General features: G+C 52.0%; 2 protein-coding genes across 4 annotated transcripts in view; one reads left to right on the top strand and one right to left on the bottom strand.

Annotated features, from left to right (window-relative positions):
* Positions 1 to 21971: 21971 nt before the first annotated feature.
* On the top strand, positions 21972 to 47864 carry RCC2 (regulator of chromosome condensation 2). 3 transcript variants are annotated; one of them, XM_060015301.1, is made up of 13 exons: positions 21972 to 22061; positions 23194 to 23479; positions 29046 to 29139; positions 32129 to 32272; positions 34833 to 34964; positions 35333 to 35421; positions 36763 to 36877; positions 38972 to 39138; positions 41018 to 41198; positions 41494 to 41599; positions 42460 to 42532; positions 44587 to 44664; positions 45426 to 47864. In XM_060015301.1, exons 2-13 carry the CDS (start codon positions 23201 to 23203, stop codon positions 45528 to 45530), a joined length of 1563 nt encoding a protein of 520 aa, XP_059871284.1. In that variant the 5' UTR covers positions 21972 to 22061; positions 23194 to 23200; the 3' UTR covers positions 45531 to 47864. The 3 variants fall into 3 exon arrangements, with proteins under 3 accessions (XP_059871284.1, XP_059871277.1, XP_059871293.1); XM_060015294.1 differs by having other exon boundaries at positions 22041 to 22165; XM_060015310.1 differs by lacking the exon at positions 21972 to 22061 and having other exon boundaries at positions 22982 to 23479.
* Positions 47865 to 49392: 1528 nt separating this feature from the next.
* PADI6 (peptidyl arginine deiminase 6) overlaps positions 49393 to 57231 on the bottom strand; it is a 22509-nt gene continuing 14670 nt past the window's right edge. The window contains exons 9-16 of the mRNA XM_060015285.1: positions 56470 to 56581; positions 54680 to 54787; positions 54323 to 54477; positions 53455 to 53611; positions 53237 to 53360; positions 52070 to 52140; positions 50812 to 50973; positions 49393 to 49647 (exon numbers count right to left, since the gene is read on the bottom strand). Of these exons, the coding sequence (XP_059871268.1) occupies positions 49414 to 49647; positions 50812 to 50973; positions 52070 to 52140; positions 53237 to 53360; positions 53455 to 53611; positions 54323 to 54477; positions 54680 to 54787; positions 56470 to 56581 (1123 nt within the window). The 3' untranslated portion in view covers positions 49393 to 49413. The remainder of the gene's footprint in view (positions 49648 to 50811; positions 50974 to 52069; positions 52141 to 53236; positions 53361 to 53454; positions 53612 to 54322; positions 54478 to 54679; positions 54788 to 56469; positions 56582 to 57231) is intronic.

The raw sequence follows: 57231 nt of genomic DNA, 5'->3' as shown, positions 1-57231 counted from the left end.
CCCATGCCCCCTGCAGTGGAAACACAGAGTCTTAACCACTGGACCGTCAGGGAAGTCCCGATATTCACCTTTAACTCTGAACAAGTGCTTACCTTTTCACTTTGTTCTTTCACTTTCCCCTCCCCCTATCTCTGCCTCCCAGCTTCCCCCGCAAAAAAAGAATTTATATGTAGGGCCACCCCCTCCCGCATTTGTGGAAATACTCTAGGTCCATCCCCCTGACATGGGCCAGGGGCAAATAAACGTCCTCAGTAAATCAGGTGAGCTGCCCCCTCCTGACAGGGGTCACTGTTAAAGAAAAATGATTCACCTGCCTCACTCTGCTCCTTGGCTATAAATCCTCCCTCCCCTCCCCACCCCCATCTGTGATGTATTCAGAGTTGAGTTCAGTCTCTCCCCTATTGCAATAGCTTTGAATAACCCTCCTTACGGTTTTTAACTAGTGTCAAGTGCAACCTTTCTTTCCTTTAACAGCACACATTGGCACAGCCGGGTTTCACACACACACTCCTGAATGAGCTAGGCTCTGGCCCTCCTCCAAGCATCTTCCCCATGGCTGGAAAGCCCTCTGCTGGGCTATTTCTGTATCTCACATCAGCCTCTCGTTACCTGGGTCCCCACCCAATGAAACCAGGCAGCTCCATGAAGGCTAAGGCTGGGTGTCCCTCGCCCCAGGACCCTGGAGAACAGGCACCCAGCTCAGGACCAGGCACTGCACCACCCAGGCATTTGGCCAGCCATCCGGTGAGTGCCGTTGTCCAGGGATCATGAGGGAGAGAAGGGACTGAGGGAACTTTCTGGAGTGATTGGCATGTTCAACCTCTTGACAGGGGTGCAACTCACACCGTTGTATACACTTGACAAAACTGATCAGATGGTACCTTCAAATCCATGCGTTTCACTGGATGTAAATTTCACCTTGCTGAAAAGAGTCTTAAGGGAAAAAGCGGGGGAGGGAGAGAAAGATTCCATCTGAGCAAGAGAGGGATCGGACAGCAAAGGGTTAACCTCCCAGCTGGCCTGAAGGAACTGGAAGGTAGAAAAAGCTGTTTCCAAGAAGTGCTAAAACTTCTCTTAAATAGAGAGAGCAGGCATAAAATTCACATATGGAGCCTGTTTTTTCCACAGTCCCAAACAAAAGGAGATCGTGGCCAAACCTACAAATACCTGTGAAGAGCCAGTGCACACAATCTCTCAGACTTTGCCAAGAGATAATCACTCCACCATGGGGAGGTAGAGGGGCCTGTGCCGTTCTCACGAGAGAGACCTGGATGGTCCCCAGGGATAGAAGCCAAACCTCAAAGGTCCCAGCTCCTGCCTGAGATCAGACCACAGTTCTGCCCATAACAAAATGGCTAGTGTTATCCATGTACAAGGTGGTTGGGAAGAGGGAGGGCTTTAGAATCTGCAAGCTGGTCAGAGGTCAGGGGTCAGGGTGAGCCAAAGGTTAACTACAGGTGGTGTGGAGGATCTGGGTTCAAGTCCTAGCTCCCCCCAGGATCAGCTAGGCTGCTTTGAGAGAGGCTCTCCCTGCTTCTCAGTTTCATCCTCTGTAAAATGGGGATGCTGATGAAAACAGCACCTACCTCATAGCGTTGTATAAAATTATACATACGTATAGTACAGAAAACTTTGCCCAGCACCTAGTAACTGCTCAGTACATACTAGCTATCATCATCATCATCATAATCTCTGCTTTACCAAATTCCAACTGTGTGAGCTAAAGCTAATCAATTCATCTCTCTGAGCTTCCCTCTCCTGGAAGGAACAATGCCTTCTTCCAATAAAATAATGTGTGCTAAGTACCCAACGTTTCCTAGAAAAAGCATAAGAAATGGTAGCTCTAATTATGATGATTTCTCAAAACAGCTGGCCTTTGTTTGCCAGCTTTCTTTCCGGGCCCCTGATCGGCCTGTGTTTAGCATTTAGATCCCTCGGGGGCAGGAACTAAATTGTTTTCCAAGGGCCCAGCCCCAGTGCCACGGGAATTGAGGTTTAGCCCCTGCGTGTTGATCTGTTCTTGTAGGTCACCACCACAACAGAATCAGCCAAAATGGTTGTGTTTAGGTTTTTGAAAATAAAGGCCATCAGAGGGAAAACATTACGGTAAGCAGATAAGGTAGGGGAGTCCCCAGAGAAAGAGAAGCAGGAATGGCTTCTGGCCTAAGCCATTTTGTGATCTAAGCCTGGCCACAATCCTTACCCTCAGGTCTCAGTAATTCAAGATCTTAAGGGAGGGGATGCAGAAATAAGGGAGGAACAGTCAAGAAACAACAGTTTCTTGCCCCAGCCTTGGGGCAGGTCCTGGTTCCTCAAGGGATATGCATAATAATATATCTTGGAGTTCTGCAGGAGCTAAGACCCCCAACCAGGTAGAGGGTAGAAGGAGGATGTTGACCCTCCTGACTTCAATCAACTAAGCTTGGACTCTGTTGACCTTTGCCCCTATTCTGTGCTGAATTCTCCTCTGCTCAAGCCCCCTCATGAGTATGCATGTACCCTTAGCTCAAAACTTCCCCAGTTTTACTGTCTGGGGAGACGTTGCTTTGGGAGAGATCACCAGTGTAATAAGTCCTTCCTTCTCCCGATTTTTGTCTTGGTTGTGTCTCCTGGCTCCACACCCACCTAGAGGTGAACGTTTTGGGGTAACATGACCTGGCCGAGTAACTAGCTAGCTGGGCAAAGGAAGGCAGGGCAGCAGAGAAATACGTGGCATGGGTTCCTGAGGGTGAAGCCTGGAAAACCACTGCCCTGGAGAGGCCCACTGATGTAAGTCAAATCATTATGTTGTACACCTTAAAATTCTACCGCGCTGTATGTCAATTACATCTCCATGAAACTAGAAGAAAAAAAGTTTCTCGCCGTTCATGGGTCAGGAAAATGTCTTCAGTTAGGTCCGCTGAGTCTGGTCATCTCCTGCCATGCCAGGTACATGATTTTTCTTTTCTTTTTCGGCTGCACTGCGGCATGCAAGATCTTACTTCCCTGACCAGGGATCAAACACGCGCCCCGTCTTAACCACTGGCCAGCCAGGGAAGTCCTTTTGATCGTTGATCAGTTTCAGCTCACTAGAGCCCCTTGCCATGAATTACAGCCATTTTGTTGTTGTTGTTGTTGTTAATTTAAGTATAGTTGACTTAAATAGCAGTTGGCTTTGATGGTTCCCAGAAAGTGCTGCTGTAAATAGAAAAAATAAAACTTTTACAGAATGATGGGTCATTAGATAACCTTTCTTCTCCCTTCCTTCCCGTACTTTCAACTTTGCTTCAGTGATCTCTGTATTGTTTTCATACTTAAAAATAACTTTCAAGAAACATCACATCCATTTATATGAGAGTTGTAGAGAAGTCTAGGCCACAGACAATGTAGAAGGACGGTGGCCAGGAGCTGGGGGAGAGAGGATGGAGAGGTACTGTTTAATGGGTTTAGAGTTTCGGTTTGGGAAGATGAGAAAGTTTGGGAGATGGATGGTGGTGCTGGTTGCACAACAATATGAATGTACTTAACGCCCCTGCACTGTACACTTTAAAATGGTTAAATGGGGAAGTTCCTGGCGGTCCAGTGGTTAGGACTCCACACTCTCATTGCTGAGGGCCCAGGTTCAGTCTCTGGTCGGGAACTAAGATCCCACAGGCTGCATGGTGCGGCCAAAAATTTTTTTTAAATAAAGCATTTCTGGGCTTCCCTGGTGGCGCAGTGGTTGAGAGTCCGCCTGCAGATGCAGGGGACACGTGTTCGTGCCCCGGTCCGGGAAGATCCCACATGCCGCGGAGTGGCTGGGCCCGTGAGCCATGGCCGCTGAGCCTGTGTGTCCGGAGCCTGTGCTCCGCAACGGGAGAGGCCGCAACAGTGAGAGGCCTGCGTACCACAAAAAAAAAAAAAAAAAAAAAAAAAAAAAATGCATTTCTGGGACTTCCCTGGTGGCGCAGTGGTTAAGAATCCGCCTGCCAATGCAGGGGACATGGGTTCAAGCCCTGGTCCGGGAAGATCCCACATGCCGCGGAGCAACTAAGCCCTTGTGCCACAACTACTGAGCCTGCGCTCTAGAGCCTGCGAGCCACAACTACTGAGCCTGAGAGCCACAACTACTGAAACCCGCGCGCCTAGAGCCCGTGCTCCACAAGAGAAGCCACCGCAGTGAGAAGCACGCGCGCTGCAATGAAGAGTAGCCCCGCTCACCGCAACTAGAGAAAGCCCGCGTGCAGCAACGAAGACCCAACACAGCCATAAATAAATAAATAAGCATTTCTAAAAAATAAATAAAATGGTTACAATCGTCAGTTTTATGTTATATATATGTATTTACCACCATCTGAAATTTTAATTGAAAAAAGGAAACGTCATCCTGGCCACCAAGGTGGACTCCACTGACAGATGTGATGGCCGAACTGGTACCATACAAACCCCCCCATTGTAAACAACCACAGAACTGGACAAAGCAGCTGCAGCAGCAGTTTTCAGGCATCGAACCACAAGCAGCACAAGCCAGAGGAGGGACACTCACAAGATGAGCCCCTGCCCTTGACCACCTCCCTTCTTCCTGGGGACAGTTCCCCAAACACCACACAGCAGCTGGAACCCAGGCGGAGCGTGGAGGTCCTGCCTTTGGGGCAGCAGAAATGCCTGCAGGTGGTGGGGCAGGGTGCCAAAGGGGCACTCCTCCTGGCCAAGCCTCTCACCTCTGTGTCTCAGCTTCCTCATCAGTAAAAGGGGGATACCAAGACCATCTACTTCATAAGAACATTAGGTTTAAATAACTAAGTTAAAATAAGCAAAAACATAAAAACCTTTATATGGCACGTGCTAAGGGCCACATGTCTCCCCTTTACATATTCAATAAAGCTGTGCTGGGTATAGTTATATGCGGGCTACTTGGTGTTAGGAATTTAAAATGCATCCACCAGTGACGATGCCAGAAATCTGCACTGTTTATGGCAGGGTCCACACCATCTCTCTTCTTTTGGTGTGTAGTTTGCATCAAGAGCCTTAACAGTACGCATGCCCTCTGCCCCAATAATTCTACTTCTGGGAATAAGCCTGAAATAACATTCCTAAATACAAACAAGTTCTGTGATTTGTTTAGTCATTGATTCAGAACATGTTTTTAACACATGCATGAAATGGTTTGGAAAGGAGCCGTTCTCTAGTGCAAGGCGTAGTAAGGATTGAAGGAGGTCTGTGTTTACAGTTGAGGTTATTATTTCAACACGAACCCTAGGACAGGGAGATTTACCAGGCTTCTCTGAGCGGAGCTGCTGGCCAGAAGAGCTTCGATGTCCCCACCCCTTGTGCACGTCTTTCACGTGCCACCTGAAGGAGCCTAGGAAGCCGTCTCTTTCATGCAGGGATTTTGCCTGAAGCATCCTTCTTGGTCCCTGGCACAGCCAGGTTGGCAGTTGGAGAGCTGGGACTGCCCCCCGCCCCATGGGACCCTGGGTTGAGGGTCATGACCAGCAAAGCAGGTTTGAACTTGGTGTCTCTCCAAAGGCCTTTCCTCTTCACTTTCACGCCCAAACCCATGCCACTCTGGGGTTCCAGGACACCAAGTGTCCTGGGCTGAGCTGGGTAGGAGGAAGGCAGTGGCTTCAGGGAAGCTGACTGGCTGCAGAGGAGGTGGCAAACCCAGAACCCACCATCTGGTTGGTGGAGGACTCCAGGGAATGCATAACATCTGGAGAACTCTCCCAGTGAGGTTTCACTAGGCCCCTAGGAGAAACGGACATGTCTGCAGAAGGGGCACAGGCTCTGGGATCCAGCAAGCTTAGGTTGAATCTGATTCTGCTGCTTTTTTTTTTTTTTTTTTTTTTTTTTGGCCACGCCATGAAGCATGCAGGATCCCAGTTCACTGACCAGGGATTGAACCTACGCCCCCTGCAGTGGAAGCGCGGAGTGCCAACCACTGGACCACTAGGGAAGTCTCTCTTCTGCATATTGATGTGTGATTTCTGAGAACTTTGCTCAGCTCTCTGAGCACCAAAAGAATAGCAATGGTAACAATAATGATACCTGCTCCTGGGATTGTTCTGAAGATGAGGACATAATTTGTGAAGCACCTGATAGGAATTTGAAACTTTTGAACGCAGACATGAGAAATTATTCATTATTACTCCAGAAGCCGTAGAGTGTGTGGTTGAGATCACTAACTCTGAATCAGTTTGACCTGTGTTCAAATCCTCCATTACTAGCTCTTCAACCTTGGTCTACTTACATGACCTCTCTGGGCTTCAGTTTCCTCATCTGTAAACCAAGGTTGGTAATAATAGTGCCAAGTCACAAGGGCTTGTGAGCAATACATACAAAAATACATTAAAAAAACAAGACCTGTTCTATAATCATCATCATCACCATCATTACTGGTAAATCAGAGAAGGCTTCTGGAAATATGTAATCTTGGAAAGGGTTTTGAAGGATGAATAGGAGTTTGAAGGACTCAGAATGGTGCTGAGCACATGACAAGCACCTAAGAAGTATTTGTGGTTGTAAGATGCAGAAGGGCAGGTTCTGCAGGACTTTGGGTGGCAGGAATGGACAGCCCCACCTTCTAGAGTTAGCCTGGGGTCCAGGAGAGAGCCTGGGTTTGGTCAGCTTTGTGTTTGAATCTGTATTAGTTAGGATTCTCCAGAGAATCAGAACCAATAGGATAGGGAATTCCCTGGCAGTCCAGTGGTTAGGACTCCGTGCTTCCACTGCAGGGGACCTGAATTCGATCTCTGGTCAGGGAACTAAGATCCCACAAGCCCCGAGGCGTGACCAAAAAACCAAAAAACAATAGCACATATAGAGATAAAATATAGAGATTTATTGTAAAGGATTGGCTCACTTGGTTCTAGAGACTGAGAAGTCCCATGACCTGCTGTCTGCAGGCTGGAGGCTCAGGAAAGTGGGTGGCATAGCGCCAGTCCAAACCCAAAGGCCCACACACTGGTGGGTGCAACTGTGTAAGTCTGGGTTCAAGTCTGAAGCAGAAGCACGGATGATCGGGGTTGGGAGAAGTTGAGACGTCCCAGCTCCTGCCGAGAGAGCAATTTGCGCTTTTGTTCTATTCAGCCCTCAAGGGTTTGGATGACAGCCATTCACCTGGGAGAGGGTGCTCAGTCTATCAATTCAAATGCTAATCTTTTCCAGAGGCATGCTCACAGCCACACCCAGAAATAATGTTTTTTCCAGCTATCTGGGCATCCTTGAGCCCAGTAGAGCTGACACATAAAATTAACCATCACAGAATCCTGGCTCTGCCTCTCCCTGGCTGCGAGAATTTTCTCTGACTCTGTTTCCCCACAGGAAGGTAGGACCCTGACAACACTTGGCCTGCAGGTCAGGTGTCTGTGGAAAGTCCCCAGTGCATGGTGGGTACTTTGTAGATGACAGGCACCGTTAGGGGGTTGTTAAAAAAATTCAACCAAGTAAATTTGAAGATCTAATTGGCTTTAGACAAGGATTCCTAAATGGGGCAACTAGAAGGGTGCTCCGGGGGTTGTACAAAATGTTAGGTTTTTATGGGAAGAAGGGTAGGGCAAGGGAACTACTAGCAAAAGGAAAGAAGGGTTTAATTTTAGGCAGGGATGGCTTCTTTGTGGGGCGAAGGGAGTGGCAAGGGTTTTACCATACAGATAGATGGCTTCTCTTCCTCTGGGGTATGGAGGGGTTCCACTGGACAGATGACCTCATCAGTGCTGACCAGAACATTCCAGAGTAGTGGATTAAGGTTACATTTCTGGGAAAGGCTGAAACTGCAGTTAGGTCAGGTATTAAGTCTAGGTTTGGCATCATGGGCTTTAGCACAAGTGATGCCATTTTGGACCTGGATTTCCTCCTTAACAGGGTCTTCGGGGAAACAGCAGCCTTGTCCCCACTCCTTATTAGCTGCTCACCCCCTCCTTCTGCCACACACCATCCTCCACTGCCCAGGGACACACAATCTGTCACCCACTTCCTTATCGTTTTATCTGGATGCCCTCGCATCTCCCCCAGCACTTGCATTAAGCTCAAGTTTTCCCTCTCCGCAGTTGGGGCTGGCAAACTTTTTCCGCAAAAGCCCAGATTGTAGATATCTTAGGCTTTGTGAGCCAAGAGGCACACTTGGGGATATTGTGTGGGTACTTATATAATGAGAGAAAACAAATGTTCATAAATGCTTTATGGCTTGTTTACAAATTCTAAAATAATAATTGAATAGAATTATTTTTTTAATAACACAGATCTACCAATGAGCAGAGTGAAATTCTTTGGAGCGGGGATAACATCTTGCTTACCTGGGGTTCAAATGTAAAAACTGTTCTTAACTCCCAGGTTGAATTTTGTCTCTCCTGGTGCCTTTCCTTTTTCTTGGCTGGATCTTGTTGCAAAAAAAAAGAACTGCCAGGACTGTTCATCCAAGTGCTGCTGCTTTTCCGATTAGCTTTGTCTTCTGGGGCATTACTCTGCTCAACTGCACAGTATCTTCTGAGCGACTACTATGTTCTGGAAGCTGTGCTTAGACCTGGGGAAACAGCAGTGAGCAAGTCAAGCCTGAGCCCTCCCTCTTGAAGCTTCCGGTCTAGTAGACAGAAAAGTTAAAAGGCAAACCACTTGACCTTTCTGAGCCTCAGTTTCCCCTTCTGTAAAATGGGCATAATAATCTATGCCCCATGCCCTCTCCAGATGGCTGTGAGACCCAAGAGAGAAGACCACCGTGCTTTACACGCTTTAAAGCATCCTACTGATGTGAGCAGGGACCTTCTGCGTTTATCATTTTTAGCTGCTTTTTTTTTTTTCTTTTGTCGAAAACAAGAGACTTTGACAAGCAACCTTCAAGGTCTCATTGCAGTTGGTAGGGACGGCAGAGAGTGAGTGGAGAGAGACATCAGTTACCAGGGGAATCTGGGCCATTCCTGATATGAAGTTAATCCCGGAGCATCCACGTGTATTTGGGGAGAGGGGGTGCAGAGGGAAGTGTTCCCATATGCTCCTCAGCCCTCTGCAACTGCTCCAGCTTCAACTGGGGGCCTTGAGTGGCAGGAATTCTCTTCCGGGATCAAAGAGCCAGTGGATGGAGGCAAGTTTTAAATTCTCATTGTGAAACCCCACACCCAAGTCCTCAGGGTTGGGTCTCGCCCTTGATCTCCACCCCCTCATCTAAATTGCCGGCTCTTATTTGCTCCTCACAAGAGGGTTGCCTGCCTCCCTGTGGGCCCAGGCCCCTGGCCAGGGATGTCCTTTGCCCCACTAATGACCCTCCAGCCAGAAAACCTGCTTTTCTGGGGAGAGAGGCCTCAGATGGTGAGAAGAAGGGGTCCTGGAGAGGCTTGGTAGCCAGGAATCCCTTTTCTGGGGGGCTTTCATGCTGAACTTCATGCATCACCCAAGACGCGTTAGCTTAGGACTAACTAATACGGTAATTAGAGCCAGGGGAACATCGGCATCGCCTTGCTCAATCGTTTTCAAACTATTTCAGCACTGCGATTTTTTCTTCAAACACAATCCTGCAGGGGGGCTTCCCTGGTGGCGCAGTGGTTGAGAGTCCGCCTGCCGAGGCAGGGGATACGGGTTCGTGCCCCGGTCCGGGAAGATCCCACATGCCGCGGAGCGGCTGGGCCCGTGAGCCATGGCCGCTGAGCCTGCGCGTCCGGAGCCTGTGCTCCGCAACGGGAGAGGCGGCAACAGTGAGAGGCCCGCGTACCGCAAAAAAAAAAAAAAAAAAAAAAAAAATCCTGCAGGGAACACAAATAGATAAAGACTACAGATGGCAGAGTGTTGTGGTTTTACATCCACTCTCAAAAGAGGAGGGATAAAATCAACTATACTTCAATTGAAAAAAAAAAGATTAAAAAGATAGATTAAAGAAGAGGGAGTTTTTTCAACAAATGACACTGAAGCCATGAAGTTGACCTAAACCACACACCTCATATAAAGACATGCAAAAGTTTTGCTGTACAGAGATTAACACTACATTGTAAATCAACTAGACTTCAATAAAAAATAAAATTAAATTTTTAAAAACATGCAAAAATTAACTCAAAATGGATCACGGACTTAAAAGTAAAACATAAAACTATAAAACTTTTAGAAGAAGCATAGGTGACTGACTGCCTTTGGGATCCAGGACTAGGGTTGTCAGCAAGATCCGTGAAAGAAAAAAAATCGATAAATTGGACTTCATCAAAATAAGAAAATATTTGTAAACCACAGACCAGCAGGGAGTTCCTAAGGGACATTTCTGAAGAGGGTTTACAAACGGCAAATAAGCAAATGAAAAGATGGTCAACATCAATAGCCATTAGGGAAACATAAATCAGGACTCCCATGAGACATCACTACTTTGTACCTACTAGAACAGCTAAAATAAAAAAGATAGTGACGACAAAAAATGCTGGTTAGGGTATGTAGAAACTGGAGCTCTCATACATTGCTGGTGGGACTGTAAAAGGGTACAGCTACTCTGGAAAAGAGTTTGGTAGTTTCTTTTTAAAAAACTAAATATACACGTACCTTATGATCCAGCAATTACACTCCCGGGCATTTATCCCAGAGAAACAAAAAGGGCTACACAAAAACCTGTATACAAATGTTTATAGCACCTTTATTTGTAATAGCCAAAGACTGGCAATAAGCAAAAGGTCCTTTATTTGGCTGACTGGGGCATCTGTAACACAGAACACAATTCGGTAATAAAGAGGAACAAACTACTGATACAGAGAGCAGTTTTGTTTGTTTAATTTATTTATTTTATTTTTGGCGTTGGGTCTTCGTTGCTGCGCGGGCTTTCTCTAGTTGCAGCAAGTGGGGGCTACTCTTCGTGGCGGTGCGCGGGCTTCTCATTGCAATGGTTTCTCTTGTTGTGGAGCACGGGCTCTAGGCGCGCGGGCTTCAGTAGTTGTGGCACGCGGGCTCAGTAGTTGTGGCTCGCAGGCTTTAGAGAGCAGGCTCAGTAGTTGTGGCACACAGGCTTCGTTGTTCCGTGGCATGTGGGATCTTCCCGGAACAGGGATTGAACCCATGTCCCCTGCATTAGCAGGTGGATTCTTAACCACTGCGCCACCAGGGAAGCCCCACAGGGCAGTTTTAATGGAATCTCAAGGGATTATGCTGAGTGAAAAAGTCAGCCTTAAAAGTGTATGATTCTATTTATATAACTTCTTGAAAGGACAAAATTATACAAGTGGAGAACAGATTAGTGGTTGCCAGGGGTCAGAGATGGCAGGTAGGAGGGACGTGGGTATGACTATAAAGGGCGACACAGGGGAGATCTTTCTGATCATGGAACAGTTTCCTATCTTGATTGCTGTGGTGGTTGTACAACTCTACCCATGTGATATAAGCTGGCACAGAACTATACAATACTCGTACATACCAATGTCAATTTCCTGGATTTGATATTGTACCACTGGGGAAAACTGGGTATAAGCTGTAACCATTGGGGAAAACTGGGTGAAGGGTACACAAAACCTCACTGTACTATCTAGGCAACTTCCTCTGAAGCTATAATGATTTCACAATGAAAAGTAAATAAATAAATACCCAGGCTCAGAGGTCACTCAGAATTGAGTTTAAATCCCAGCTCCACTGTTAATTTGCTGTGTGACCTTAGGCAAAATGCATCACCTCTCTGGGCTTCATGTCCCCCTCTGTAATGTGGAACTACCTCAGGAGTTTGTGAGGGTTAACTGCATGCATGTAAAGTACCTGGTGCTTAGTAAGGACCCAACAGAAGTTTGTTGTTATTATAAAAAGGAATATGCTCTGATTGGAGTGGGGCTGGGGGAGCTGGGGCAGGCACCTCCAAGGAAACCTCATTGGAAGACCACTTCTCTTTGTACCTTGGGTGCAGCTGAGGCCCTGGAAGTAGGAGGAACTCTACCCTGGGTCATCCAGAGCCCATGGCGCTGGGAGACTCAGACCCAGTGCTCCTGGCTCCTAACCCCGGACTCTTCTCACTTTACTCCTCTGTCGGCCCCTCCCACCCATGCAGCCAGAGACATTCACTCCTCAGGGTTATCCTGAACACTCCCTGTGTGAGGCCAACAGGATTCCAAGGATGTATGGACTAGAGTCTTAGCTCATGCAGGTTCTTCTTTCTCAAGGGCTCCCTCTGTGCCAGGCTCTGGGTTCGAGTCCTTGACTCCTGAGAACAATCCCAGGAAGTAGGCTCTGTCATTGCCCTGATTTGACACATGAGATAACTGAGGTCCAGAGGAGTGCAGTATGTGGTTCACGGTCATGGTGCAAGTAGGGCTGGAGCTTTGATTCTGGCCAGGCTTTGGATCCAGGGGCTGCCCTCCTAAGGTCTAGGATAATAGCAACCTGATAGCACTTGCTAGCACCATCCTAAGACTAGCTCACTTAGGCTACAGAATGGGGCTCCAAGGTAGCTTCTGTTGTCATCATTCCCACTTACAGAGGAGGGAAGAGAGGCACAGAGAAGTTATTTAACTTGTCCAGGGTCACACAGCAATCGGCAGAGCTGGGATTTGAACACGGACAGGCCAGTTCCAGAGTCTGAGCTCTCCATCTCCCTCCCACACTGTCTCTCACTCCAGTCCACCCTTTTCAGTCTCTTCAGACGGGCCCTGCCTGCATTCTTGGGGTTGTCTGTGCTCACTGCTGCCCTGTGAATCACTGGAAATCCCCTTCCTGCCAGACTGATAGGTCCCCAGCGCCCTGTTCTGGACACAGAGCATTAGGTAATGATGGCATGGGAGGAGGATGCCTCTGTGTCCAGCCAAATTTCTTCCTTCCCTCCAAGGCAGGGAAGGGGAACCAGCCCACAACTCAGGCAATTTGATGAGGTTTGGTAAGAAATGCACTCTTTCGGAAAACGTGCACTTAATGATAGTTATTTAAACTACCCAGAAGATAAAAAGTAATGAGTGGTTTAGGTGTCAGGGTGGATCCTGGCGGGGCAGTGAGGAGTCAATGCAGGGGCCTTCATCCAGCTCAGAGTCCAGACAGCTCCCCTCCCCTGGGTCTTAGTTTTCTCATTCCTCAAAGGAAGGGACTAGATTCCAGCTGGAAAAGGATAACTTTCCAGAGCAGTCTGCTGGACACAGAAATGACGATATTTCCCACATACACACTAGACTCGACAGGCCGAGATCAGGTTCCCGCCTGCAAGGTTCATCCTCCTTCGGTGCCAGCTTTCTGCTTCCTAAGCCCCGCAATCAGGCTGGCGTTTGAAGACGGGTTGCACACCTGGTCACATATTCAAAGCCAAGAAGTTTTCCATGGATCAGGTCCAGACCTGCGTGATCCTGTGTGTTCATTTAAACAGGCCTGGGGCTTCCCTGGCGGCCCAGTGGTTAAGACTCTGTGCTTCTACTGCAGGGGACACGGGTTTGATCTCTGGTCTGGGAACTAAGATCTCGCGCGCTGAGTGCCACATCCAGAAACTTAACAAACAAACAGGCCCACTTTCTTGTCCACTCCCTGAGTGCCCTTCACAGTGGATTGTTCTAGATGGTCAGAATCTGGTCCATCATAGAACTGAGAGCATCAGAGCTGGGAGAGGTGCCAGAGTAGCAAATCCAAGTCTCTCAGGCCAAGGCTGTGTGTGAACCGAATTCCCCATTTTTGCAAGATCTATATAACACCTCATTAAATCTCTTTCTTTAAATAAGCACCTATTTTATTTATTTTTAAATTCTTTTTTGGCTGCATTGCAGCATGTGGGATCTTAGTTCCCTGACCAGGGATCGAACCCATGCCCCCTGCAGTAGAAGCACGGAGTCCTAACCACTGGACCGTCTGGGAATTCCCAATAAGCCCCTATTTTAAACTGAAATGAATCATTTTGAAAAGGAAACTCTATCATTCATGATTGAAAACATGGATTTAATTGCTAGTTAAACAAACATATACATTTCTAAAATGCACAGAAATACACGTGTAGCAATTGGAATTTAAAAAATGTTCATCTGCATCCCAGCTAAAACACCTCCTGGTGCACAGCCGTGGTGCCTGTGTACGCTGTGCATCCACGGACCACGTCCACAGTGTGTGTCCACCGACACGTCCGTCCATGGAGCACAGACCCATCCCTTCCATTTTGCAGTGAGGATGCCTGGGGTCCAGGAGGTTTGCCCACAGCCCAAGCCTAACATCATTGATGCATATTCTGAGAAGAAGCCCAGGTCTCAGGGTTGAGGGGCAGTGAGGTATGGCATAAAGGATGTGGGTTTCAGAATTGCCTCAGACCCCCAGTTTCCCTCATTAACCGCTGCAGCTTCACAGGGCGCATCTCACTGGGCTGACTCCTTAAGAGTACTTGGTCTATAGTCATTCTCTTGCTCCTTCACCACTTTGCCCAGAGGACCAGGATGCATTCCTACCCCGGGGCCTTTGCACGTGCTATTCCTACTGCCTGAATTGCCAAGTGAAGAGAGGATGCTGAGGCTTGTGACCCTCATGCCTCTGTGTTGGTTGTAATCTAGGGACCCCATCTAAGGTCATGATAGAATGGGTGACACACCTGGCCTCGGGCAGGTCCAGCATACAGCGGGCACTCAGCCCACACCACAGACTTGCCAGCCCACGTGGTCCACTCTCCAGGAACAGCACAGCCCTGGGGTAGAAGCAGGGCCCTGGCATCATCCAGTTCCATGCCTGGTGTCACGGTTGCCCATAGTAGAGAGAGTATTTTAAGATGTTGCCTCCGCTTGCGACTTAAACCCACAGAACCACGTGTGCTATTGCTATTCAGGACTGCTCTGTTTGCAGCCCCAGAACCCAAGTGAGGGAATTCCCTGCTGGTCCAGTGGTTAGGACGTGGTGCTTTCACTGTCGCAGCCTGGATCCCATCCCTGGTCAGGAAACTAAGATCCTATAAGCCATGCCACATGGCCCCTCCCCCACCCAAAAAAAAGGAACCCAAGTGAGACCCCAGTAGAGATAGCAAGATAAGGAATTAAATGAAGGGGTCATAGGAAGAGGGGGTATTTAAGAAAATGAAGGAGGGGGACTTCCCTGGTGGCGCAGTGGTTAAGAATCCACCTGCCCATGCAGGGGACACAGGTTTGATCCTGGTCTGGGAAGATCCCACATGCCGCGGAGCAATGAAGCCCGTGTGCCACAACTACTGAGCCCACGTGCCACAAGTAATGAAGCCCGCGTGCCTACAGTCCACGCTCCGCAACAAGAGAAGCCACCACAATGAGAAGCCCGCACACCGCAACGAAGAGTAGCCCCCGCTCGCCACAACTAGAGAAAGCCCGCGCAGCAACGAAGACCCAACGCAGCCAAAAAAATAAAATAAAATAAAAAACAATTTAAAAAAAAAAGAAAATGAAGGAGGGCATGGGGGGAGGACAGCAAGTAGAGAGCTTGTGCGGGACAGTGGAGTAAGTAGAGGAGTGGCTTGGGTAGAGACCTTGAAGTCAGCGGCTTTGAAAATAGATGAAAGTTATGAAAGTATTATATCATTATTCCTTATATTTTATCTTGACATTGTTATATCTCATATTGAATCCTAGTGAACAACAAAGCATTAAGTCACTGCAAAACACACTAGAAAGTACTCAGTTTAAAGAATAAGGTCCTACTGTACAGTACAGGGAACTATATTCAATATCTTGTAATAACCTATAATGAAAAAGAATACATATATATATGTATAACTGAATCACTTTGCTGTACACCAGAAACTAACACAACATTGTAAATCAACTATACTTCAATCAAAAGAGAAAAAGAGAGACGGTACTCAGCTAAGGTGTTCTAGTGATTGCACGACAGGGAAACTAAGACAGAAGGAGGTGGGCTCTGCCTGGCTCAGCGGATGCTTGTGGAGTGGATGGCTTCCTCAGGTGACTTACTGGCTGAGCCTACCAGGAAGGGCTGAAGAGGAGACGCACATGGCTTTAGGTGCTGTGTTGACCTAAAGCCACACTGTCCCCTGTTGCCAAGTTTCCCTTACATGGGAACAGCCCTTTTACAGTTTAGGAAGCCCTTTCATGTGCCACCCCTGGGAGCAGGCAGGGCAGGAATGGTTGGCCCCATTGAGAGTCTAGGAGCCCAGGTCCTGGGGAGGTCAATGGGAGGAGGCCAGAATCAGTTCCATCATGCACTTTCCACGCGCTGGGGAGCGTGTGCCTGCTGGACCTACAGCCTTGAGCGGAATCCTCTCCTCTTTGGTGAGCTGGCTCTGTTTTCCACACTTGGGGCCTGAGGTTCTCAGAGATTGCCCTGTGCCCGGTCCCAGGGCCGGGTCTGTCTGACAAACAAGAAAGAATGGGTTGGGAGTCACTTGCTGAGGTTGAATCTTGGCTTCTCCACTTCCACCTGCTAGACCGTGACTGAGTTACTTAACCTTTTTGTCTCAGTCTCCTTATCTGTAAAATGGGACTGTTATGGGATGAATTGTGTCCCCCCACCACCCCCCTAAAATTCTTATGTTAAAGTCTGAACCCCAAATACCTCAGAATCTGATTGTATTTGGCAGTAGGGGCTTTAAGGAGGTAATGAAGTTAAAATGGGATCACTAGGGTGGGCCCTAATCCAGTATGACTGGTGGCGTTATAAGAAGAGGAGAATAGGACATAGACACACAGAGAGGGAAAACCATGGGAGGACACAGGGAGAAGATGGCTGTCTACAAGCCAAAGAGAGAGGCCTTGGAAGAAACCAACCCTGCCAACACCTTGATATTGGACCTCCAGCCTCCAGAATTGGGAGAAAATAAACTTCTGAGGTTTAAGTCCCCCCAGTCCGTTATGCTTTGTAACAGCAGCCCTAGCAGACTAATACAGGGACCCATAGCAGTAGCCATTGTTGTATGGATGTTATAAAGATTAAACAGGCTTTTCTACGTAGAGCACATGGCCCGATCTCTGGCACATAGTAGGTGCTCAATAAATGTCAGAGCTTGATTCAATTGAAGACCTCTTTTCTCTCACCCGGCTGACTCAGTCCATTCAGTGAAGGTGAAAATCAGACAGTCCGGGTAGTTAGCACAGTGGGGGCCGCCATTGGTTTGGTTTGTTCATTTTCCAAAGGGTTGTTGTAGTTTGGGATGACATGACATGGCCTGAAATGCAGGGGTTCCCAGCCAGCAGGGCCACCTGACATATTCAACAGGCTGAACTCCTTCTAGCTTTATCACTAACATTCCAGGCACATGACCCGATTCTGTAGCTGAGCCCAAAGCCCTGGTTTTTCTTGTCCATTCAAACTCTGTCTCTTGTCCTCACCGGAAAGTTGCCTGGCTTCTCAGCTCCATTACACAATCGATGCTGGGCGAACGTCGGTAAGGCCTGCAAATTGTTTGTCCTTCTCTAGCCTCAAAACCATATATCCATCCTGCCCACGGCCAGGGGAAAATAGAATCTCTGCAGTAGACAGCTTTTATTTGCAAGCTTGGATGAGAGATAGTCTTAAAAAGACCAATTCTGCCAACTGGGCTTTATCACAGGCCAGGAGCACACCACGAATTGCGAACACCAGTGCAGAAGCAGAGAGGGGAGGCACTGGTAGATATAAACAACATACAGACATTGATGCAATTGATTTTGGTCCTGTTTTTCCTGGATCTGAAAAATTAGATTGGACTCCCAAGGTGTGCCTGGTTTCATTTCAAGTTTCTCCTGGACTCCCTTGTATGAAAGCAGGATAGCAGGACCAGCGGGGGGCAAACTTGTGAAAACTGCTTGTTCCTTGAGGTGCAGGTGGCTGGAGCTACAAAAGTGTGAGCCCCTCAAGCCCTCAGGAAGAGAAGCAAGTGCACCGGCTCCTGGTACTGGGCATAGCAGCGGCTCAGCCAATCTTACTGGAATATCTTTAAATCTGAGTTTTCATCAGCCAGCATGTGAGTCTTGGTGACTAGCATCCTATACCTCTTCACCCTGGAAATAGACTTGGAATAGCTTCTGCAGGGCACAGACAGGGAGGCTTTCCTTGAGAGAGGTGACATGACTTCAAGTGGCAGTTTTCATACTTTAACATACATACAAATCACCTGGGGGGAATCTTAATAAAAATTCAGGTTCAGATTCAGTAGGGCTGGGGCCGGGCCTGAGATTCTGTGTTTCTAACAAACGCCCAAGTGTTGCAGCTTCTGCTGGTCCAGGGACCACACCAAGGGTTTCCTGAACTGGTTCAAGAGGACAGTATTCTTCTTGAATCTCCTACCAGCCGGCTCTGTGTGGCCTTAGGTGGTCTCAGTACCTCTCTGGGCTTTGGTTCTTCGTCTGGATATTATATAGGTCAACAAACATTTATGGACAGCTGACTACAAGTCAGACTGCCCTGGGTGGTTGCTGGAAAAACAAAGATGAATGAGTCACAAGCCCAGCCCAGGAGGGGCTTACAGACTAGGGAGCCTAAAGTTCCAAAGATAATATTTAAAGACCACTTGGATTCCAAAATCTCATGGCTCACTCGTAGCAGAGGCTTAAAAGATCTTCCTCTACTAGAAAACATCTTTCCAAACACCATGACAGGAAGCCTCCACCAACTACTGTTCTTAGAATCAGGGGACATTTAATCCAGAAGTAACCCCCCGAAAATTTAGCCCAAACTATATCTTGCCATTTAGCTGATGGGGGAACTAGAGAACAGAGGCAGAAAGTGTTGGGTCCTGAGCGAATTACTGGTTTCCAGCTACGCTTTTTGGAGGTAGTGCTCTCCAATAGAAATGAAATGTGAACCACAACATTTTAAATAGGTAATTTAAAAATTTGTGCTGGCCACATTGAAAAGATTAAAAAGAAACAGGTGATATTCATTTTAATACTACATTTACCTAAAGGTCAAAAATATTATCATTTCAACATGTGATCAATATAATCAAATTATTAATGAGATATTTCATACTCTTTTATGTTGTCCTAAGTCTTAGAAATCCAGTGTAAGTACACTGACAGCACATCTCAATTTGCACTAGCCACATTTCCGGCATGGCTCTCACGTTGGATGGTAAAGATCCAAGTTGTATCGTCCTAGCCTAACCCAACTGTACAAACACAGACCAGTTTTCCAGTGGGCAGTAGCATCACTCCCATGATCAGTGATTATTTTTTATAGACACTGGACCAGAAAGTTAACTGTCCAACAGGAGGTGTACCTTTCTGTGGCCAAGTTGAATAGCATTCCTTTTCTGGGAGGGACCTTAAAAGTAGCCTAATTTAACTTGATGTATGATTTTATGAACACCCGGGGCAGCAAAATAGCCTGCCGTGGGTCCCAGTGATGGCAGACTGGCAGTTGGAACCCACAATTCCGTAGTTCTGTGCGTGAAGTGCTTAGAACACAGTGCCAGACACCAAGTTAAGTGTCCGAGAAACGTCCGCAAACTTCTCTCCTTTCTCCTCTTCCAGTTTTGCACCAAACTGGTCTGTCCCAGAGAAGTTGCTCCATTCAAGTGAGATAGAATTCAGAGCACATCTTGGAGGCAGAAGTGTCGTTTCCAGCCTGCCTTGTAGGTGCATCTCCCTAGGTGACATTCGTTACAAAGCTGCAGCATGACATACCTAACTGATGAATGTCGACCGCACACCCATTTCAGCCAGGAAAGCCACACCGGCTTCCTCCGGGAAAATAGTGGTGTGGCATGTAGTTGCAAAACTTACTTTTGCCATCTGACGAGTAGGGTCAGTTCTTGGATGTTCTACCCAAAGCGCTTTTCTATGGCAGTGTGACCTCAAGAAAAACCAGTTTCGGGGCACCACACCTAGGATCATATGATGCAATCTGATATTAGCGTCTCATTGCATCAGTGTTTTTGACGCATGTGTCTTTTGCGCAGGCAAAAGGCTTTATAATTGGGAAAGAGAAAAAAGAAAAAGACTCGCTGGCTGACATCTAAAGGTACTGTCAGTACCGCTCCTAATTGGCCACACAGGGTGTTTGGAGGATAAACACCCACCTAACCACTGCCGCTTGACAGGCATCGGCATACCATTTCCTGGAGGGGACTTGATGGCATGTTTAGGTGAAATTCTTGTCTGGTTGGCTCCACTTATGTTTTATACCAAAATATCAAGGTTTAATCTCCTAGATCTTTTTAAATACATGACTATTAAGAAGAGGTTTTCAAAGGGTGCTTGGCCTTTCTGAAAAATCTCTGAAATGTACCAGATGATTTCTCATTTCCAAAGTTCTTTTACGTAAGTGCTCTTGGCTCCCTGGACACACATACACTTTTGACTCTGATCAAATACCTTAGATTTAGGCCTCTTGGTTTCTCTGTCTTCCTTTAAACATTTGTTGCCTCCTGAATCCTGCTTTTTTTTTGTGTTTTTTTTTTTGTGGCACCACGTGGCACGTGGGATCTGTGGGATCTTAGATCCCCAACCAGGGATTGAACCGGCACCCCTTGCCATGGAAGCTCGGAGTTTTAACTGCTGGACAGCCAGGGAAGTCCCATGAATCCTGCTTCTTCCTATAGTGGTTAAGGAATTAATTGACTGCAAAAATCCTAGTACTCTAGCCATCTTCAGGAAGTTGCCTAAAGTAGGAACTTCCTTGTGCAGAATGCTTAAGGAAAAAGGAAGCCGGTAAAAATCTTTGGTAGGAGACCAAGTGATATTGAGGTCATAATGTAGAAGGGGAGACCAGGCCTGCGTCTCCAGCTCGAGCCATATTGTTCTCTCTCAACCCCACGGGACACTTCTCCCAGGAGGCATGTCAAGACCCCTGGACTTTTGTGTGTACAGCTCCCTCCACCCGCCCCGGAAGTCTTCTCACCCCTGTTCATCTGTTGAGTCTTACCCACCCTGTCAGTCACTCAGCTCAGATGATTCTTCTACAGGGATGCCTTCCCCGACCCCAGAATAGGATGAATTCCCTTGCCATAATGGCCCTACATAAGCATCACTTTGTAATGCTTATATAGGGGAGAAAAAAAGCTTTCCTTGACCCGGTCCCTGGCTGGGTTTGAAAATTATGCTGACGGAGACAGATTAACAGGAGAAAAGCCTACAAATTTATTTTAACCTAAGTTTTACATGACACAGGAGGCTTCATAAGGAAATGAAGACCCAAAGAAACAGATGTGTGTATCTTTCTGCTAGTTTTGCTGAAGCCTGGACAGTCTGGAGAACTTGGAGAGGTTAAGGAGCTTGAGGCTACATGTAGTAGACTGGGGGCAATTTAACAAGCCTTGTTTATCAGGATTCTTCTTGGTTTCCCTTTGTTTTCAGAGATAAGGTTGTCCCTGTCCTCCTGGAACAGGGAGGGCACCTCTCACCCGAGGGTTTTATGACTGTTTTGGGGGAAGAAGGTCAGAATGACCTTCCTGCTTCTGCTGTTTTCTCAAAACTTCTTCAGTTTATTCAATATGCCAAGGTGGCATAATTTGGGGTAGCATGTCTTGAACCCCATCACTTACACTTGCAATTACTTGTTGAATTATCTGTCTTACCGTTAGACTGTGCATTCCACTAGGGCACAAATCTTGTTCTCTAGCTTTGTTTCCTCAGCGTCTAGCACTGTGTGTCTTGCATGTACTGAGGCCTCAGTAAATATTTGTAAAAAAATGAAAAATTTCCATTAGAACTAGCCTCCAGTGCCTCCTTGGCTTCCAAATTAATTCGCTAATACAGCAAACCTTTATGTATGTAACTCTACCGTGTAACAGCACCTTGCTACATACTGGGGCACATCCATAGGCAAATAAAATAACAGCTTCTCTCTGCACAGGAGAAAATTATTCAAATTGTATTCATCTTTCATTCCACTCAATTAGGACACGTCCCTTGTTGGCGGATTCGTGAGCGAAGTAACTATTTTCCAGCGAGTGTCCTCAGGTGACCTGTCTAGACATGCCCAGGAAAAACAATCTAACACTCTCCTAACCCTCAAAGTAATCTCTGACGCGCTGGACGTGCTGCGCCGCCTGCGAAACGCGCAGGACCGGGGAGTGAAGGCTGGCGGCGTGGCGCCCAGCGCAGGCTTCGGTGGGCCGGGCTGCCCCGCGGGCGAGGGCGGGGGCCGGGCCGCCGCCGGGTCCGCCGGCCGGCAGGGGGCGCGGGCGCCCCGGGACCCGCGCCGCCTGCCCCGCCGCGCGTTCGCTTGCCGCCCGGCAGCACATGTGTTTCTGTTTTGTGTTGTAGCATTTGTTCTGGAAGCTTGTATTTACATTTTAAGTGTATCTGGTGAGTGGGCTGGAGACCTCGTCTGGGCTGGGGGAAAACAAGCCCTTCGGTTCTTTTAGTCTCTCCTCTTCCTTTTTTCTCCGGTTTCTCATCACTCCACGCAGGTAGGGGCTGAAAATGAAATCGACAATGATCAGTTTGCGGGGTCTGGGAAAGTTTTTTTTTAAAGAGGAGAAAAGGTAAAAAAAAAAAGAAAAAAAACCTGGGGGAGGTTGGGGGAATTGAATGAATAAAAAGGGGAAGGAAGGCGGATCCACGTGGTTTAATCGGAGACAGACAGAGATCCCATTGTTCAAAATCAATTTAAAAAAAAAAAAAAAAAGACAGGGCGAAGGGGCAGGGACGCTGGGGGAAAGTAGCGGCGGAGCCGGGCACTTTGCAGCCGGGATCGGAAGGATCGGCTGAGCCGCACGCTCGGGGAGGGGCCGGGAAGAGTGTCGGGCACCATTAAAGTTTTTATTTTTCGTGTCTGTGCTAGCAGGTGTTTGGGGCCGGGGGCCGGCTCTATTTGCGCCACCACCCTCCCACCCTTCTGTGGGGGGCAGCCAACCCTAAGGGATTCGGCTAGACCCCGAGGTCGGAACCCCCAAGCTGGAGCGGAATTGGGGACTCAGGCGGGGGGTGGAGAGAACTGCATTTGAGTGGGCTTGGGGACGGGGGTGCGGAGACAAAAGCAGCAGGTGGGGCCGCCGCGGAGGGGGTAGCTCCTTCACCAAGGTGCCAAAAGGGGGTCTTTGAAGTGTCCCAAAGCCTTCTCTAATTAAAACCTCGGGGATCAGAGACTTCCTTTTTCTTTCCCTTTACTTTTTGGGGACCTGGCTGCAATTATGATGCGATGTAGGCAAACCTAACTTGAGGAAGGGCCCGGGGGGGGGGGGTCTCCATTTTTTTCTTTCCCTGAGAGGATTGCAGTCGGGGACCTGGGCTCCCGTGCGGGATTCCCCGGAGGAGGCGCGCCGGGGCCCAGGAGAGGCGCGATTTCCTCCCGGCTCGCCCCCTCTCCGCCCACCCCGCGGCCGCCACTTTGGGGAGGGCAGGGGAGGAAGTGGAGGCCGGTGGCTCGGCTGGCTCCCCTCCCCCCGCGCAGTTTATAACCCGTCCATTGTGCGCCGCTGCCCCGTGTCTCCTCCAGCGCGACCATGCCCAGGAAGAAGGCGGCGGCGGCCTGGGAGGAGCCGAGCTCGGGCAACGGCACGGCCCGTGCCGGGCCCAGGAAGCGCGGTGGCCCGGCCGGCAGGAAGCGCGAGCGGCCCGAGCGCTGCAGCAGCAGCAGCGGCGGCGGTAGCAGCGGCGACGAGGACGGCCTGGAGCTCGACGGGGCACCCGGCGGGGGCAAGCGCGCGGCGCGGCCGGCGGCAGGCAAGGCGGGCGGCGCGGCCGTGGTCATCACCGAGCCTGAGCACACCAAGGAGCGCGTCGTGAGTGCGGGGCCGGGGCAGGGGGCCGGGGGGCAAGGGCCGCGGCACGTCACCGCGCGCGTCCTGACCGGGGGCGGCGGGGCCGGCGCAGGCCGCGGGCTGAATCATCGCCGCCGCCACCGCATAACAAAAGGGCGCGGGGCGGGCGCGGGCCGGGGCCTACCCGACCCCGCCGCCGCCCACCCGCGCGGCCGTTGGCCGTTGGCCGTTGGGGCGCGCGCCCCGGGCCCCCCGCCGGGGGAGGGGCACCCGGAGCCCGCGCCCGCCCGCGCGAGGGGGTCATGGCCCCGCCCCCGGCGCCGCTCGAGCCGACTCTCTCCGCCTCCCCTCCCCCTCCCGCCCCGGGAAGGGAGACTTTTCCAAGTTGTCTCCGGCCGGAGGAGGGGAGGCGCGCACCGGGCCCGGGGCGCGGCGCAGCGTGTCCTTGGTCGCCCCTGGCCCCCTCTGGCCGCCGGTCGGCCCCGGCACCGCGGGGGAGGGGGCCGCCAGCGCGCTGCGGGAGCGGCGGTTCAAGCCGGGGCTTTGAGGTTCCCGCCGCCTCGGCTCCGGCGCTCCGGGGGGGCGGGGCTTGGCGGCAGCCGCGCATGCCCCGTGCGGTCCTGCGCCGTCTCGCGCCGCCGGGGAGGCGGGGGTGGCGGGCGCCGGGGCAGGGTGCGAGGGCGCATGCTCCGGAGAGCCCTCCCCCTGGAGGTCGGGAAGGGCCCCCACACCCCCAGAGGTGTTTGGGCTTTGTTCGTCACTTGTGGTCTGAGGGAACGAGCGCTTGGTGTGGGCTCGGTGCAGCACCCCCCCCCCCACACCCCCGTGGTCTGAGTGGGCTTCAATTTGTTCATTAGAGTTGGGCCTTCAAATCTTAATTAAGATCGTGACCAATTCATATGCCTGCAAAACCCTGCGGAGCAAGAGATGTTACGTGGGTTCAGTGATGCTCAAACCCCACGGGTTTAGTGTGGGACATGTGTTTAGGGTCAAAGCTTTCACCAGATGCTCAGATGACTCCAAAAGAGTTAAGAACTTGCACTTAGGGTCTAGAGTCTCACGGTCTGGAGGGATCCTTTTCTCAGTCCGTACCAGCGTGATTTCCCCCGGGGGAGTTCAGACAGTATTTAAATGGTTAAAAATAATTGCACTTCTAGGTCCACTTTATAGGTGAGAAAACTGGGGCACAGAGTCTAAGGGACTAGCCCAAGATGACATGGAGCTAGATTTCCATTGGGCTCAGGGTTTTTTTCTGATGTCATCCTTAACGCCTCTGCAAATTGTTCATGTGGAGATGGCTTTGTAACTGCCATCTCAGTGGAAAGGGTCAACGTGTTAGATGGTGGAGGAGGGTGATGTTAAGGAGAGCCTGTATCACTGAAACGTGTCACCTGGGGTTGGGGACCAGGCCAGGACCAGGGTCATGGCCATGACCACAGTATTGAGAAAAGGGAGTGCAGGGACTGTTTTCCTTTAACAAATGTGATCTTCTGTGCGGGACTCCAGACATTTTCCCTCCAATTCTGGTGTTAAGAGGGAACTGAAAAGAAAGGTCAGCTGGGCTCTGCCTCTGCTGCATTGCCTCTCGAGTGTTTCCAGTCAACCTTTTAGAGTAATGAGTTTTGTTATCAGGAAGTAAAAGATTCTTACCGTGATGCTGAGATTCACCCAAGGAGGTAGTCACGGAGAGAGAGCATGTGCAGTGGACTGGCCAGCACACCATCAGGAGACTGAGGGTCCAACGAATGATGCTCTTCTGTGCTTCATGGAAAGTGCACACCTCAAGCTTTAAGTCACTTTCACTTTTAGCATCCGTTGGTCCAGGGTCAAGGCCAGGCCCAGGCTGTCCCATTGCGTTCCCAATGCCTTGCCCTAGGTGGGCATTGCCCCGAGTCCTGGGTGAATCCCTGGTGCCGGGTTCCTAGACTCCAGGGGAAGCGCCTGGGAAGCAGTCCTGAGAATCCTGTCTGCTGCCACAGGCCAGCGGCCGTCCCCAGCTCTTTTCAGAAAGAGACTTTTTACTGAGAGTTTCGCAAGCCTCGCTGCCGTTCAGGGCTGTTGGAAGGAGGTTTGTATGAGAGCAACTGCCAGGAGTTGTCTGAAGCCGTGTTGCCTTCAGTTACCTCAAAGCGGCAGATGTTGGGCTTGTGAAAGATGAACCCCAAGTACTTGTATGGTTGAGGGACAGAGTTGCCTTGAGGAAAAGCTGTGTATTTTTATAAAACATTCTTAGGATTTCAGTCTCGGAAAATGCTCTCTCCAAGGACCTCAGGTTTCCGTGTAGTTGTATCAGATGAGCATTTTACGACCCTCTAGGTTTGATGCAGCCCGAATTCCCTGTGAACTTCGTAACCCTGTCGGTAAAGCGAGCAGCCTTGGCTGACTCCTAGAAGACAGGTGAGTGTCACAAGCTGTCCAGGTCTTTGTAGTTCTTCTAGTTTTGGGTTGCTCAGGTTTTGTGGGCCCTGAGACAACTCTGTTCCGTCTGAAAGGACCAAATAAATACAATTGAAAGCTGAGCTTGAAGCCTGTCTTAGTCGCTATTGATAGCCCACTGGGGAGTAGGCGTTGCGGCCCTCTCTCTGAGTGGTCTTCCCTCCGCCGGGAGCGACAGCCTTCTAAATGGATGCGTGTTAGAGATCGACTCTCAGCCTCGTATATGTGCTCCTGGCGCTTGGGCAGTGATTCAAAAACCGCTTTGGGCCAGAAACCCCATTTTGTTGATTGAAGAAGCTCGGAGCGTGTGTCCCGGCCAGCGAAATTCACCCATCCTGTTGGCCGACTGTTCTCCCAGCTTTTCTGCCACATGATATTTAGACATGGGCAGTATGTCTGCCGATTTCATCCAGAAAACAATCTCTTGACCCATCGGTGAAGCCCAGGGAGGGTCCTGTAACCTCTGGTGCTTGCAGCCCTGGCAGCTGTCCCTGGGGTTCCTCTGGATGGAGCCCCCCGCATCCGGGGTCTTTCCCACCTGTGGGCGGGTTCAGCTCTGTGACAAAGAGGGACATGGGCTGTGATTTTTTTTTTTTTTAATTTTTATTTATTTATTCATTTTTGGCCGCGTTGGGTCTTCGTTGCTGCATGTGGGCTTTCTCTGGTTGTGTCGAGCTGGGGCTACTCTTTGTTGTGGTGCGCGGGCTTCTCATTGCGGCAGCTTCTCTTGTTGCAGAGCACGGGCTCTAGGCGCACGGGCTTCAGTAGTTGTGGCTCGCGGGCTCAGTAGTTGTGGCACGCGGGCTCTAGAACACAGACTCAGTAGTTGTGGTGCACGGGTTTAGTTGCTCCGCGGCACGTGGGATCTTCCCGGACCAGGGCTCGAACCCGTATCCCCTGCACTGGCAGGTGGATTCTTAACCACTGCACCACCAGGGAAGCCCATGGCTGTGATTTTTAAGTGGGTGTTAGGAGTTCTGGTCCTTACTTGAATTTTTTATTTCATATAAGGTGGAGGGAAGAATTGAATTATAAGCAGCCTACAGCAAAGAGTTATATAGATGATAACATCTAACGTGTGAGGAAATGAGGCCCATGACAAAAACACAGTTAAGGTACGGCTTACCACCCTCCTTGGACCACTGTCACTGGAGGAAACAGTTGACCAGTGTTGATCAACGTTTCCCACAAACACCTTGTGTCGGAAGGCTTGGGGTTTTGTATAAATGCTCAGCTGGCTCGATGGGCCAGTACACATAAGCCCTTGTCCCCTTGTGCAGGTGCTGGCATCTCCAGGCCACAGAGGAGACCCTGCTTGTGCCCAGGGTGATGGCAGCTAGTTCTGGCAGAGCTGCAGGTCCCGCGGCAGCCAGCAGCACTGCCGACCTGTTGCAGTGCTGAGCGCTCCTTGGTGTGGAGTGGTTTAGCCGTATCTGCCCACCTAGGGGCCGGTGGGGGCAGCCTGGCCTGAGGTCACGGCTCTTCCGGAATCCTCTCCCCACCATCTGGCCTGGTAGCTCATCCCACGGTGCTTTGGTCCATTCTGAGTCTCTGCTGCCCCTCCACGCAGACCCGAGGAATAGTGGAGAGCAAGTCAGTATTGTGGGCAGAGACCCAGGGCTGCTCCTTCCACTGGGAACTTGACAATCCCCTGATGCTATTTGTCTCCTGCAGTAGACCTGTAGAATGTTCCAGCCAGGCCCGCCAGTTAAACAAAGAAGGGGAGATAACCAGGGGAAACTCGGCTCCCATTCAAGTAATTGGAGTCTGGGTGCTGTGGGGTTGGACTACCCCGATTAAGGTCATTCTCTGAATAATTGAAGTGTGGCGAAGTCATCCTCCAGTCCTGGCTGCTTTGTCGCCCCTTTGCATTGCTGACCGTGGGTGCGCCCTGTAGATGGACCGTCTGCCTCCAGCCCTGTACTCGTGGCTGAGCGGGCGAGCATGACAGGACCGGCGGGTGGTGGGCAGGGTGTGCCCGTGACATCGGGTTTGGGTTGCCCAGAGTTCCCTAAGAAACGGAATGCCCCCCATAAGGATGTGTTCCTCTTACACATGCAGGTACTGGGCTGCCAGCACGTACCGCCCGGGCAGTCACTGTGTAGGGCTTAGAATGACTGGATTTGCAGCTGTGTGGCCTTTTTTTCCTCAAAGCCTTCCAAGAATGCTTCTGTAAACCGAAGGAAAACTCCTCCTTTGCTTTTAACGTCCTGGGATGCTGATGATGTAAAGGATGAAAGCAGAACGGGAAGTTACTGCTTCCCTTGCCTGTGTGGAACTAAGTGGAGCCTTCAGAAGTGGATCTTTGACTAACAGTCGACTTTAAAGAGTGTGCTGGGCATCTCAGAATCGAAGGGAAGGGCCGAGCACAGAACGAGTGCCACCCGGACTCAGACAGTGGCCTTTTTAAGTGGCACATGCTCCCCCTGTGACAGTGAGAGCGTGTGGCCCTAGTGATGGAGGATGGGGACTGAGGTATACTGGCGGGGCCACTGGCCATCGGTCCCCTGGCTCTCGGCCAGCAGTGAGGACGAGCCCATCGGAGGCTGCCCCATCTGATCCGCCAGCCCCACGTGGGTCTTCCTCCCTCCAGTGGAGGAATGAACACGGGGCTCTGCTGTTTTCCCCCTGCGGAAGGCTCCTGGCAGCGAGGGCAGTGCACAGGGAGGATAGGAAAGTCAACCGATGGGATCGCTGTGCAGAGATGCCCCGGGCCCCCAAAGCCTTCAGGTCCATGTGAGGTATGCTGTGCTTGCAGCGGGAAGATGCAGCCTTGGCCCTGAGGACAGCGGTTTTAACGCTCACTCCCTGTGTGACACAGCAGGCCTATTGCAAATACCTGTACAAGGCAGTCTGCAGAGCGGAGGGGAGGAATTGCTTTTGGCTTCTTTTGTAGACTTTTGCCAAAGATGTTTTAAAGAGAAATCAAAGGATAAAAAAGACCCTGGGCTTAACCGATGAGCTGCCGGGGCAGGTTCGGGATTCCACGTATGGAAGGGGCTGGCGAGGTGTCCCTCTGTCCGCTGTGTGAACCGCTGAGGGACAGCGTTAACAATGAATTATTCTGTTTCCTGCTGTCGTTGGACAGATTTGGGAAGCTAGAAGCAGCATTACAAGCTAATTCTTTCTCCCTCTCTCTTTGTCTCTGTAGAAACTTGAAGGGTCTAAGTGCAAAGGGCAGCTTTTGATTTTTGGGGCAACCAACTGGGACTTGATTGGTCGAAAAGAAGTGCCTAAGCAACAAGGTATGAGAAACAATTTCTAAAGAATAGAAGACGCTACTATTGATTGAGTGCTTCCTGTGTGCGAGGTGTCCAGTGTGATTCTGGTGACTGTCTGCAGGTAGGTATTCTCTTTACAGAAGTGCTCAGAGAGGCCAAGCGATTTGCCCAGGGCCACACAGCCACTCTAGTGATGGGGCTGGATTTGAACCCGCGTCTTGGGCAAGTCTCTCACTTGGGTACAACTCTGCTTTTGAAAATTCCATTGAGATTAAACAGAAAAATATAAGTAGTAGCCTCAAATAAACCTCGACACTTTTTTCCCCATCTTCTCATGTCACTTATTTTCATTAAGATGAAGAGGCTGGTGCTGTGGAATGTCAGAATGTCCTCGATATTTGTCACGTGTCAGATGGCGAACTTGTTAGACATTTCAAAAGAGTCCACGTTTCCTTGCAAACTGCCAGGTTGTTGCGGGAACTGGTTTGACAGAGCAAGTAGCAGTCTGGAGTGGAGGAAGCAGGGAAGCCCTAAGAAGTATCTTAGCCCCCAAGTGTTTTTAGAAAATTGGTGTCTTTTCTCAGGAGAATACTGGCCCATCCAAGAGAAGTAAGGCTGGTACTTTGCCATATTTTATGGCTTCTTGATTTCATTTGGAAAGATTCCCAAAGTACTTACCGGCATTGCCCGGTGAACAAATATTTGCACACTGACACTCCCTGGGGCCTCAGGATGGGCAGTGGAGATGACCTTAATCCATGAAAACAGCGGGCGGGGTTTCAGTGGCACTCAGGGTCCAGATGAGTTAGAAATGGGTTTGAGCCATTTTCTTCCTGTTGGGAAAAGTGCCCAGCCTTCAGGACCAAGCTCTCAGCCTGAGCTGCCTGATGGCTGGTGTCACCTGGAACCTCTCCTGGGACGTGATAACATCAGTCTCCCTGCCAGCCCTGGCGCAGGTGTCGCATTGTTTCTCCAAGCTGTTCTTTAAATGAGTGGCCCACTTGCAATTAGAGACACGCAGGCCCCAAGCGGGAAATAGATTCCAGAGGGGAACCCATGGCAGAGCGGGGCCGCCTCTAGTTGCAGGAATTTTGCCCCACTTGGGCTCATTTGAAGAGTGCCTTTTTGTCTTCTCCGAGGCCCACCTTTGCTTCCCAGATGTTTCTCCCTCTGAATGAAGTTTTATGTAATTAAACAAAAATTTTAAAGTCTTGCAGTGTCTTTCGGCTCTCTGTGAACTAGCCAGTAGACGTAACGGGAAGGGAGGGAGAATTTGTTTTCCCACGGGTGCCAAACATGAAGGGAAGAAGGATTTCCCCTCCCGCCCTCGCTTTTCCCAGTCCGTCCCATTCTCGAAGCTGCCTTCCTTCCGAGAGCCCATCGGCTCTTGGGTACGCGTCACTGGATCTCATAAAGTCAGCAGCCCCCTTCGTTTTCAAGATAACACAGTGATTTTGTGCTCCACCTCTGACCAGGACCAGGCCCTGGGCATTAACAACCTCCAGCCAGGCCGAGTGGCCCGGGACTGCTGCTCTGCATTTCGTATGACTAGGATCCCTCTGAAGAAGGTTCCTTGGGAGGCCCCGAGAATCCCTGCCTCTCATGAGCTGATGACATCTTGGGCACTGACATTCGTGGAGCTCATGCAGGGAAGATGCTTTGGCAGATCAGACCATCCACTCAGCTGTGAGGGGTCCGCTTAGCCACTCTGGGTCAGCCTTGGTGTCCCGTGGCGTCTCCTGGCACTGCGTGTTGTCCACAGGCATGGCACACGGCAGTCATGCCACCATGATGAGCAGACGTTAGCATAGGTGTGAAGGCTGTCGTTTCTGGTTTGCTCTTTCCCAGGAAATTGCTGGGTCTTCTTTCACCTTTCAGTGGTAGAGGAGCGTCTTCGGGTGGAGAAGCTCAGGGGTGCCCTGAGTCATGGTAGGGAACTTCCCTCTCTTGCCTGACCCGCCCCAGGTAGTTCAATGAGAGGCCGTACCCGGCACCCTCTGCTGGTGGGGTGCGGGCAGGGTGGGGACGGACGGGAACAGTTCTACAGAGTTTCTCGCGTGGAGCCAGGTACTTGATGGAGAAGTTGACCTCTCAATCCGTTCCAGCATCCAGGTCAGTCTGACACGGTTGATTTCGGCAGCAGCTAGCATTTCATAATAGTCACCACGGACCTAAAAATGGGCTCGTTTTTCTGTCCTTGAGAGCCCCAAGTTGAGGAAATTAAGCCCCAGATCGGCCACGCCCTGTCCACTAACAAGGTGAAGGGGGGGGTGTGATGGAGGCGGCTGTCTCCCCCCGCCCCCCATGCCCGCGAACGCTTCCCAGTGCCCTGCCCCAGGCACGGGGAGGCCCTGGCCCTCGGGGTGGGAGGCACGGGAACTCAGTAGGATAAGTGCTGTGACAGGATTCACAGGGCGCTGGGGTCCAGAAAGCAACGAGTTGAAAGGGGGATGCGGGCAAGGAAGGCTTCCCAGAGCAGGGGGTGTTTGACCTGAGGGGTGAAGAACAGAGGCAGGGGGCAGGAAAGGGCCTTCCGGGGGAGCAGATACGCGGGCGGAGCTAGGGGTCATGACTCGGCCAGCATGGTGGGACTCCTGAGAAAGATGGGGTGCAGGCTCGGGCTTGGCCCCCAAGGGAGCCTCGTGGCTGCAGGCCCCCAGCCCCTCCCCACCCCCAGTAGAGGGCCGGGAGGGTGAGGGAGACTGGGGGTCTTCTCCCTGCTCTTCGGGGTCGGCCCCCAGCCCAGCGGGGCTGCAGGGTGGAGGCGGTGGCACCTGCTTCTCGGCCACTGGCTGTTGGGCAGCTGGGTTCGGGCCAGAGACGGAGGTGGGGCGGTGTCGGTGCAGACGGCCACCGGCGGGTCCACACCGCTGGTGCGCTGCCCCGGGAGCCCCCGAGGGTGGGCTTTACGTGGGGAGTGGGGGGCGGCCCTCTGGCTGGTGACACTGGGGCAGCTCTCGGCACCCACCGGGGCTCTGCGGCCGTTTGACGTGTGTTCCCTTTGCCTTCGCAGCCGCCTACCGCAACCTCGGTCAGAACTTATGGGGGCCCCACAGGTACGGGTGCCTTTCGGGGGTCCGGGTACGGACGGTGGTGTCGGGGTCATGCGCCGCCCACAGCCTCCTCATCACCACGGAAGGGAAGCTGTGGAGCTGGGGTAAGTACCACGGGGACGCGGCGAGACCCGTGGCCCGGCCCGCGGGTGGGCTCCCGTCCCCCATCCCCTGGAGGGGAGACCCTCGTCCGCCCTCCGGGGCTGTGCTGCTTGCTGTGCGTTTCCTCCCTTCCTGATGCCCGGCTAGTCTGTGCCCCGTGAAAACATGGCTTCCTCCCCTCTTCTGCCAGGTTTCGGTCTGTACGTAAGCCCCGATTTCTCTGAATCCTCTTCTTTAGGCAGCCTTTTCCCGAACGTTCTGACTGACTCTGGATCTGATACCGGGGTGTGCCTAGTATCGAATTCCTATTTTAGGTGTGCTGTCCCCCCAGCACACAGCACGGTGTGACGTAGACCTCTGTTCTTGCCACTTTAAATGCCACCAGCTTTGACATCTGCCACGTGGTGACACCAGCCCGAGTCTCTGTTCCTCTGTTTCCTGTTCCATCGCCCCAGAGAGTTGAGTTTGCTCTTTCCAAGGTGATCTGCTTGCCCTGCCGCTGGACTCCCTCGCCTGGGTGCTGGGGGGCGCTGTCCTTGTCTTCTAGCCTCCCTTCCCTTTCAGGGTCCCCTGCAGAGTGCTTCCACGCCGCCTGCCCTGTTTCCTCGTCCAGAGCCTTCACACAGGTCCCGGCTGGGGCTCAGTTTCCCCCACGCCCTCTGCTGCCTCCTGGGCTCTTCTTCCCGCAGGCGGTGTTGGCGTTTGTCCTCACCCTTTGTTTCTGGCCCTTTGGCTAGCTTTGGGTCCATAAGACTGCGTTCTTATTTTGGGATGTTTGAACCTTTTTTTTTTTTTTTTTTTTTTGCAATTTCATGAGTGGCTGTACCAAAGTCCAAATACATTAACATCTGTTGTCTTCCCTGCACTCTGCTAATTTTGTAATTCTGTTGAAAAAAAGCTAACAAGTGTGTCTGGCCCAAATTTAAACTTCATAGTTTCTTGGTGACACGCTGACATTGCCACGATTTTCGTTTGCTGCCAGTTGGGGCAGGGTTGTGTCCCTCCCCCAAAACCCCCTTCTGCCCGTTGTGCCAACCCTGAACGCAGCCTCCTACGTCGGGGTTCCCAACTTCAGGTGTCCTCTTTCTGATCTCTCTACTGAATGTCACTTTCGTGTTGCTTCTAAAAACGTCCCCTCTGCCGACCCCCTGGGCAGGGAATGATTCTAAAAGCTGTGCGTCTGACCTGCCCCAGAACAAAGACGTGTCCCATGAGCAGACTCGCCGCTGTAGGGGGGATGAGCCAGTGGGAGTGTCATGAGTCCACAGTGAGTCCCTGGAAGGCTCAGGGCCCAGTCCAGCGCCCGAGAGCCTCGGTGCTGCGGCCCGGAATTCACGGGGTCTGCACCCGTTGACCACCTGGGCCTCTCGAGCCGAAAAACCGCGTCTGGTCCTCGTTCGTGCCTTTCACAGTGAACTTGGGCACTTTCCACTAGAAGCTGGTGTCCGCCTGTCCTGCTGGAGCGCCATAATCAAAGCCCGAGGACGGTTTTCCTGTAGTAACGGCGGCTGGTCACCCCTTCTCGAGCCCTGTCCAGGACAGTTGAGGCTCATCTTTGTGGCTCTGCTCCCCCTCTTTCATGACTGCAAGGTCAAAGTTCATTGTTGGGGAAGGATGTGGAAACCTCCCCGGCTTTCCGAATTGCCTGGCTTTCTGGCCCCATAAAATCTCCCGAATTGTTCGGTAACAAGTGTGGTTCTTCTCTTAGAGGTACCTGGGAGAGGCCCACCGAGGTGCTGAGTTTGGAACCCTTGTAGCCCGTGTTGAAAACTAAGTACGGTTTAGGGGGGCCAGCCTTCCGGCCCCCCAGCTCTCCACACCTGCTTTGAGCTGCAGGGCTGTGTCGGGGCAGGACTGTGGTGCAGAGGGCCTGGCAGGTCTCGACCTCCGGCACCCCCCGATTCCACGCCAGCACAGCCCCGGAGGTGGAGGTCAGCCCGTGGCCAGGGAGGGCCTGTGTTCAGAGCAGTCTTGGCCTTTGGCCGTCGCTGGGGTTCACGCGGCTAAGCGTCCTGCGAAGGCTGGTCTGTGGGAGGTGGGCTTAGAGAGGAGAGAAATACAGGGTCCATGGTAGACGCCTGGGGCGCTGAGGGAATCAGACTCCTGTGAGGCAGGTGTTACCATCTTAAAATACCTCGGAGTGAAGCGAATGAAGGAATTGGCGTCTGGCAGGTGTGGTGAGAAGTGAGAGCTGTGAGCTTCCCTGAGCGCTCGTCCGCTCGTGTGTACCATCCAGGTTGAACCTGGTTTTCTTCCATTTCCCTCGGGGGCAGAGAGCTGGCGAAAGTGCTCCGATCTGTCCCAGCCACTGGCCCAGAAAAGAGGGTCAGAGCAGGTGAGGTGGTGGCTGGTAGCTGCACGCCGAGGCGACTCTGGGGACAGCCCTGCGTATCTCATCTAGTCACCCGACCCCACCGGCAACCTTGAAAGGCTGGCATTGCCTGCGGAGCCGGGCTTGTGGGTTTGGAGGGCGCCTTCTGGGAGACCCAGCCTCGCCCGGCAGCTGCTCCAGCCGCCCTCTCTCCTCCTCCCCGCTTTATCTATCCTGCTCCTGACCCGCAGGGCGAAATGAGAAGGGCCAGCTGGGCCATGGCGACACCAAGAGAGTTGAAGCCCCCAGACTCATCGAGGGGCTCAGCCACGAGGTGATCGTGTCCGCGGCGTGTGGGCGGAACCACACCTTGGCCTTGACGGGTAAGGAAGGGCCGCTTCCCTCAAAATGGGGTCAGAGGCCAAATGGTCCACCTGGGGCAGGGGGTGGGGCTGCCCCCGTGACCCATGGTCACGATCAGAAAGATGCCCAGGGAGACCGCTGGACAGCTGCTTGAGGCATCGGGAGCCTAGCCCACGGGCACCAGTGGCTGGGGCAGCGGGAGGGTCTCTGCTGGGGAGTGGGTCTGCTCTGAGGTATCTGCCCCACCCCGTTTTGGAGAATTGTCTCTCTTGCATTCTTCCTGGCAAAGGAGCTGTTTTTATTATTTTAGAGCCTTTGATTCCAAGCCTAGTTCTGAATACTCAGCATTATTTTCCCTTTGGTGATGAATGTTGTTCTTTCCTTCCAGAAACGGGCTCCGTGTTTGCATTCGGGGAGAACAAGATGGGGCAGCTGGGCCTCGGCAACCAGACGGACGCCGTGCCCAGCCCCGCACAGGTGCCCGCCCTCCTCCGCCTTCAGGGCCTTTGTTTCTCGTTGCTTTGGGGTTGGCTTTTCTGGGGTGAGATCAGACATTCCTCTCCATTGTTTGAGTTACTGGGTCCCTTGTAAAAGGAGGATCTCGATGCTTTGAGTGGGTCAGGGTTAGTAGATGTTCACCGGTGAAGAACATCTCTAGAAACAGTTTTTCATTCCGACTGAAATAATTTGTTCCAGAGGCCTGTTTGCAGCCTGTTCTATTCCAAAGTGAGAATTGTTACATGGATGTGATCGGTCTTTATCTGAGAATACTCTGAGTTTTGACTTTGTAACAAGTCACCGGCCACGTACTTAGAACACAAATAGGAGGTCGGTCGTCTCTCATTCCTGAGAAACTTTGGGTCATTTGGAGGCGTGGGATTTATACCTAAAAAGTGAACTACTGACATAAGGCAGCAGGATGCTACAGTGAGTGTCTGACGAGGGAAGGGACTTGGGTTTCTTGGTCTTAAAAAGAGACCTTGACCTCGGCCAAACGTACCTATAGTTTGGAGGATTTTCGAGGTGTTGCTGTTTTGTTAGCCATTTGCTCTGCAGTGGAATGTGACGGTTCCCAGAGTGAGCCGGGGCGGGGACAGAGCCCAGGACTCAACATCCCCTCCCCAGTCTCATCGCCTTTCCCCGCGATTTCCCGGGATGTCGGTACTTCACGCCCTCCAGTTCCTCCAGTCTGGCTTTCCCAGACCGATTAGTTTGCAATAGCGAGTCTTCTAAGCACTTTCTCAGATTTGTTTCCAAATCCCAAGCCAAATTACTCAAGGCCTTTGCTGTCTTCCAAGTTCCTAATTTCGAACCATTATATTTCTTCTTCACACCTTCAATTAAGGCTAATTAGCAAGCGGCTCTTAACAGTAGTACAAGAGAGTGTGAAACAGTTCATTTCACTGGTTGGCAATAACGCTTATAAAAGCTTTTCTTTTTAAAGTTGCGTGACATCAAAACTAGTGACTAGAGTGGGATTTGGGAACTACATGTGATTAGTTTTGTTTTCTGACACCTTCGTGCCCACGCCAGTCAGTTGAATTCAGCATTCACTGGGCACCAGGATGTGTGAGGCACAGCGCTGTGCATTTTGAGGGTTACAAAGACCCGGGGACATGATTTGCTTGTCTGAACTGACTCTATACTGGGACGTATTTCTTTACATACATTCTAAGCTTTGTTGCCAGCGTTGTTGGGTCCATTAGAAGTCCTTTGTAGCCTAGTAATTGTTTCACACCAACCTGTGAGGAGGTAGAGACTTTATCAATCGTTAAAAAAAAAAAAAAAGTCTAAAAGTCTGCTGTCTTTTCTTTTCAGATAATGTACAACGGGCAGCCAATTACCAAAATGGCCTGTGGGGCTGAATTCAGTATGATAATGGACTGCAAAGGAAACCTCTATTCCTTTGGGTGCCCTGAATATGGTCAGCTGGGTATGCAAAGTACATTTTTTAAAAGCTCTGTAATCTAACTGTATGTTTAGAACCAGAAGTCAGTGTGGGGCTTGCACACACATGGTAGAAATGTGGGTAATTGATCGCAGATAATAGCCTTGATCCATTAAGTGGATGTCCTGGTTAGTGGACCAGCATGTCGTAATTCATGGGGTTGTGGAGTCTGACAGTGACTTGCCTTAATGAAAGTCAGGGCTTGAGTCTGACAAAGGTTTTTTTTTCTGATTTGGGAATTCATTTTTGTATAAAAGGATATCAGAGCTTTTTTTTTTTAATCAAACCACCTTCATTCATTTTCATATTTAAAGATTTGCCTTCATTGAAAGTGAGGAAATTATACAAGAATAAGGTTGTTTTGAAAACCTCGGCCTGAGCCATTATTTCAGGTATACACACGAAGAGCCCAATATCATGAAAAAGTGGGATTGTCTTCCGGATTTTCATCCCTAAACAGAAGGGATGAAATTTACTTACTATTCATTGAGTAGAAAAGTAAAACTCAGCAGGTAGTTCTCATCAGTTCTCAGCGAGTGGAAAATGACTCTCCATCCTGACTTTACGAGGTCTCCATTTTCTTTTCCCATCTGACACCGAAGTGTTTTTTTTTTTCCCTTTCTGGCGTCTTCCCACCTTCCAGCTCCTTCCAAGTGGGAGGTGAGGAGTGGGCGCCCTCTGCTGGCTCCTGAGTTTCACGCTGCTCCGGATCCTCTGCAGCCCCTGGATCTGGGTTGCCTGGGTCTCCACGTCATTAAAAGCAGGCAGATGGAAGATAGTATAAATAGAACGAGGAGCATCTCGCTGGCCTTTAGACTTTAGGGAACAGTGACTTTGTGAAACTAAATATACCTAAGTCAGAAGTGAATAAGAGAGAACAGCCCCATGCACATTTCAGCTTTGGTTGCCAGGGAGTTGCCAGAGACTGTTGGAGAGACCGTCTCCGTGCAAGTTTCTGGTCTGCTTCCGGAAACGTGCGCAGCCCCCCTGCTGTCTGTGGCTGCCCCAGATCTGCAGACAGGCAGCTGGTCGCAGCAGGTAGGTTTTCCTTCAGGGAAATGAAATGCCCCTGGCAATGAGGATGACAGCTAACATTTAGTGAGCAGTTGCCATGAACCAGTCCCCATCGCAGCACTTTATACCGAATCTCATTTGCTTGGTTTACACTTGTTTAAAGGTATTTTGAGAAGTTGGCTTGATTTATATCTACAGAGTCAGTTAATCTTCCCAGTTTATTTTAAAACCGGTTTTCAGTGTGATTGTCCAAACCCAGAGAGATCCCTTTTCAGAACTAGAACTTGACCTCGGAAGGTGCATCCCCAGCGTGCACTCACCCCCGTGCTCGCTCCCACGACGTGTCAGGCAAGGCAGAGGCGAGAAACGTACGTTTAACTCTGCTTTAACGACCATGATGATGTATTAGGTTACTGGTAATTCATAAAAAAGCAAGCCTGGGGGGCTTCCCTGGTGGCGCAATGGTTGAGAGTCCGCCTGCCGATGCAGGGGACACGGGTTCGTGCCCCGGTCCGGGAAGATCCCACATGCCGCGGAGCGGCTGGGCCCGTGAGCCATGGCCGCTGCGCCTGCGCGTCCGGAGCCTCTGCTCCGCAACGGGAGAGGCCACAGCAGTGAGAGGCCCGCGTACCGCAAAAAATAAAATAAAATAAAAAGCAAGCCTGGGAAAGTGGCTTGAACTTTTTTGTCCGTTCTCGGCCCGTGCAGGGCTCCTTGAGGCCCCCAAGTGGGGCACAGAGAAGACCCTTCCTTTGGATCTGGAGCTTCCCACTTTTTTGTCCACAGCCCAGCCCAAACGTACACTCGCAAAGAATTTTCACAGAAGTCCTCGTTACAGATGGTGTCCTCGGGTGTTTCTTACTCTGTTCTATTCATTTTTCAAAAAAAGGAAAAAACTGGTTTCAACCCACAGCACCGATTCTATGCCCCACAAGTTGGGTCGCGCCTCAGGTTGGAGGACGCTACCTTGGTTGACAGGAGTCCCCACGAGGACCTGCCCAGCCTGGCTGGGCAGGTGCTCTGTGCTATGGCCGCTGCTGACGGCCGGCCCTGTGGTCGCTGCAGGACACAACTCGGATGGCAAGTTCATTGCCCGGGCGCAGCGGATAGAGTACGACTGCGAGCTGGTGCCCCGGCGAGTGGCGATCTTCATCGAGAAGACGAAAGACGGCCAGATCCTGCCGGTCCCGAACGTGGTGGTACGGGATGTGGCCTGCGGCGCTAACCACACGGTAAGGCTTGAGCGTTTCTGGCCTTTCTTCTGGCTTCCAGGGTGTCACGTCAGTGGAGACCCTTGGCTTTGCAAAGCCAGGAACTGACCCTGGCCCCCTCGACATCCCGCCCTCCTCAAGGGCTTCCCACCCTCAGTTGTCCCGGGGCGTCATTCTCCCCTGACAGCTTCTCCGTGGCGTCCACAGATGTAGCTGAACGTGCAGACGCTTTGGGTTGGGATCATGCAGTAAGAGTGTTTCTGCTTTTGTCTTTTGTCTAATAGAACATCATGGATGTTCTTCCAGGTCGATAGACAGTATCTCAGACGGGGTGTTGAACAGACTCAGTCATTAAGGGTGTTTCCTTTCCTTAAAGGTCAATCTAGATAAACGGCAATAAAATTTTGTATGTGCATCTTTTTTTTTTTTCTTGGCCGCTCGGCATGTGGGATCTTAGTTCCCCGACCAGGGATTGAACCCGTGCCCGCCGCAGTGGAAGTCTTAACCACTGGACTGCCAGCGGAGTCCCTATATGTTCGTCTTTTTATCTTAGTTGCGTTCCTGTGGTTATTTTGCCTGAAAATGCCTGAGAGTCAGACTTGGTTCTCGTCTCGCTTGAAGGAGCAGGGCCGGGGCTGAGAGTTCAGAGGCAGGTCGGTCTCCTGTGTGCAGGCGACTGGCTGGGTGACCTCAGGACTGGGAGCTTTCAGTCCCTTCAGGTCCAACGACTGATTCTCCCTTGTACAGCGTAGTCAGGAGAAATAGATCTTACTTAGGCCCCTGGTGTCAAATCATGTTAATAAGTTGTACATTCACATGATTCAAACATGAGACATCAGGGATGCTGTGAAGAAAAGAAGATGGATTTAAAAAAAATTTTATTTATTTTTTAATTTTTTATTTTTTTAATTGAAGTATAGTTGATTTACAATGTTGTGTTAGTTTCTGGTGTACAGCAAAAGTGATTCAGTTATACGTATTCTCTTTCATATTCTTTTCCATTATGATTTGTTACAGGATATTGAATGTAGTTCCCTGTGCTATATGCTAGGGCCTTGATGGTTATCTATTTTCTATATAGTAGTGTGTATCTGCTAATCTCAGACTCCTAATTTATCCCCTCCCTGCTTCCCCTTTGGTAACCATAAGTTTGTTCTCTGTGTCTGTGAGTCTGTTTCGTAAGTAAGTTCATTTGTGTCACATTTTACATTCCACATATAAGCGATATCATATGGTCTTTCTCTTTCTGACTTACTTCACTTAGTATGATACACTCTGGGTCCATCCATGTTGCTGCAAATGGCATTATTTTGGTTTTCTTCATGGCTGAGTAGTATTCCATTGTGTATATGTGCCACATTTTCTTTATCCATTCATCTTTCCATGGACATTTAGGTTGTTTCCATGTCTTGCCTATTGTAAATAGTGCTGCAGTGAACATAAGGGTGCATGTAAGAAGATGGACTTTAAATTGTTGACATGTCACCGTGCACACTGCACCTGTGGCCAGGTGGAGGTCACCTGTGTGAACCTGCCTGAAGGAGAATCCAAGGTGGGCGGGGCTTTTCCTCTGGGCTCTGTCTGCAGTCTAGTCAGGATTGAAATAGGAAGTGGAGTGCAGTGGCCTGCTCTGGAGACATCACCCTTGTGTTTCTGATGAGGGAAAGGGGAAGACTTGTGGCTTTAATAATAATAATTTGTTAGGGATGGAAAATGGTGTCCCTGGCCGGGAAAACATCCTCGCCATGTGGACCCGCTGCTGGTGCCTCCTCTGTCAGAGGCCGGTGTGGGTCATCTTGGGTGTTTCTGCCCTTTGCCCTTAGCCCTGGCCACAGGCTCTCAGAACAGCAGCCACCCCGCTTGTCCCCTGTCCCAGCGCTGCATTTTCTCTCTCCTGCAGCTGGTCCTGGACTCCCAGAAGCGCGTCTTCTCCTGGGGCTTCGGTGGCTACGGCCGGCTGGGCCACGCCGAGCAGAAGGACGAGATGGTTCCCCGCCTGGTGAAGCTGTTCGACTTCCCTGGACGCGGGGCGTCCCAGATCTACGCTGGCTACACCTGCTCCTTTGCCGTCAGCGAAGTGGGTCAGTGCTTCCCCGTCCGGGCCTCGGGAAGAAGGCATCCAGGGCCAAGTCATGGGTTTCCCTCCCTGGCTGTGTGCTCTGGTGGGGAGTCCCGTGACCTTTGCCCTATTCAAGACCAGGGACCTTGACTTCATCGACCTCCTGGATTCTTTGGACAGAGCCGCTTGTGGTCACCGGTGCCAAGCGCCGTGCCTGGCGGGTCCCAGTCCTCTTCCCTTTCTCCTTTGATGTTGCTGAGATGAGGATCCAGCTCTTGAGATGATGATGACAATGGAGACGCGTTTGTCTTTCCCAGGTGGTCTGTTTTTCTGGGGGGCCACAAACACGTCCCGGGAGTCCACCATGTACCCGAAGGCCGTGCAGGACCTCTGCGGCTGGAGAATCCGGAGCCTGGCTTGTGGGTACGTGGCTGTGTCTCCCGGTTGGACACACCCAGGAGGCGCCTTGTCCCTTGAGGGCTCCACTCTTCCCATGGGGCATAGGGCGCACCAAATTCTAGAGTCAGGAAGGGGAGGGACTGTGCTTGGGGCAAGAGGGGTTGGGAGGTCTTAGAACAGGTGACTCGCTTTGCTGCTTCTGAGGGTTTCGTTCTTCGAAGGCTTGGTGTGCTCTGTTCGTATTGCAGGTTCAAATCATATTTAGTTAGGAAATTTTAGTTACTGTGACACAGTGGGACCAAGAAAGTATCCTCAAGTCAGTGATTTTCCGTTTATTTTGAGGACACCTGTTGAACTCTGTAGCACTTCTTGATGAGGAGTTTTATAATGTTCATCACCTGCCGGGTTTTGGGGAGATGACAGTGTAGTTGTTGGGGGTTCGCTGTGGTTTTAATCTGAAACCTCTAGCCCCGCCCAAGTTGTCTGGCAAGTTCCGCCCCCTTTGGAATAGACTCTCACTTCATCCTGATTTGTTCTCTTCTCCTTTTCCCAGTGTGTTTATTCATCTAAAAGTGACCCCCCCCCACCCCAAGAGCCCTAGAGCCCGAGTGGGGTGGGGCGGGGAGATCTGGGGCCCCGAGGCTCCTGGCTCTAAGGGCTTCTGCAGTTTGGGCCTGCGCGGGACAGCATTTGGGCTTCAGAAGCAGCCCATTGGCCCCGTGCTGTGTTGTTTGGAATGGAGTTTTTAGTGGGCCCAGCTTGATTTTAATGCTAGTAGGTCACACCCTGAAGGGAGCCCATGGGAAGTGCCCTGGGCTGCTGGGTGGGTGAGGTGCAGCGCTGGGCTGCCGCCCCCGGCGGTGACAGCCTCTGCCCGTTTGCAGGAAGAGCAGCATCATCGTGGCCGCGGACGAGAGCACGATCAGCTGGGGCCCGTCGCCGACCTTTGGGGAGCTGGTAAGCTGGTCCACCTGGCGGAGGCAGAGCCCTCTCTGGGTTCCCTGAACCACCCCTGAAAACTCGCAGGAGGAGAGTGTGTGCGTGCGTGCGTGTGTGCGCTCGCTTGCGCGTGTGTGTGTGTGTGTGTGTGTGTGTGTGTGTGTGTGTGTTTCCTTGTTGCTTGAAGGTCTGCGATATTCCCTAATGTTTAGATCACTTGAGGTTTAATGAGTTTGCTCATCAAATAATTGTGAAAGTTCTTTCTGTCCACATTGTTAAGTTGAAATGGGGAAGTTTCAGATCCCATTTCCCCTCATGTTTTGTAAACCGTCATTGTGGGATGACGTCAGTAGGAAAGAGGATGGTTTCTCTTCCCTCTCCCCAGGAGAGTTTCAATCGACAGGAGCAGCTTGTCCTTTTAAACGGGTGGGGTCAGTTGTGACCATGCATTGAATCTTTCTGGTTTCCAGCCTCTTAGGCCTTTTGGGGACATTCTTCTCTTATTTTTCCCAAATAAGTTTGTCTGTGTTCCTGCTTTTAATCTCAGTCACTTGAGTGACTAGAACCCATGGCCCTCGGATTCCCCCACACCGTTGGCCTCCTCAACCAAACGTCTGATTCTTAGCTTTCTGGGGCGTGGTGAGTCCTTAACTTTTAACGTCTTCATCAAGAACAGCCGGGCTATGGAGCTCATCCTGACGGTCTACCTGTTCTACCTGCAATTTGATCGTCAGCCTGGCTCTTTTATTTCCTGCTGGGAACTCGGCCTATTTTCCCTTCCTTCTGCTCTCATGGGTAGGAGCTGATGGGGTGATGGAAGGAGGCGGGTGCTTCTTGACCCCCTGCGCCATCTCCAGGGCTGGTGGCCTGAACATGCCTTTTCCTCGGAGCTGTGTGCCCGCTTTCAGTCTGGTGGCTTCAGAGGGGGCCCCATGTGCCGCACACGCTGGGGGGCCCTTCAGAGGTGGCCCCATATGTGGAAGCTTGAAAGAGACTGAGAACCTGGCCCAGTTTTTTTTTTTTTTTAATTTATTTGTTTATTTTATTTTTGGCTGCGTTGAGTCTTTGTTGCTGCACGCGGGCTTTCTCTAGTTGCGGCGAGCAGGGGCTACTCTTTGTTGTGGTACAGGGGCTTCTCATTGCGGTGGCTTCTCTTGTTGCGGAGCACAGGCTCTAGGTGTGAGGTCTTCAGTAGTTGTGGTGCGCGAGCTCAGTAGTTGTGGCTCGCAGGCTCTAGAGCGCAGGCTCAGTATTTGTGGCGCACGGGCTTAGTTGCTCTGCGGCGTGTGGGATCTTCCCACACCAGGGCTCGAACCCGTGTCCCCTGCCTTGGCAGGTGGATTCTTAACCACTGCGCCATGAGGGAAGCCCCCTTGCCCAGTTTTTACGGGTTGTTCTTAGAGAAGGACAGATGTTCCTAGGGCCCATCAGAAATAGACTCTGAGTATCGATTTGGAGACTAGAGGGGAACGAGGGGGACTTGGGGGGCAGCCTCTCGTGTGAGGAGTTGGCGTGGCACTTGGCGGGTGGCAGCTGAAGCTCATCTGCCGTGTGGGCCCCTCTTTGAGCTGAGCTGAGGGACCTGTCCACCTTGAAATCGCCCATCTTCACACCACAGCACGTGACAGAACCCCCACCCCCACCCCAAGCAGTCCTTGACCGTCCCTTCCATCTCCGGTGTCCTGGAGTCATTGCTGATCATGGACACAGGTGGGGATGGGGACAGCCAGCACTCCTTGTGACCTGGTGGGCCTGAAGGGGCGCAGTTGCCATTTCTTCCTGCCCTCGCCATGGTGTCATCTGACCTGTGACTCTCCCTAAAAGGTGTCCTCATCACATAAACCCCTATAGCTCACGTCTTAGCGTCTCGGGCCTGGGGTTAGGAACCGGTCACCTGCTGGCACCTGTGGATTCTTGTTGCTGCCCGGGCCTGGCTTTGGGTCTGAGACGGCGGGGCTCGGCCACAGAGGCTTCCGGGCCCGTGGGAGGTCCAGCCACATGGTGAGGTTCCCTCTTTCTGACTGGCGTTAGTGACCCGGGTTCTGTGAGCATCCCTCTGTTTGCCTCACCAGGGCTATGGGGATCACAAGCCCAAGTCTTCCACTGCAGCTCAGGAGGTGAAGACGCTCGACGGCATCTTCACGGAGCAGGTGAGTGAGGAGCCCTGGGCCCGGGGGGCGGGGGGCAGCCGCGGGAGCAGAGAGAAAAGAGCAGAGTTGCATCGTGCCTCTTCCTGCTTCTGCTCTTTGCAGCCCGCTTGAGCCGCATCTGACATCTCCTTGTGTAGCTTTCCTGTGCCCCGTGCTAGCGTTTTCTGCTGGGCGACGGGGAAGGCACAGAGGTGGGCCGGCTAGGCCCCGCGGCTGCTGTCAGCCTGAGGGACACCGGCCAGAGTCCAGCCACAGCAGGTTTGCTCCAGGCCGAGTGTATCACTCACGTCAGCTTGGTACCTTCACCCAAGACTCTATGCACCGTTAGGCTGTGGGCAGCTGGTGGGGCGAGGCCTCTCACCAGGCTGCCAGCCCTTGTCACCGATACGCACGTGGGGCTTGTGCCCTTGCACAAGGCAGGGCTGTGGTCCAGAGAGGCGCAGGGAACAGGGAGCACGGTCCTGAGTCCCCGCAGCCTCTGCAGGCAGTCGGCATCCAAACGCTGCCTGGGGGGCCTCCTTCCACCTTGTCTCCCGGGGCCGCCCAGAAGGCAGGCTAGCAGGGCATTGGTGGCAGGTCACGTTGACACTGGTGGTCCTCAGCAGAGGGCTTTTCTGAGCCTTTCAGGATGCCTGTGTTTTGACCTCTGTACTGACCCCCGTTGGCGAGCCCAGCTTCCCTGTGTCCCGTCGTCTGCATTGGGCTTGTCGGCTCCAAACTCTGCCTAGCCGAAGCACACCCAGCGCTGGTTTGTCCCCCAGGTTGCCATGGGTTACTCACACTCCTTGGTGATAGCGAGAGACGAAAGTGAGACGGAGAAGGAGAAGATCAAGAAACTACCAGAGTACAACCCCCGGACCCTCTGATGCTCCCGGAGCCTCTCCAGCTCCACACCTCTCGCGGCAGCTGTCATTTCCACGTGCACTGGGACGGGAAGTCACACGAGGAATTTTCAAAAGCAAAAGTTGACCGAAGGTGCATTTTTGTTAAGACTCCCTGAGGTTCCGTTTTTATAAGTGATTCAACGTCAACTACCTTTCCTGTATGCTTTCCAAAGTGTTTTTTTTTTTCCCTCTTAATGATTAATTAAAATATTTGCTCATAGTTGACTTACCATTCCTACAAAAGAGGCAGAAACTTTGAGCAATCTAGGTTTGTTTTTTTTTTTTAAGTTTTCCTTTTTTACCCCCCTCTCCTACATACACTTGTCAAAAACACCCCTTCCCGGTTGTGATTAGCATGGTGAGCCCAGCGGGTGCTACCTGGGAGAGGAGTCGCCACACGCTCAGAAAACAGTGTCCCTTGCAGGAGCCGGCAGCATCTAGGCAACGACCGTCCCTGGTGGTCAGTCTCCATCCAAGATGGCGCCCGTGTGCTCGGAAGCATCTGGGTCGCTTCTCTCCTGCTTCTCCTTCTAGCCCGGCTCAGGCCGTGTGTGTTCTGCTTCTCCCCTTGGCTGCTTCTAAGCCCCCCGCCGCCTTTTGGCCGCGACATTATTAGAATCTGCCGTTTTCCCCCCTGGTGGGGGATCTGTGTGTAGCCATTTATATCTGCTTTAGCTGTAAAAGAAGTCCAAATGAAAAGCAGGTGATGGTGGAACCAGTGGGGACTTGCGGGGGTGGGCAGGTGTGGGGACAGTGTACGTGGTTCCAGATGCGGCTCGAAGGCTCCTCTGAGCCGGGGCCGCCTCGCCAGCACTCGCTATTAGAGATTGACCAGCCAGCAGTAAAAAGTGCATTCTGGAGTCCTTGCAAAGAAGGATCAGCCCTTTGTGTACCAGCCTTTATCGCCTTTGTGCTTCTGTCTTTATTCCGAACCCCTTCCCCCCGCTGGATCCTGCTGGAAGGGGCCCGGTCTGTTTCTGAGGCCCGGGTTCCTGTTCCGCTAACCCAGCTCTCTAGTCACGTTTGCTTGGCTGTGTAACCAAATAGTTGGGATCACGGAAGAAGTCCCCTTCCCTGCGTGTCAGCACAGAGGCTGTGACTGCCACCCCGGCTCCCCGCCAAGTGCCCTGTGCCCGAACCCGTCCCCGGCGTCGCGCTGCGTGAGTTATGAGGTGCCTTTCCCGGAACCCTCCTCTCGCTTGGACCCAAGAGAGGCGACAGCTCTGGCTGGGGCTCTTGGTTTCGAGAGGGTCTGGACTGGTTTGGGTGCTTTAAAATAGATTTTTTAGTTCAGTGGTGCTTATGGGGAAACGGGGATAGAACTTCAGCGTGAGACTTGGGTGATGGGAAAGTTAAATATTGGTCTTTTTTATTATTATTTTTTGCTTTGCTATTGTTACCACTTTTGTCTCCATGTTAAAATGCCAAAAATGATCTAGTCGTTGTTGCTTCTTTCCCTACTCGTCCCCCCTGCCCTGTCGCTCGGGGCGGTGGCTTATGCCTTCGCAGGGCGTGTAACGGTATCTGTCCTGGCCAGTCCCAAGGCCTTGCGGGAGGAGGCCGGCCTGCCTCTTTCTAAGATTTAGTCTGACTTTGTGCTCGTCTCAACTGTCCTGTGTTTATAGTCCAGGGGAGAAGCTTCTGCAACTTCAGAGCTTCTGCTAAACTAACCTGATTTGTCCAAATCACCCCCCAACTACCACTGCTGACTCAAGCTTCCCTGCATAGAACCCCTCGGTTTCCTGACAGACCTCTTTCCTGGAATGGGCTTCGGCGCACGTGCTCCTTGTACCCGTGCAGCCTCCCTTGGGTTGTGCAGTCAACTAGAGGGTCAAGGGAGCAGTAGCCTGGGTCCTGGCCTTTGCAGGAGCTGCCCTTGGCCAAGTGGGGCTTCAATCTTCAAGTGGACTCATCTGAAACCCACCGCCAGCCCGCTCTCGGGCCCCCTGCCAGGGACTGGAGCAGGAAAGGGATGTCCTTTCCACGTGGAGACTGCCCTGTTCTCCCACGATCACTCCTTGGGGCTTAGAATTTTAAAATGAACTTCCTAAGGGGGAAAATCCTTTAGAACAATGAGTGGGGGGAGACGGTCCTGCGCTCCTAGAGGAAGGGACACAGCAGCGGGGCTGGGGTGCGCTGATCCTTCGGGCTCCAGACGTGTCTTCCAGCTCAGGAAGGTAGACTGGACGGCTTAGCGCGAAGGGGAGAGTCCAAGGAGAGGTTGTGATTTGGTCGAAGGTGCCTGGTTTAGTGCTGTAATTGTCTTTTTTTATATATATATTTCTTGGAGTAAACATTTTAAATAAACGACATCATTGTTTACTCTGTTTTGGCTTCTGCACTTCTTTTTCAGCGGAATGAACGTAAGAACACGGAACGGCTTCTTGCGTGAGCCCTTCCTGCCCCGGCCCGGGCTCCCACTCTGGGCCCCGGGGAAGCGCGGGTCGTTTTAGCTTCTAGGCTTGAGCCCTGCTGGGGTTGGGAGGTGAGTGGAGCTCCCGGCTCTGTTCCTGGAAATGTGTGACCCTCAGGGACGCTTCAGCACCCCATTGGCCCAACTCAAAACGTGGAGTTTTTCATATTCATCGTGTGTCCTATTCCTGGGGCTTTGAGAGGAGGAGACGCGGAAAGCGCCTGAAGAGGGCTGTACAACGTGTGCCTTCCCCACCCTCCTCCACCCACTCCTCATAAGGGAGCCCTGTTGTCACTTCAGCGCTGGTCACAAATGTGCCCCTTGCAGGCCGTGCTGGCCCCTTACTGGCAGTGTGGCGAGCTGCCCACCGGGGGGCACCAAGCAGCCAGTCGTGGGTTCAGAGGCCCCAGGCCTTCTCTGTTCTACCCAAGTTGACAGCCTTTGCTCCAGGTCACCAGCCACCAGCATGCCGACACCGGTCCAGTTTGTGGAGCCTCTGGGTTGCCGGCTGCTTTATGTCATCAGATCAGCCCCTCCCATAGGCACTGCCCCGTTCCACGTACCTGGACTGCTTGGAGCTTCCCGTCGGCAGGAGGAGGGGCAGGGTGGGAGCAGCTGTGGTTAAACCTCAGGATCATTTGACTTCGTAGCATTTTTGTGCCATAAACGTAGGGGTGGGCAGAGATGATTGATGGGCAATAGGCAGCTTTGGGTCCTAGAGTGGGTGTTCGTTTCCTCTCCCCTGGACACTTCGGGCTTAACAAGGGTCCACGCAGGCCTGCCTGTCGCACCTTGGCCTTCAGAGTCTTATACCTGCTGACCAAGGAGACTAGAGCCTCTCCCTGCTGATGCCCGCTGTCCACAAGGCACGGGGGTCACTCTTCTTCGGGCCTGGCCTCCTGCAGCTCCTACCAGGCCGAGGGGGAGTCCTCTCCCTTCCCCAAGCCTAGAGTCTGTCACGTTCAGCTCAAGCACCTACGTCCAGCTCATCAGATGCTTGAACTGGAGAAGAATTTGCGTGATCGGAGCCCAACCACTTCCCACTACACGCAAAGACCTTGAAGACAAGGGACAGCAACTCCATGGTAGCCTGGTCTCCTGCCCCTCCCAGTGGGACAGCCTGACCACAGGTGTCCCAGCTGCTCCGCTTGCCATCCTTAGCCATTACCCCCTGCCCTGAAATGAGGAGGCCGTGGCCAAAATGCAGTGAGAACGACTAGAGCTTTAATGGACATTCAGGAACTTCTCAGTGACCATTTTCCATCTTTTTCCAAGGGGCTCAAGCTGCCAGTATTGCCACCCCACTGAATGCTGAGGGACGGGGGTGGACAGGGTGAGTAAGGGGTGTAGTACCCTGACTCCAGGCCCCTGAGCAGGGCAAGGGTCAGACACTGTTGAGTGGTGATAGTGGGCCATTCATGCTGGGGCAGGGCTGGCAGCGCTAAGGTGGGTCTAGGGCACCATCCTCCACCATTTGAAGGCAAAGGGCACCCGGCGGATGTTGGCACAGGAGCAGAAGTCTCCGATTTCAGTCAGGTAGCAGTCAAAGTCATTAATGAAGGTGCACTGGAATCCCAGGGGCTCTAGCAACTGGCGGATCTTTTCCTCCAGGCAGCAGGTACCATTGATCTGGGGCCCAAAAGGCTTGGGGATGCCCAGGTTCTGGCCCATCACGATCATCTGCAGCTGTCAGAGAGGCAGTTAGGATGAACAGGGGTCAGAGCCGTGGAGGAAAGGCCCCTGTCCCTCTTCTAAGGAAGGAAGGCCACTGGGCTTATTGCAAGGGAAAACCCAGCTGCCTCTGTGGCTGGGCTAGACCAGGAAAGACAAGCACAGGGTACCCCTTCTCCAAGCCTGTGCTCAGACAGACATCGCCAATCCATCCGAGCAAACTCCACCCTACTCTGCTTAACCCTCCAATGACTCCTGATATATTTCTCAATAGCAAAACCAAAATCTTGCCCAGCTGAGGTCTGCCAACTTCCCTGTTGCGTCCTCTACTGCATTTCTCTTGTCCTGGCCTTCTAGTCTTGTTTGTGCCATAATCTTGCCTACCTCTACTGGAATGCTCCCTACGCCCGGCTTTGCCATTGGACTTCTGTCCATTTTTCACGTCTTAATTCTAGCATCTCTTCCTCAGAAGCAGCTTCTCCCACCATTACCCATACCTCCCTACTCCCAGGGCCTATGTAGCCTCCTACTGCATGCCCAGAGGGCCTCACTGGTCTTGTAAAAAAGAACCCCGTGCGATTGAATGCAGGGCCTGTGTCCCTGGGGCTCAGAGAAGAGGCCTGGAAGTGTTTAAGGAATTGATGAGCCCAAGTGTCTCAATTCATTCTAAGCACCTATGTGATGGGGCACAGTGGTGAGAGAAAGGTCAGATGTAGGCCACGGTTGGAAGGCTTGGCCTTAGCAGGGGTCTCGCATATACCCACACCCCCAAATTCCCAGTTCCTGTTCTAAATAGGGTGCTGCCCAGATACATGGACAGGAAGCTGAGCCCATGGTCTCATGGGCTCAGGGAGCTTGCCCATGGTCTCATGGCCAGCAGACAGCTTTACCCCCTCCACTCTGGTGGAGCCCAGCGTCCCCGTCTGTGAGGTGGGCCCTTGAAGTTGGTCCCTGTTTGGCAAGTCGTCCAGCCTGGGCCCCCGCCCACCTGCTCCCTGGAGGGGTCTTCTCTAACTGGGGGAGAGAAGGGCTTTCACCTCTCTTCCTCTCAGGCGCCACTGTCTGCTGGGCCCTGCCTCCGTAGTCTAGCACCGTGTCTGTCAAGAGACTGGCCAGAGTCGGCCAGACTGCCCCCAGCCCCAGCCCGGGGACACCCAGCCAGCACCCTGCACCCCTCACCAGGTCAGGGAAGTAGGGCCTCGCGTAGAGTTTCTCGGTCTGCTCGCTGGAGGGGATGTTGGCGATATGCTCCAGGCAGAAGAGCTGCGGGATGTCGATGATGTCCTGTTCCTCCAGGCCCAGCTCCCTTTTCAGGATACTGCGGTTCAGGTCGATGCACTTCTGCGGGGCGGGAAAGGGCCGGGAGGGCAGCGAGTTTGTCGGGTACCGGCTGCCAGCCCGAAGCAGCTGCATCTCCTCGGCGCTGACTGCAGGCGGGGAGCCGGCGCTCTGAAGTCGGGGCTCAGAGCAAAGGCCTGGTCTCGAGAGGCCGGGATCCCTCAGCTCATCAGCGCCAGGGCAGCCCCTAGTCCTAATTCTGCAGTAGCATGGGGCCCCTTAGCCCTCAGTCCTGGCCAGAGTGGGGGACCTGGGCGAGGGCAAGAATAGGTCCTCAAAGCCAGGCACTTGCTCCCATCCTTAGGAAGGGACACCAGCAGTGGACTCCCGGGGCACTTCCCTGCCCAGACCAGCTAATACCCAATGCCTGAGCATCTCCTAGGTCTTGACATAGGGCTCATGACCTCACACCCACGGTGCATGTCACCAGGGCTCAGAGATGCTGTTTGGACCCCCACCTGGCTGCTGCCCACCCTGCTGTGCCCGGAGGCCTCCCCTGTTTCAGCAAAGGTCAGGGCGCGGAGCTTGCCTTGGCCGGGAGCCATAAGGACTCAGCGGACCAAGCGATATTGTGCTGACGGGTGACCTTGGGCCTGTCATCGTCCTTTCTCCAGGCCGTGGCTTCCCCGCTAGAAGGTATTTAATTTCTGGAAAATCTGCTTCTCACAGCCTGTGATTCACATTTTAAGGGACCTGAGGTGCTGGGTGATTCTGACTCTGAGCTGAAGGGCCGCTTCATCCAGAAGTGTTGAGAAGGCCCTGGTGTGTTCCCTGGTGCCCAGAGCTTCCTAGAGAAGCCAGGGTCGGGGAGGTCTTCTGTCGGGAGGTTGAGCTACAGCACTGTCTTCGGGTCCAACACTAGGTGACTTGGGGTTCAAACCTGGTTCCCCAGTTCATCGGCTCAGGCTGGTGGCTTTCTTCTGAGCCTTGCTATCCTCATAGACAAGGTGGGTTTACTTCATAGGGTTATTTTGAGGATTAGAGTAAGGTATCATGTGTGATGCTTGGTCATAGTTATTGCTCAGTTAGAGACCCATTGCCAAGGCGGTCCCTGCCTCCCCCTGCCTTTTGGAGAAGGTCCCCAATCCTGGGCCCCTACCTCCACATAGGCGTTCTGCTTCCTCATGTTTTCATCAGCCAGAAGTTGATTGATGGTATTGGCCTCCCTCCCTGTAGGAAGGAGGAGAGGGCGGGCAGGCCTGTGGGCCAGGGGGGCGGGCCATGTGGTCCAGGGCTGGGCAGACTCCAGTCCTGGTCACAGATGACTGGGTATATTCTCTGGCCAGTGACGACGGTGGGTGGCCTGACTGGCCTCCAGGGACCCATTCTAGGTCAAACGTCACATGTGGGGACTCAGCAGGGTCCATGAAAGCGCAGGACGACTTCCACTGCCACAACCGGCCACTCGGTCCCGGGTCGGAGGGGAGGAGCCTGGGATCGGGTCTGAGGCGGGCAGCCTGGACCAGGTGAGCAAGTGCTATCGGCCCCCACTCACCTGGGCGCCTCCACGCCTTCTGTGTACAGCCTGGCTACCTGCCACGTATGATCTTGCCCGGGTTATTTAACTTTGTTCTTCAGTTGCTCCACTTGGCCATCAGCTGGGATAACACAAGGTCTTTGGTGTGTGACAGGTGGCTCATACTCAAGGTCGCCTTCCATAAGCCCTCCTAGAACCATGAGCTCCTGGGCCCCACCTCAAAATTTGATCTGAAATTCTGCATTTCTCACAAGCTCCCAGGTGATACTGAAGCTGGTGGTCCTCAGGCCACACGTCGAGAACTTCACCCCCTCCCCCACACTCCCTTTCTAGGTTTCCAGAAGGTTTAGAACAGAACTGCTGTGGCACCAGGCCCCACAATCTCTGCTTGTCCACTTACGTCTTCCTGCAGGGTGACCAGGAGACCCTGAAGTCCCAACACCCAGGTACTTAACCCAACCTTCCCCGAAGACACCCAGACACCAGTGTTGGTAGCATCTGGTCTGTCCCCCACCGCGTGGAGCCGTCCATGTGTTAAGTTCCCCTTTGCATATATCCTGGCGACCTCTCAGCCACCCCCGAATTCCTGGCTGATCTGCCTGTCCTGTCCTAGTACCACCAGAATTACCCTGAAAGAGAACAAGATGTTCTAATATGGTACATTTCATGCTTTTATGCTTCCCTAGGATCCTTTTCTATCAGGAGGAACCAAGTAGAGATGGTTCTCTAGAAAGGACATCTGGGACCGAGGAGCTGCCCTCTGTTGCGGAGGCGGGGGGGTCCCCTTACCATTAGAAAGGAGCTGATCTTTTCTAATCCCTTCAAACAGACGTGCGTCTCCATAGCCCTCCTTCTGTTTCTCCTTGAACAGTTTGTAGCAGGAGCTGGGGCTGGCCAGGAGCAGCCAGAAGTTCTGGGAATCAAAGAACTAGGGTCAGATTCTAGCTTCCCTTCCCCAAGTCTCTGAAAGAGGGGGGGAGACATCCTCTCCAGCCCCCAACACAGACCTTTCTGTCCTCCACCTTGTACTGTGAGGGGATGAAGCACATGAACTCATAGGCATGGCCAGTCATCAGCCAGTCGGAGAAGAGTTCCACTGGGGCCTGGACCTGCTGGGCGTAGAGGAAGTCCCGGAGGGTCTTGCTCAGGTTCCGGCAGTCCTTGCTAAAGGGAAGACGGAAAGAACAGCCCGTGAGCTGGCATGGCCCAGGTGGGCTGCCAGCAACTCGGTGAGTGCCAGGCTACCTTCGGGTAACTGGCCGCTCTACCCATTGGCTGGTCCGTAGGGGGGTGGGGTGGTTATGAAGGATCCCTTACCACTGGAGAGCACAGGGAACTATATTCAATACCTTGTGAGAAATCATAATGGAAAAGACTATGAAAAAGAATATGTAGACAAGTATAACTGAGTCACTTTGTACAGCAGAAATTAACACCACATATGTAAGTCAACTATACTTCCATAGAAATTTTAAAAAGAATCCTTTACTCTGGCTCAACTCAGGACTGAGCCAATGGATTCTGGATGAAGACTGAACCCTGGGACACGAGTATTTCCTGGCTTTAGATGAGCGGCCACCGAGAAATCTAGCCACACGTCTTGTGGCAGCAACATCGTGTTGGGTCAATAGGCCAACCAGATTTAGCATGCTTCAATTTAAACCCTGGAATCACCACTCAATGAGTGGCTTGTCTGCTTCTTCTACCTCTAGTCTCCTACATGAATCACAGACTCAGAGGTCCTGACTTGACGGTTTAAGGTCCAGAGCAGATGACCTGCTGAGTCCTCTGGGAATCAGGTGGGTCCAGGTGAACTACAGGAGTCCCTCCCTTTGGTTTTAAGGCATCTGGCCACTACCTGGCCTCTTGCCTCACCTGGGGTAAAAGCTGCTGCCAATGAGGATCCTGCCTAGAGGGTATTCTTTCCCTTGGACCTTGACAGGTGGGGACACCATCAGGTTCCCAATGGAATCTATGCTGGCCACCGTATGGTCCTGGGTGCGTTGGGTCATGTAGCCAACCCCAGGGCTCTGGAAGGAGACCCGGCAGGGGCAGGGTGTTAGGAGGGACAGGCGTTAAGCCTCAGTCTTACCCCATTCCAGACTCAGTAGATCCCCACACCCCCTTCCCCCAGAGGCCACCTGGGCCCTCTCCCCTGGCACCCATCACTTCCAGCAGGCACCAGGCCTGAGAGGTTGGACCAAGTTCAGATCAGTCAAACCGAGCCCCCACCAGTGAGTATTTCATGGGGAAATCGTCGAGCTTGGGGAGCCGAGGGGTGTCGAGGACCAAGGAAATAGTCTTGTGGGGAGCCTGGGTATAGCAGAAGGCCATCTCATCCTGGAGGACACAGGGAAACAAGTTGTGAGTTTCTCTCGCTCCATCAGCTGCTTTCCCACATCCAGTTTTCCAGCCACAAGTGCTCCCTGTACACGGGCCACCTCCAGAGAGCAGGTACAGGGAGAACCCCCTTCTTCCTGCCACCTCCTGCTCAGCCCTTAAAACCCTGCGCAGGCATCCCCTGCTTCTTGGGGATTTTCCCTGGCCTGTCCTTCTGTTCATCAGGTTTAAAACCTGATGAGTCACCTAAGATTCTTCCTCCAATCGTCTCCTGCACCGAATCCATGAACAAGCCTTGTTGGTTTTATTTCCAAAATATGTTCCAAGTGGACTCCTCTCTGGTACTATTCAGGGGAAGCCACCTGGGGAAGACCACCTCTTCCCCATGTGACTGTCAGGCCCTCCAATCAGCATCTCTTCTATTCCTGCCCCTCCCTAAGGCTGGCGCTCTATTTCTCAGCCAGAGGGTCTTTTTAAAACCTAAGTCAGGGGCTTCCCGGGTGGCGCAGTGGTTGAGAGTCCGCCTGCCGATGCAGGGGACGCGGGTTCGTGCCCCGATCCGGGAAGATCCCACATGCCGCGGAGCGGCTGGGCCCGTGAGCCATTGCCACTGAGCCTGCGCGTCTGGAGCCTGCGCGTCCGGAGCCTGTGCTCTGCAACGGGAGAGGCCACAACAGTGGGAGAGGCCACAACAGTGAGAGGCCCGCGTACCGCAAAAAAAACAAAAACAAAAAAACCTAATTCAGAACGTTCAACTCCCCTGATTCATACCATTCAACGTCATCTTGTTTGGTTTTGTTTTTGCTGCACCAGCGCAGCTCGCGGGCTTTTAGTTCCCCAATCAGGGATCGAACCCGGGCCCTTGGTGGTGAGAGCACAGAGTCTTAACCACTGGACTGCCAGGGAATTCCCCTCGTCTTGCTTGGGATTGGTTTCTTCTCTTCCTTACCTTTGTGTAAAAGGTCCCCGATAGATAATTTAGCTCTTACCTACCTCTGACGGTAGTTCACTCTGATCTGGCCACACCGGCTTTTCTGTTCCTCACGTGGTGGATCTTCAGTCGGCTGTTTCTGTGCCTGAAGGGCTCCTACTTCTAATCCACCCCCAACCCCAATCTTTGCACGGCCAGCTCCCTGCTTCCCACGTTTAAAGACGTTCCTGACCACGCAAAGCGCCGAGGTAAATCTAGTAACTCACTAGATCATATCATTTTCTTGCTTTCATGGTACTTAGAGTTCTATCACGGCAAGATCAAGGGCAGAAGTCGGCCCCTTTCTCCTTCATCGCTACTACTTAGGTCCTCGTCATTTGTGACTACAGACCAGACCTCAAAAGACTGGGCTCGACACTTCCTGCTCAGTCAGGGTCAAGCTGGACCCTGGGGCAGTGCCCCAGGCCTGCCAGCCTGTAGCTGGAGGCATCAGCCCCTCAGACACCTGGGCCTTAGGGTTAGGTGTTCTGTGGTCTCAAACTTGTACGTTTTGGAATGGGAGGAGGTGGGACTCCTTAGTGGCTAGGACTTGGGCAAGTCATTTCATCTCAGCCACCACTGACCTCCTAAGAACAAAGCCGCCCCTGGTTAGTCTTAGCTCTGCTGGAAGGCTGAACAGAAGCTGGTGAAGTTTGTTGTATGTGCCGCACATGGTGTTTCCCCCACCCCTCCCCCACAGGTGGGGGGTTACCTGGAGCCACCTGCCCAGGCGGTTGGGGTCCTCGTAGACAGATGCCACCTGGATGTTACTCCTCTCGCTTAGCTCCATCACTGTGTTCACGAAGCCCTGGACCTGCAGCTCTCTGCCACGGGAAATAAGCCAGCTCTAGGACGGCCTCCAAGGCTCCCCAGCTGGTCATGACCTCTCTGTCACAGGGGAAGAGGGAACCTCCTCCTGCTCAGGAGAGATGATGCCCCTGCCCGTGAGGTAAGCAGAGCTGCTGTCCCCCCACTTCATGGAGCACCAATTGGTAAGCTCAGGGTGTGCCTTGCCCGGAATCACTTGGTTTAGCTCATGGCAAAGTCAGGTCAAGAATTGCTAGTGTCTCCTTAAAAAACTAAAAACGGAACTACCATATGACCCATGATTATGGGTCATAATTATGATAATTCAAAAAGATATATACACCCTAATGTTCATTGCAGCACTATTTACAATAGCCAGGACATGGAAGAAACAACCTCTTGTTCCATCAACAGGAATGGATAAAGAAGATGTGGTGCATATATGCAATGGAATATTACTCAGCCATAAAAAGAATGAAATAATGTCATTTTCAGCAACATAGATGGACCTAGAGATTGTCATACTGAGTGAAGTCAGACACAAAGACAAATATCATGTGATATCGCTTATATGTGGACTCAAAAACAAAGGGTACAGATGAGCTTATTTACAAAACAGAAGTAGAGTCAACTGTTGTAGAAAACAAACTTACGGTTACCAGGGGGG

The sequence above is a fragment of the Delphinus delphis genome, chromosome 1 (assembly GCF_949987515.2).
Source record: "Delphinus delphis chromosome 1, mDelDel1.2, whole genome shotgun sequence".
In the NCBI taxonomy this organism is placed as follows: domain Eukaryota; kingdom Metazoa; phylum Chordata; class Mammalia; order Artiodactyla; family Delphinidae; genus Delphinus; species Delphinus delphis.
The sequence above is the reverse complement of the archived record's forward strand: the minus strand, read 5'-3'. Positions and strand labels throughout refer to the sequence as shown.

Bases quoted from the DNA above. Each gene is read 5' to 3' on its own strand.
- RCC2 (XM_060015301.1), top strand. From the start codon at position 23,201: ATGCCCAGGAAGAAGGCGGCGGCGGCCTGGGAGGAGCCGAGCTCGGGC. The intron at 34,965-35,332 runs GTAAGGAAGGGC...CTTTCCTTCCAG, and splicing joins CCACACCTTGGCCTTGACGG to AAACGGGCTCCGTGTTTGCA. The intron at 42,533-44,586 runs GTAAGCTGGTCC...TTGCCTCACCAG, and splicing joins CGCCGACCTTTGGGGAGCTG to GGCTATGGGGATCACAAGCC.